The 72,089-nt window shown below is 40.2% G+C and overlaps 1 protein-coding gene and 2 long non-coding RNA genes across 3 annotated transcripts; 2 read left to right on the plus strand and 1 right to left on the minus strand.

The window, feature by feature from the left end:
• Positions 1 to 2,187: 2,187 nt before the first annotated feature.
• Positions 2,188 to 57,161, minus strand: brip1 (BRCA1 interacting helicase 1). The gene is made up of 20 exons (XM_047392798.1): positions 56,986 to 57,161; positions 56,719 to 56,823; positions 55,909 to 56,020; positions 53,887 to 54,078; positions 53,490 to 53,635; positions 51,697 to 51,834; positions 43,318 to 43,584; positions 41,294 to 41,515; positions 40,976 to 41,175; positions 40,766 to 40,898; positions 40,498 to 40,652; positions 40,240 to 40,417; positions 39,927 to 40,067; positions 38,543 to 38,704; positions 27,369 to 27,528; positions 26,985 to 27,106; positions 6,398 to 6,510; positions 6,241 to 6,323; positions 5,809 to 6,099; positions 2,188 to 3,961 (listed from the first exon to the last, which is right to left on the minus strand). Exons 2-20 carry the CDS (start codon positions 56,809 to 56,811, stop codon positions 3,258 to 3,260), a joined length of 3,612 nt encoding a protein of 1,203 aa, XP_047248754.1. The 5' UTR covers positions 56,812 to 56,823; positions 56,986 to 57,161; the 3' UTR covers positions 2,188 to 3,257.
• Positions 16,242 to 21,674, plus strand: LOC124884755. Its single transcript, XR_007042497.1, has 4 exons — positions 16,242 to 16,460; positions 18,224 to 18,292; positions 18,680 to 18,731; positions 21,550 to 21,674. It is a non-coding gene; the product is annotated as an uncharacterized LOC124884755 (long non-coding RNA).
• On the plus strand, positions 22,856 to 24,518 carry LOC124884757. The gene is made up of 3 exons (XR_007042498.1): positions 22,856 to 22,964; positions 23,667 to 23,745; positions 24,103 to 24,518. It is a non-coding gene; the product is annotated as an uncharacterized LOC124884757 (long non-coding RNA).
• Positions 57,162 to 72,089: the final 14,928 nt, after the last annotated feature.

Below are 72,089 nucleotides of genomic sequence, written 5' to 3' on the forward strand. Positions count from 1 at the left end.
AGTGAATATTTTCAGCTATAGAATTAACTCACTGAGGTTGCCTCTGGCAGATTTAAAAATGTCTAAGCACCTTCACTAATCTCAATAATTGTGTATTTGCAAGCCATACTGGCAAAAATCAGAGTAAATTACTGTAACAAAGAATGTGGCTTCTTGAACATTTTATGGTATGCATTTCTTCTTAAAAACTGACATATATGCTCTCCTCAGGCTAAAAAAAACAATAGGGTTGGCCAAATTCAAAACTATTGGGAGTCATGTGCAGAACCATTCTGCCCCCAAACACAGTGTTCAGTGATATCCAGAGTTCAGCTTTGGGTTCACCTGACCAGACTACATTATCCCAGTCCAAGTCTTCTGCAGCAAACTTTATTCAAGCTTCAATATGCTTTTTCTTCAGCAGTGGAATCTTGTACATCAAGTGTGCATAGGGGCAGTTGCAGATGAGCTATTTTTGCTTTCATGCAAAAACTGGTAACTGCCATTCGCAGGTCTTTCTGACGTTCTCTGCAAGTGCTCCTTGGCTGCACATCTCTTTTGACTCCTCTGTCAGAAATCTTACAAGGAGCCCATGGTCGCGGATGAAATGGTGTACTTTCCACTTCCAGCTTATGAACATTCAGAGATGCAGCTGTACACATTGCCTTTAGTGTGTTTGGCAACAGTGAGACTTTTTGTGAGGGTCTCTTTGCATTCATAAATCAATACTTTGGTAATAAGAAACCTTCTTATGGGCCAACACTTAATATTAAACCAGCTGATATTGATCTGCACATAGCAGCAGGAATGCTTTCTAAATACTGAGATTTAAGCTGGTCTCCTTGGATTTCTTTGCCATTTTGTACATTATTTTCTGTATGTGATCATTACTTCCATCCCACTTCATTACCCATAACTTTATTAGTGGACTGATTTGTTTAGATTTCTTTGTATGTGTGGTTAACTCAGACTGTGGCCGACAATTTGAAGTAAATAGAGATAATAAAAATATAATTCTCGGGAAAAAAACGGACATGTTTAATCCTTATTTTTACAAGCTGCAGATATAAGCTACAGTAAGATGGGCCACGGTGGCAAAAGATTTGAAGTCCTATAAAATTTAGCACAGTTATAACTTTAACCATCAATGACATTAAGTGGGAATGGTATGGAAATCCCATAATGATGTAGATAGCTTTAATGTGTTTAAACCAACTGAATGCAACACAAGTCTTTTCCTCTTCGAGTTACACCAATTAGCTTTTTCCTGAGTAGTTTTTCCAGTTTGGCTATAAACTGGAATCTTGTGTGTGAAGAATTACTTTTAGAATACCTGAAATAGGCTGTTGTTGTTTTTTAGTAGTATTGGACTTTGTTACATTGTCTCAACTGTAATTTTAACACAATGTCTCTAAATACTAATTTAATGTTCTGGCTGAAGAAGAGACTGAATGTTAATGGACAAAACACTTTAATTGCAAACCACAACCGAGTCTTTGAGTAATGTGGGCTGCCCATTAAGTGCTTTTAACACACATTCGCAGGCCTCTCTACGCTCTCAGTTTTCATTATGTTAACGAGAGGTCATGCATGATTACATCGACGAGGGTCTTGGTTAGGCAGCTGATAGGCGCAGAGAGGCTTTAATGCACAAATCTCACATTGGTGAAGTTTTTTTTTGTTTAACGACAGATCAAATCAGAGTAATCATCTTCCATGTCATTGTTCAGTCTTCGTTCCACTCAGTATGTTTGATGATCCTACACTCAGCATCAACTAGATTAAATGAGATAACATGGTGCTTAAGTGCTGATTAAAGGCTACATGCAAGATCAGAAATGACAAGTTTAGGGATGTCCCGATCTGGTCCAAAGTATCAGCACAGGTTCCTAAACGGTGCAAACTGGAGTCTTTTACAGACCATAGGTCCATTGGTAAGGTCTGGGCACTGACTAGCTGTTACCTCGGATGGACAGTCCAAAGTTCTTCATCTTCTGCAGAGATCATTAAACTAGTTTGTTTTACAGCAGGTAACACATTTACTACTGTGTTCTGTGTAAATTCAGAAACACAAAGTCCAATTTTTTCTATATTTACAATCCCTAAGAAATCTTTTTATCAGTAATTAACAAGTGAGTGGTCTAAAATAGTAAAGATCTCAGATTGTTTTCATTGTTACATCACATTTCATTCTTACACATCCAGACATGAGATATTATAGCTGTGTTTATTCAAGAAATAAACATTGACATTTCATTTGTATTATCACATATGGTAAAGAAATCATCAAAACCTCCAACAACAGCATAATTGGGAGAAAATACCATGATGTATATTTCTGATTGCTCAGGTGGTGAAACCTCAGAGATCATCTATGGGTCTCTTGGTCTGATCCACAAAAACAACCAACCACAAATGTAAGAAAACTCTAATCCAACCAATGGAGAGAACACAAAGCAGCACATCATTAGTGCCTTAGTAATGACACCTTGTACAGCTTTTACTGATTTTATCTGTTTTATTTAATGAAAGCTGCAGCGAGTCTGCTTGTAACGTATGACTGTTTTCTTTGTGGTATTATTGCTTTTCTACCCATGGCTCTGAAGGATTTAGAACAACTGTATTAGAAGAACTGAAGGAACAGAACAAAATAAAACCATTTTAACAGTCGGTTGTAGCTTGACTTATAGCTACTGATCTGTATGTTTTCTAAGTAAAACAAGTGCACACAACCTATAAACAGTCATTCAGTGTGTAATGTAAAATTACTTAATAAGAGAACCAAAATAAGATGGTCCTCCATCTGGGATTAAATCAGGCATAATAGAGCTTCCCCTTTGTTTAGCCATTGCCTACAGACACATCATTAAACTGAACTAAATAATTATTTACTTCTGCAGAAAGCAGATGAGTTCCTGCTTTTGTATTTTAATGATTTGCCCAAAAAAGATGTTCAATTTGTGCAGCAATCTTGATAATGTTGGTTGGTTCTATGTATCTGAGCTGAGAATGGGCCTTAATAAGAAGCGCTGTCACAGTGCATAAGCAGCTGACCAGAGATGGCTCAAGGCTCATCATCTACTGTATGCACAGTGGTAGTGTGTTTTAATTGCCTGAGGCATATAACATGCTTAGCATCACTGTGGAAACAAGCAATTTAAGATCAAAACTTCAAATAAAAATCAAGAAGCAAGATCCAGTACAAACATGGTCCGTTCATTGCAAGGCTTTGAGTCTTCTGCTAATATTTGGTGGAAACCTTCCTTTTCTTTAAGGATCTACTCTGAGTGTCCAGGCTGGTGGTTACCTGTCTGACTGAAGCGGATTCTCTGCCTGGACCTGGACAGTCTGTGAAGTCTACTTCCTTTCTGTCTGCTCTGGGTCACGTCCTCCTCTCCTTTCTCACTTAGCTGCCATCCTCTGATGCCCTCTTTCTGTCCCTGTGTTAGCTCTGTACTTTGCGTACTGACTGAAACAGCATTTTGTCCATCAAAAGTAGTGGCTAACCCTTGGGCATGTTCAGACCCAACCAGTTGTTCGGATGGAAGGGCTGAGCTCTCTGTACCAGCACCAACTCTGGGAGGTGACACAGGGTTCTCTTTGTGTGGTCTTCCTTCATCTCTTTCATCCTCAAAAAGTTCTGGGGTATAGAAAACACTCTCGTCCTCAGATGTGTTTGCTGGTACTGGTGATTCACTTTCAAAGCTGGGAGGGGTTGGTACTGTAGACACCCCCGGAGCCAGATTATTGGGCTCCACTGTGTTTTCACAGTTTCCAGTCTCTTGTCCAGGACAAAGTGTTTCAGTATTCACTGGTGGAGAAGAGATCTGCAGGCCCACAGGCTGGTTGGAGCTTTTTGGTGGATTTACTTTAAAGATCGGCTTCTTGAAGTTGGTTTTTGTAGGTTTAAAGGTGAAAATGTGATATGAAGCCTGAGCCGTGAGTTGCCTAGCTGGAGCGCTTTGCAGTGTCTTCCGTGGTTCTGCAGAAACACAAAAAAACACTTGAAATCAGCTCATAGTGGACTTGCTTTAGTTTTTAACAAGCAAACAGCTAAAGGAGTGTCATGACTGCAAAATAAAGATACAGTCAATGTGGGCATACGCTCAATATCACCCAGACAAAGGTCAATGGGAATTAATTAAAAGCAACAGTCCAACATCTGCTCATCAGCTAGCTACAGCGCCACTCAGGCACGCAAAAGACCTTACAGTAATGAGGCTAGCCACTCAACTGATCCCATGGTCCCCTCTAACCCCCCCTGACTCTGAGGGAGCTGGAGGCGTGGAGGGAGGTGGGCTGCAGCCGTTCTATCATTTCATCCACAACACTAACATGGGCAAACTGCTCAACCTCCACATGACCCCAAAGACAATAGGTGCTCACCAAGGCGATGTGCAAACATGTCACCTCAACGCATTTTCTGGTGGTGATGTCACGCTCATACACCCCTGGGTGCAAAAATGGATTAAATGGAATGAAAGCTGTTTCTATATATAAAGTTCATAGTGGTTAGGTTGGTCCAGTTATCAAAACAAAATACCTTACTCATCAGTAAAAGTATCCTATAGGAGAATTTCTATAAGGCTCCCCTGTTTCAGTAATTAGAAACACACCAATGAGCTTTACGGTTACATTCAATTTATGCAGGTTTAGTTCAATATAGACCACGCTGTGAACTTGAGCACCAGTAATGTAAATCTAAATGTGATTATAGAGCATCAGGCCAACAAATATTTGCTGTTTTTTAAAGTATTGCATTAAGTCTCAACTATGCATACTTTTTTAAACAGGCATCTTTGTGGCCTCAGTGGGTGGGTGTGTGTGTGTGGGGGGGGGGGTTCAAGGTACACCCTGGACAGGTCGTCAGTCCATCCACAGGACAGAACACAGACCAAACAACCACACACACGCTCACAAAGGCCAAAACAATAAGAACAATGAACCTAACATACATATTTTTCAACTAACACCTAGAGAGAACCCACCATGCATGCGGGGAACATCCAAATTCCAAACAGAAACGCCCTGGACAGAATGTCTGATCATTTCTGAAAAAACCTGGTCACTACCACAGAAAACAGTAAAGCCTACATTCTTACTTTTCAGAGCCGAGTGTTTTATATATTTTTTGAGAAAAGAACATGCACTCAAAGCCTTTAGCTAATTAGTTTAAGCTTATGAACAAATGTTTTTTTGATTAAATAGCTGACGTTCTGAAACTGTAAGATGGTAACACAACAGTATATCATACACCATCAGAAGAAATTGTATGAATTTGAAAAAAATTGCAAACTATATGTTTAATCTCCTTATTTTTTTAAACATAACTAATACTTCAGTGTTTTGATCGTTTGTTACAGATGTGGAACCAATGACTCTACGTCAGACTCCCAGGAAAGGTTAACCAGACAGCTCTAACATAACAACATGAACCCATGTGTGAATTCTATCACAAGCCCTCCAGCACATTTTGATATTAACATCCTCCTCTCTGATCCATATAATGCTTTTTTTCAATACATTAATAAATGTCTATTTACACCATGACAGTTTTCTGTTGAAACGCTGATCTTTTATTTAGACCCAGCAGTCTTTTTTCTGTGATGTCAGTCATGACAGAAACCTGATGGTACTTGCAGTAATAATTCTTTTATAAATACTGCATGTTTAAATGTCCTATCCTAGCAGTTCCAAGGTGACCTTATTAGGCATTAGTTTTAAACCAGTAGAGCTGGCCTCCATAATTTTTGAGTTCAATAACAATAGATAAACACACCTTACACTTTAAATCTAAAGTTATTTTGCTAATATCATTACTTTTCTCACCTGCCGTATTATTTTGTTCAGTTTTCACTTGTGTGCTTGTATTCTGCTGGGGATTAGGTGGTCTGTCACATAAACCGGATCTCTGAGGTTCTGGTTCTGCGCTAACACCCTGTCTCTCAACAAGAACTGACAAGGGACTCTGGCTTGACATATCAGAAGAGCTGTGCGTCAGACTGTCCACGGGGGCCACCTCCACCTTCTGCTGCACCTGAGAGAAAGCTGCCAGAGACTGCATTGCATTGTTGAAGGTGTTGTGATGCTGGACGAGCTGGCGGACCCATTTAGACAAACCTAAGATTGCACAAACACACAGAAACAGCAGAAGTAGTTGCCTCAGAGTCTCTCAAAGGATAAATATCGCCATCTAGTGCTCAAACAAAAAGGCTATGCAAGACCAACCAACAAACTCAGCTCATCAGAAACACTGAGTACCTGTGATGTATTTATTCGGATTGCTCTTGTATCGGTCATCAACAAGAATCAATGCACCCCAGTCATTCCTGTGCCGGATGCATCTGTTAAACAACATATAAAGATTACTACATAGTGAAGTACAAAAGTCACTTTTAATACCATGTGGGGTATTTACCTCCCCAGGGCCTGGTTAAGAGCTCTGTAGGCTTGAATCTCATACCAGCGATGGCCCGGAAGGAGACCTCTGGACTTGCAGTGCTGGTCATTGTACTTCATCTTCAGTTCTACCTAAAAATCACATGCAGCAGACTTGTTAAGTAAATGTTTGTTTACTATAGTCTATCACAAGGATCCTATAAACATTTGAGGCAGTGACGCCCCCCCCCCCCAAATCACAGAGCTGGCAACCTCCTATAGGCGACCTGGTGACCCCCTAAAAATACATATAATTATTTCACTCTATATTTATTTATGTAATTAATAAATATAAAACATTTCATTATTTAACTTTAGAATTTAAAAGTTACATTTCATTATTTAATAATGTATTAAATAAATAAATTGTACAATTAAATATTTAATGGGACATGTATTTATTTATTTAATTTTGGCCCTTTTGGCCCTTCATACACCTCAGGGGTCACATTAAGATGGTTCTGAAAATCATCTCGTGACCCCTGACTTTGGGAACCCCAGGTCTATGAAACATCTATTAAATCTGAGGTTTAACGTGAAAGTGAGGAGGAACCACTCTATGACCAGGTAGAGGTTTAAAGGACAGGAAATGGATAAACTGAAAAAGCTGGTAACAAATCTCTGTAAAGAAAAAAGTTAGTACCTAGAATTTTGAGTATTAACATCAAGAATCAGAATCAGAAAAGCTTTATTGCCAAGTACGTTTTTGGACATACAAGGAATTTGTTTTGGCGTAGTTGGTGCAATACAATACAAATTAAACAGTATAAACATATCTACAATATAATATAAATATATGCGCACAGTTTTAAGTGAGAGTAAATATAGAGCAGTATAAGATGCAAGTGCAATACAACAGTGCAGGTGATCATTGTGCAAGTATGGCAGTGCAAGTAAAGCAGGAGTCCATGCTGAGCGTTAATGTAGAGAGATAGTTTGCTCACTTACATCTTTATCTGCAAGAATTGTTCTGTTTAACAGGACTTGTCCTGGACAAAACTCCCTCAAAGGTTCCCTACACTAAAACTGGAGCCCAAAATAATGCCCTTCAAGGTATTTTAGTATTGGATAGTTAATTTCTAAGGTATTTAAGTTTTAAGACAATCATTTTAGCTTTGTATTCATTTTGTATTTTATGTAGGAGTTGGATAATAAGTCATCCATGTTTGCAGGTTCTTAAAACATGCTTGGAATCTAAGAATGTTGCCTAATAAAGCATGTAGATGGGTACTAAAGTAGAAACAAAAACCTTAACCTGATGGGATGCATTTCCAGGAGTTATGTTTCTAACAAACTAGCAGATAGAAAATCATTTTAAACATAATGCAGTTGGGAAACAGGCTTTCATCCAAAAATGATTAGCATGGAAAGTGAGGGTGTACACTTGGTGGACATGAGATCTGAAATTATGAGGTATTACCTGGCCTTCCAAACAGATGTCTTCTAAAAGGGAAACAGAGAGCAGGGCGGAGGTGGGGGAGGCAGGCAAGTTGGGCCAGGCGACATCAAGCGTCCCTGCACAAAAATGCCAAGAAAGCATCCATCCATCCATTTGCATCTGTCGCTGCTGATTTTGGCGCTAACCTTTCAGAATTGACAAGTGAAAAGTTCAGCTGGCGTCTGACGAGATGCCATGCAGGGCAAGCTGCTGAGCACGGGTCTAACAGCTTTTGACAGGTACCGTGTGTTTGCCCAGAGCCACAAAACACGGGGCTGCGGCAGGTACACCCTGTCCCCTCACAAAAATCATGCAACACCCCTGTGGTCTGCCAGGGCTGCTGTACACAAATAAGCAGTTGCAGGAAATCCTAAAAGTCACCCCAAAGTTTGATTAAAACTGATGACACCTCAGCTAGGAAGTTGTAATGCAGGTAGACATCAGAAGTCGGTTCTTGCCAGCAGAGAAAAGTCGCAGTCAGAGAAAGTCACATGACTATGAGGAAGGCTTAAAAATGCTGCTGGCTTTGCGGTGAGAACTTTGCCAATGTATGAGACACCAGAGCAGTTAAAGAATCCACTTCTCAAACCACAGGGAGGGTGGTAGCCTCAAGCCAGCAGTGTCATCTAAATGCAACCACAGTCCACTTCAGCATCAGAGCATCACATTCCTGGTCTGTCCCATGTCGCTGTCCAATCTAACATGACAGGTTGCATATGTGAAAAAGCCAATTCTGGCTGCTAGCAAATATCACAAATGTGCAAGAAACCACAAGCTAGAAGGGATTAGTTAAAATGTCAAGAGATCACTCGCTTGCTTTGGCCTTGTCCTCCACAGCAACCTGTTCATCTCCAAAAACATATATTCGTCCACTAGGCATGATTCGCAGCTGAGCGCATCTGCTTGAGCAACATTTTACCCAGGGTGTGTGCGCATCAGGATGCACGCCCCTGGCAGTGCAGGGCATCTTGTGCCTGTCACTGAGATTGCTGAGCGCCTCATCTGTCACACGTGGCTGAGCCGACAGCTGAGAGGCCTGTCTTCAAGACAGTGTGTGTGTGTGTGTGTGTGTTTCCACACCGATAAGGACATTGGGCTATCGCATTCCTTTCCGATAGGTTAATGGATCAGCCAACACTAGGCTGCACAGAGTCATCCTTGGTCTTTTAATGCGCCTTTGTTACATCAATGAAGTAAAGTGGGGTATTTGAGGTTCAATCTGCTTAAAACATGTGAAAACTTTGCTGGGTAAAGGGGATGTACTTACACCATATATTGGGCATTTATTTTAAGTTGTTAAAAACAAACATTTTCCCAGCTTTGTTTGGAGTCTGCACACAGTAAAGAACAGTTCCATAATAAGCATTAATGCGGTTCACTCAACCTAAAAAGAAAAAAAAGTATGATTTTAACTGAATTTTTGAAAAGATTAAGTCTGGAATATGGATCAGTACCAGCATTTTTGTAGCTTAACTGCAGAACAGAACATTCTCTGGGTGTGTCACAGTGAGTTGTCATACTATATACTGTATGTTCTCATTCATCATAATCTGCTTTAATACTACTAGAGCTGCTCAACATATCCAGTCGCATTTGTAATCACAATTTCAACGTGTCCAACACTGCCTTAACAATACTGCTTGGATACAATATTTGGAAGGCTTTACCATTTCGACTGCCAATGATGCCCTGTATGCTAAAAATATATTTGGCCCGTTAAATGGACTCTCACTGCCCTTAATGAACACTCCTGACATAGATTTAAGGTAGACATATTGGGAAACATTGGGTAAATCACAACAGACATATTCTCACTTTAACAAAAATATTACAATAATCTTTTTCACTAATGTGCAACCCAAAGTCTTACTGATCTCAAAGGGGTCAGACCCTTGGGAAAGGTTATTAGTGGAGATTACTGGCTAACTTCACATTTTAAAACTAGTCCCTCTAAAAACAGAAGCTTGAAAAAGGTTTCTCTTTTTTGTGGGATTTTTACCAAATATGTCCTGAATTTTGTCTACATTTAATCCAAACGCAGCCAAATGTTTACCTAAATCTGACATAATTTTTTGAAAAGGTATAACTTTTAAGAGCCTTTATAGTCACAGGCTTCGTTTGTATGAACAAGTTGAAATCCCTGCATGTCTCTTTTGTTTCTGCAGTAATATCAAAGCTGTTTTTACAGTGTTTAACGGGGTAAAATTCATTACTGTCAACAGTAAGATGCATATATCTTGTTTAAGAAGCAACCTTCTTTAGACAGGGATGCTCACAAGGATGCGGCATTGATGATAATTTATCATAATGACAAACCCATATGTAAACTGTCTTAAGTGTACTGGCACATCAATCATCCACTCTTTTCAACAATTTCAAAAAACTCTTTAACATTCCTCCTACAATCCCTTTAATCTATCCATTTAAAACGCTTCACCAACTTTAAATAAAAATGCTCAGTGTGTTTATTGGAGGGCAACTCTTCATTAAAGAAAGCAACGTGCCATATCAGTCACGTCTTTTTACTGCTTGTTAAAGCTACTTCTTGTTCATCTTGCATAGACCCTGACTCTCCAGTGTTAAACGTGCCACTGGAAAAACTCAGCTTTGGCAGGCAATTCTCTGCAGAGGAGTTACAATGAGTTAATATGTCTGGTTTCATGTGTGTTCTCAGTAGGATGTGCACATGTTAACACTAGTGCATGCAAGTGACAATGTCAGAACATGTCACACATACACATTCACTGATCCAGCTTCATCCTGGGACATAAAGTGTAAATGTTATAAGGTGTTAACAGAAAAAACAAAGACTGCGGACAAGCCTGAACAATTTAACACGCTTACAAAAAGCACCAACACAGTAAACAGTGTCATATGTACAGTACAGACCAAAGGTTTGGACACACCTTCTCATTCAAAGAGTTTTCTTTATTTTCATGACTATGAATATTGCAGCTTCACACTGAAGGCATCAAAACTATGAATTAACACATGTGGAATTATATACTGAACAAAAAAGTGTGAAACAACTGAAAATATGTCTTATATTCTAGGTTCTTCAAAGTAGCCACCTTTTGCTTTGATTACTGCTACGCACACTCTTGGCATTCTGTTGATGAGCTTCAAGAGGTAGTCACCTGAAATGGTTTTCCAACAGTCTTGATGGAGTTCCCAGAGATGCTTAGCACTTGTTGGCCCTTTTGCCTTAACTGCGGTCCAGCTCACCCCAAACCATCTCGATTGGGTTCAGGTCCGGTGACTGTGGAGGCCAGGTCATCTGGCGCAGCACCCCATCACTCTCCTTCTTGGTCAAATAGCCCTTACACAGCCTGGAGGTGTGTTTGGGGTCATTGTCCTGTTGAAAAATAAATGATGGTCCAACTAAACGCAAACCTGATGGAATAGCATGCTGCTGCAAGATGCTGTGGTAGCCATGCTGGTTCAGTATGCCTTCAATTTTGAATAAATCCCCAACAGTGTCACCAGCAAAGCACCCCCACACCATCACACCTCCTCCTCCATGCTTCACGGTGGGAACCAGGCATGTAGAGTCCATCCGTTCACCTCTTCTGCGCCGCACAAAGACACGGTGGTTGGAACCAAAGATCTCAAACTTGGACTCATCAGACCAAAGCACAAATTTCCACTGGTCTAATGTCCATTCCTTGTGTTCTTTAGCCCAAACAAGTCTCTTCTGCTTGTTGCCTGTCCTCAGCAGTGGTTTCCTAGCAGCTATTTTACCATGAAGGTCTGATTCACACAGTCTCCTCTTAACAGTTGTTCTAGAGATGTGTCTGCTGCTAGAACTCTGTGCGGCATTGACCTGTTCTCTAATCTGAGCTGCTGTTAACCTGCGATTTCTGAGGCTGGTGACTCGAATGAACTTATCGTCTGCAGCAGAGGTGACTCCTGGTCTTCCTTTCCTGGGGCGGTCCTCATGTGAGCCAGTTTCTTTGTAGCGCTTGATGGTTTTTGCGACTGCACTTGGAGACACTTTCAAAGTTTTCCCAATTGTTCGGACTGACTGACCTTCATTTCTTAAAGTAATGATGGCCACTCGTTTTTCTTTACTTAGCTGCTTTTTTTTTTTAAATAATACAAATTCTAACAGTCTATTCAGTAGGACTATCAGCTGTGTACTGTATCCACCTCCTACACAACACAACTGATGGTCCCAACCTCATTTATAAGGCTTGAAATCCCACTTATTAAACCTGACAGGGCACACCTGTGAAGTGAAAACCATTTCAGGTGACTACCTCTTGAAGCTCATCAACAGAATGCCAAGAGTGTGTGGAGCAGTAATCAAAGCAAAAGGTGGCTACTTTGAAGAACCTAGAATATAAGACATATTTTCAGTTGTTTCACACTTTTTTGTTCAGTATATAATTCCACGTGTTAATTTAGTTTTGATGCCTTCAGTGTGAAGCTACAATATTCATAGTCATGATAATAAAGACAACTCTTTGAATGAGAAGGTGTGTCCACACTTTTGCTCTGTACTGTACACAAACAGATATAGCAAAGTATGAAGAAATGACACGAAATTAAATTAGCATTTCCGTTATCAGATGTCTTGACTGATTTACAAAGGTTGAGGTATTTTGTGGGACAATTTTAAACAAATGAAAAAGATGAACTAAAAATAGGTCTTGATTTTTTCACTTTACTTAAAAACGTATTAACTAAAGTACATACAGTTACTTACTGTTTTGTCCACTGACACATTAGTCACATTTTGTTCACTGAAACAGTTTCTGCTGATGATAAATAATCAGCAGATCTCAGACCAGCTCAAATGAAGCACAATATGGCTACAGTCCCACTGCAGGTCTTGATGTCCATTTCCACCAGTTTTGGGAACCAGATATGCGTCATCAACAGTGGGCGGTACAAAACATGGGGGAAACATGGTAGTGAGGCAACAGAGCTTACTAAGCTGCTCACAATGTTCCTTCTAATGCAAAAAGGCAGCATCCATAAATTACAATTAATTTGGGAAAGGAGATGGCGACTCTGTGCAAGAACAATGTTGTGTACAATCTTTTTATTTGCATTTGTAACATAAATGAGTAGTTATACAATGCATGTTTAGTGTATTTTTGCAAACAAATAATGTTTATACGGTACGTTCTTAGTCTTCACCGCCCAACGTGTTGCTTCTATTGTCTGCAGCTTCGACCCAACTATGGGTAACGTTGCAGCTTATGCAGAAAAACCAAGTATTCGGCGGTGCCCAAGTTAAACCAGAGTTTGTGCTCTGGAATCTTTTTTCATTGGTGGGACCACACGTCACTGGTTCAAAATCACGTTTAGGAACCCAGAACAGGCTCCGAAGCGTGTTGGTGGAAGAGGGGTATTAGAGGCAAACAGAACTGAGGTAACCTTACTGCACAAATGCAGAAATGTTCTGCCTGCGCTTTTTACAAAATGTATTTTCCTTATCTTAATATTATTTGGCAACTGAAGAAAATGGATCGACATATGCAGAGATACCAAATAAAAAACCTGAAATGTTCTGTCATACATACTGCTTATTTAAAGTCCTTTTAAATAGATGCAAAACAAATTGCCTGTGTGACCAGAGTTTCCTCTGACTGTATGGAGCAAAAAGCAACACAGTGATGCCCCTCCACCATCTGCTGCAGTACACCACAAGTTAGCTAGGTGAAAAAAGACTCCAACGCTTTTCCCTGGCCTACATGAAAGACAAATTGGGGTATTTGGAAAAATGTCTAGTTGCAAAAACAGACATTTGACAGTCATGGCTTGGAAACTAAAAAAGCACCATCCATTACTCTTATTAAACACCAGTTATAAAGCTACAAGTAGTATGTCTGTTAAGCAGCTGATTGCAGGCTTACTACATAAGCAGATAGCCCAACTAATTAACTAATTAATATCAGCCATATGCAGAAGTACCAAATAAAAATCCTGAAATGTTCTGTCATACATACATCCCCGGGAGGGGCACTATCCAGCACCCCCGACAGGGACACCAAGAAGCCTGGGTACTCCGCACAACCGCCTGGCCCGTAGGCCGAAACGACAGTCAGAGACCTGTCCCCAACCCGAAGGCGCAGGGATGCGACCCTCTCATCTACTGGGGTAAACCCCAACACGAGACGACTTAGCTGGGGTGCAACAAGCAAACCCACCCCAGCCCGCCGCCTCTCCCCGTGGGCCAATCCAGAGTAGAAGAGAGTCCAGCCCCTCTCAAGGAGATGGGTTCCAGAGCCCACGCTGTGTGTGGAGGTGAGCCCGACTATTTCTAGTCGATAGATCTCGACTCGGGACTCGGGGTTAGACTCTTTCATCCCCCAGGCTGAAGTCACCGAGGTGGTTAAAAAGCTCTGGCAGGGCTTCGGGGGTGGATGAGATCCGCCCTGAGTACCTCAGGTCTCTGGATGTTGTAGGGCTGTCATGGTTGACACGCCTCTTCAATATTGCGTGGCAGTCGGGGACAGTGCCTCTGGACTGGCAGACTGGGGTGGTGGTCCCCCTTCATAAGAAGGGTGACCGGAGGGTGTGTTCCAACTACAAGGGGATCACACTCCTCTGCCTCCCTGGTAAGGCCTACGCCAGGGTATTGGAGAGGAGAGGCTGGTTGATAGTCAAACCCCGGCTTCAGGAGGAGCAGTGTGGTTTTCGTCCCGGCCGTGGAACACTGGACCAGCTCTATACCCTCTACAGGGTACTCGAGGGTTCATGGGAGTTTGCCCAACCGGTCCACATGTGTTTTGTGGACATGGAGAAGGCATTCGACTGTGTCCATCGTGGCGCCCTGTGGAGAGTGCTCCAGGAGTATGGAATCGGGAGGCCTTTATTAGGGGCCATCTGGCCTCTGTACAAGCGGAGCTGGAGTTTGGTTCGCATTGCCGACACTAAGTCGGACCTGTTCCCGGTGCATGTTGGAGTCCAGCAGGGCTGCCCTTTGTCACCGATCCTGTTCATAACTTTTATGGACAGGATTTCTAGGCGCAGCCAAGGGCCGGAAGGGGGTCTTGGTTTGGGGACCAGTGGATTTCGTCACTTTTTTTTGCAGATGACGTGGTCCTGCTGGCCCCCCTAGCCAAGACCCAGAGCATGCGCTCGGGTGGTTCGCAGCAGAGTTTGAAGCAGCTGGGATGAAGATCAGCTCCTCCAAGTCCGAGGCCATGGTTCTCGACCGGAAAAGGATGGCTTGTCCTCTTCAGGTTGGATGCCTCCTGGACGCCTTCCTCGGGAGGCGTTCCAGGCATGTCCCACTGGGAGGAAGCCTCTCACTCCCTCCCCAGACCTCACTCCTTCCCCAGACCTCACTCCCTCCCCAGGCCTCACTTCCTCCCCAGGCCTCACTCCAGGAGGGTCTCCCCAACACAGACCCCTCTTCTTGTGGTGACCCATATAGTCAGGATCTACGAAGTTGCTTTAACTGAACTTTAGAAAGTTGTTTGGGTAATCCAACAGTTTTGCACAAGGTTATTCTGGTAATTGTGCTTCAAAATGAGCCCATATTTTTAACATGTTGATTTCTTTTCACACAAGAAACAACATAATGAGCCTTCCATGCTTCACATCTGTACCCTTGAAACAAACTGAAACGTTTGCTGCCAGATCAATTTTAAATATGATCCGTCACTAAATCTATTGCAAACTCTGACGATTAAGGGTCATGGTTCCTTTAAGGAGAAGTGGAGTGAGGGGCAGTTGCTGTTGTTCAAGAAAAATACAAGCTGTTAAATATAGCAACAGACCCCTTAGGTAAATGTGAAATTTTATTGTAAGACTGACCATTCATAGATACACACACATTTACATGTACTGGACTTCTTTTAATATCTACTTATGCAGCAACCTTTTGGTCCCACATCTCAGTTCATAGAAGAAGAAATGACAGTAATTAAATCCAAACAAAGGTGACTCTGATTTTCTCTTTCACCAGAAACGTCTTAACTAGTTTCTATGTGCTTAAGTGTTTGTGCAATAGTAGAATGTTATCTTATTACTAAACTACAAAGCCAGTATCTTGGTTAGTTCAACTGTGCTAAGAGGACTAGCTGCATGGCTTTGTGGTCATTAGTATCAATGTCCTCCTTGTCCTCTCAGCAGTGTAACACGGACGGCTCACAGACCTTTACAGCCCCCAAGGGCCTCTCTGGAGGCAACACGGCCCCCGCTGCTACACAAGGAGATAAGAAGAGGACAAAGGTCGCTCGAAAACTTTAAAAAAGGAAGAAAAAGGAAATCCAGACCAGTTTCAACAATTTCGAGAGTTGTGGTTTTCTGGGGTGTTTTTAGGCATGAACACTTCTACAAATGAAGCAACCCACGCATTATTTCAAAATGCATTATTTCAAAATGCATTTTATCTCTCAGGAATGCAATTACCCTAACTGCCACTAAAAGACGGACAAACGTAAAAAGCATTAATGACTGGTAACTTAAAGAAAGCAAGAATATGCAGGACACACTCCTCTATGGCACTTTTTTCCTTTGGATGAGTAAAAAAGAAAACCAGAGGATGTCACCTTTAAAGACAACACAGTTAAAGCGTTAGCGGTCACCACCTGAACCTACGAGCTTCACAGTGTTGATGAGAGATGACATGAGACGGCAGGAGCTGGTAAGCTCTCTGCGGAGCTCTGCATATTTAGCAGATAAACAAAGGCTGTGGATGTGGAGCGCAGACTATGTCATTAGAAATGCTTCATCTCTTCACGCATGGTCAGCTCCACCTTGGTCCTAACTAGCTTTGGCTTTCTCAATCCTCCCCCTGGTGCCGTGCGCCATCCACTCATTTCCTGTTGTTTCCTGTCTGTTACACTGAAACATCCCTTTTTTGATATGGTGTATTGGACTTTTTTAATTTATTTAATTATTGTGTTGCCTACATAGATAAAATAACACATGGTAAAATGGCAAAGCTAAACTAAATGAGCCTTAATGTTTGATACTATGAGAATACAGCCATTTGCATCAGTGACAACAGTCTGAAAGGGTTCTGTTGGCATTCCTCAGACCAAAATCAAATGAAGTCTATCTGACATGGTCCAAACCTACACTGAAAAAAAGGAAACTGGCATCTGTTGAATCCATGCAAATGTCTTTATTAACTTTAACAAGATTGTTTTATGTACTGAACGAAAATGTAATTGCATTGTGTAGATACTACATAATATACATAGTCTGTGTTTTAACATGTTCAATTCATCTTGGGATAAAGTGAATCACTCATGTTAGTACAAGGTTTCTCGCGATATTGCTCTCCTAAAACGAGAAAGTTTAAAAGAAAATCCCGCCCAACGGTATCTGACTCCTTTACATCCCCAACTAAGCAAGTGCAAGGTGCAGCTCAGCTCGGTAAGTATGGAATATATTTCAGTATTAACTAAGCAGCGATGTTTAATATATTCTCGGATAGCAACATGAAAGACCAGTTTTTAAGAGATCTATTCTTGTCGTGCTGTTTAATGGGCATATCCAGAGTTTCAGCTGCCATTAAATGCGTCTCTTTCTGTGCAAGCTAACTTTATGTTGCTAACTAGATGTTCCTACCTTGTTAAATCTGACAGACTAGGACATATACTGGCAGAAAGAATGACTTAGTATGAATAAGCTGTGCCATAGTTATTAACGTTAAGGCGTGGCTCCCTTGTAGTTTTTCACCATGCTAATGCTGTCTGCTAAATTAGCATCTGCTCTCAAATAGTTGATAAATAGGACTAGCATTGTTGGACAACCAGGAGCACATCTAGTGTTTCTGGCCATTTTTTCAGACAGTACAGAGATTACTTAATGGGGCCATTAATAGAATGCTGCAAAGTACATTTTCGTTTGCTCAGGTATTTAATGTTGGCTGCAGTCATATTAGTAAGAGGCGGGAAAAAAACGTCCATCACCAAAGGCTCTGGCTTGAGAGCAGGTACTCTCTAAGCGGATGGATACGGGACTCTCGCTGTTCCCTCAAAAATACACAATCTAACAACTTCAAAACGTTATCGTGGACACTTTGTGACCTGCACATTCACCACGCTACGAAATAATAACGTATAATTATGTAACATTACGAGACATGAAGCAAATACTCGTAACTACATTCCTAGGACGGGTGTAGCTGTACGCCACCCGCGCTTTTGAAATCCCTCCGCACAGCATCCGTCTCTGGAATGTAGTTCAGGTTCTGTGCGAAGTTCTGTTTCCCGAACCTCTTTAGGTTTTGGCTAGAAAACAACTATGTCTCGTAATGTTATGTTATTATTTTATAGCGTTGTAATTATGTAGGTCACTACTTTTCCACGACAGCGTTTTTGAGTTGGTGGATTGTGGATTTGAGGCAAAGATAAAAGTTCCTCTCTGCATTGTTTTTTGTTGCTGTTTTTGCTGCAGATTGACAGACCAAATCCATCTCTGGATATCCTGTTAAGTCTTTTGCTGTGGACTCTAGTGTTTGTGGTGGTGAGTTGAGTTTTTCTTATGTAATCCAATGTAAAAGATGTGCCATGAATTCTACTTTTAGAAACTGTTTTTTTTTTCATTTTCAGGGAGATAAATAGATGCTGCATATGTGCTTTATATTAAAAAGTGTTCCTGATATTGTCTACCATCTCAAGTATGTTAATAAATGAACTAACCTTTCAAGATATGTCACAAGAACATAAATGCAAGTATAAATAGACAGAACGTATAAAAAAATCATTAACTTTTTAGCTCCTCATTGTTCACTACTGTCATCTCTGATATATAGACTTATTTTAGCCGCTTGTCATGCATTATTAAATTAAAAATATTTGGTGGATTTCTTATCAGACACTAATCCATTATTGTCCTTTTTCTTCTTTTCAGTGAATGATGCTGTGAATGTGGTCCTATAAAGCCTGCCCCTCAGTTTTACCAAGTAGGTCTAAAGTATTAAGTCATTATAGAGTAAAACATAGATATCATGGGAATAATCATCGTTTTCTATGTCCTCATTTCCAACATGTCCATGCAATTTTAGGACATGGAATGCACTTTTGATTCATTTGAATAGATTTCATGTGTCTGAAGGCCATTGTCAATCAGAGGGCTGTATATTTAGGTGCCATTTATGTCCTTGTAAAGATCTTGTCTTTGAAAGGAATTATTGGGCTCATATTTATGCACACGTGAAAGAAAAATGAGGTGGTGACATGCCCATTTTTTGATTGCAATTTTCAAACAAGTATCTTTGGAACATTTAAATCCCATAAGAGCAGAACACATAATTCTTATTCAATAACAAATTTTAAGCCTGGAATCATAACAATAGCTAATGCTGTTCCACTGGAATCTGTGGAAACCCCTATTGTTGACAGTGACAGTAATGAAGCATTCTTGAATGCACAACCAAATTGCAGTGTTGATGTCCCAGTTGACCTTCCAAATGAAATAAAGTACACATTTGCTGGCGCTTCGTTAAAGTTAGAACATTTTAACCACGTTCCAAGCACAGCAATCGATGAGTTTTTGCAAGAGCTTCACCACTTAACCAGTTCTGTCTCAGCAGCCCTCACAGATGGTGTTCTGGCTAAGATCTTTCATAAGCACAGGCTCCAAATTGACAGAGATATCATAGGGGAAATAACTGCTTCTCTGTGCAAAGGGAACCCTATTAATAAAGCCATAGAGAAGGGTGGTCCTTTGAGTTCTGCATACCAAAGAAAACAATATTACAAGGCAAATTTTAATATTGTGGAACCAGTGGAATATATATTAAATGCTACAGAAAAGAGAACCTTTCAGTACATCCCCATTCTTGAGTCCCTTAAATTGCTGTTGAGTCGGAAAGATATGGTGGATAATATATTGTGTTGTTACAAAAAACAAGGTGAAACAGAGAAGGAAGAAGTTGTGTACAAGTCTTTTTGGGATGGTTTGCATTGTAAGCAAAACATTTTTTTTTCAGGGCAAGAGTTAAGGGTATCTATTGGTTTGTATGTTGATGACTTTGAGGTGTGTAACCCCCTAGGCACCTCCCGTAAAACTCACAGACTTTGTGGAGTGTATTGGGTGTTGAGTAACCTGCTGCCAGGGTCTCATTCATCTTTGTCCTCGATTTACTTGGCTGTTCTTTACAAAACAGATCATGTTAAGTTATATGGTTATGATAAGGTTTTAGAGCCACTCACACATGATCTAAAGGCGTTGGAAGTTGATGGAATTTTTGTCCCACAACTAGGTACAACGCTGAAGGGCACAATGCTGACTGTTGCTGCAGACAACTTAGGAGCTCATGGAATAGCGGGCTTTGTTGAAAATTTCACAGGCCCCTATTTTTGCCGCTTTTGTACTGCAACAGCTTCAGAAATTAGATCACATGAGGTTAGAGAAGGTTCTTTCAGCCTGCGCACAAAGGACATACCCATGTCAAAGAAGCCATAGAGAGAGGCATCAGCTGTTTTGGAGTGAAAAGAGCTTGTTGTCTTACTGAGACACTTTCTCACTTTCATGCTGTCAGTGGCTATCCTCCAGACATAGCCCATGATCTGTTCGAAGGCATTGTACCTGTTGAAATAGCATGTTGTCTCACATTAATAATATCAAAGAAGTATATCACCTTGGATGATATTAACAGCTCAATCCTTCATTTCCCATACCGGTGGACTGACAAAACAAATAAACCTCACATCTTGCCCAAAAACCTCTTGAGTAGGAACACGATTGGTGGTAACGCCCATGAAAACTGGAGCCTGCTAAGATTGCTCCCATTTCTAATCGGGCCAAAGATTCCTGAGCATGATCCAGCATGGAAGGTCTTGTTAGATCTAAAACTGATTGTTGAGCTTTTAGTTGCTCCTGTCCACGATGAGTCTATTGCATACCTTGAGAGCAAAATTTCTGATCATAGACAAAGGTTTCAAGAGCTGTTTCCCAACAAAAGACTGCTGCCCAAACACCACTACTTAGAACATTACCCACAGCTAATAAGGTATTTTGGGCCTCTTGTGGGTGTTTGGACCCTCAGGTTTGAAGCAAAGCACAGTTTTTTCAAAAAAGTAATTAAACACACAAGTTGCTTCAAAAACGTTACCCTCTCTCTGGCTGTCAAACATCAGTTCATGATTGGGTACCACTTGTCCTCACCAAATATTGCTAAACCAATGCTGGATGTCTCAAGTGTGTCTACTGTTCTTTTAGATTTTTTAAAGAAAGAAGTAGCTCAGGCTTTTAAACGTCAATATTTTGATGTATCTAACATACATATTGCAAAACACGTTCGCAGCAAAGGATTAAGCTACAAGGCAGGTATGATAGTTATCCATGGGTCTGAAGATGGCTTGCCTGAATTTGCAGAAATCCATCAAATATGTGTTTTTGAACAGATAATTTTTTTTGTGTTGAAACTGCTGTGTGGGTGGTATTGTGAGCATTATGGTGCTTTTGAGCTGACTCCATCTCCAACAAGAGAATTTGCTGTTGTGGAAATATGTGAACTAATGGATGAGTATCCCCTGGCTTCCTATTTGGTTGGGTGTGCGCGGATGGTGACCTTAAAAAGATCAGTCTGTGTCATGAGGTAAGGAAACAAATCTAACGGCTTACGCATTGCAAGACCTTAATGTTCAACTAATATTACACTAAGTCAGTAATCCTTCAAAGACACAGGCTCCTCATTGAACATGTGAGATTTTGATGATTATGTATTCCTCTGGAACAAAACATGATTGACTTAACGTTAATTTTTTTTCTGACAGACGATGAACACTACGATGTCCTCAGCAGTCCTCAGAGTGATCCTGGGCCCAGACAGCTGCCAAAGGGTGGTGTTTCTTACTGGCCTTCATACAACTGTGCCTGAACTGCAGAATGAGATAAAAACTAATTGCAAACTTTCTGAACCCTTTCGTCTGCAATTCATGGACACACTTTTTGACAATTCGTTTATGAACTTAACTTCCATGGACGAAATAGAAGACAAAGCTACAGTCAAGGTGATATACACAACCGCCAGTTTTCCCTGTTCAGCCATCACTCCTCCTCGTGACATGACATCTGATTCTGGTGGCTGTGCTGTGATTCCGACATCAGAGTCCACTTCTTCACGGTCTTTATGGCCTGATACATTCATTGTACCTCGTTTTTCGTATGATGCAGAGTTGAAGCTTGAAAAGGCGCAAGAGGCTCTCAGAAAAAATGGGACTTTGCTGATCCCCGATCCAAAGCTGAAATCAGATGTTCTACAGGGGTTGATACAGGAGGTAATCAAACATTAAGTCTATCTCAACAACCAGGAGTTCGACCAGGTTGCAAAAGCCCTAATCATGAGGCATCCATGTTTGGAGGAAAGGGGCTCAAACACTGGCTATGGTGGATGGAAAACCAGCCTCAAGTACAAGTTGTCAAACTACCGCACACACCTCCGGAAAATGGGTTGTCCTGAAGTATGTATAAATGTCCTGAAGTGTAAACCAGATGGAAAGCGTTCTCCTGCCTTTAATGTAAAGAAACCAAAGAGGGGTGAGGTGGCATATTGCCCATATTTTCCACTTGGAGAAAGCCACCAGTCCTTGGAGAAGATGAGGGTTGAACTCCTATTAGATTTCAAGAGACAAAATAATCGACAGACAGTAAGGGATAAAATGGAGAAATCCTTTGCATTAAGACGGCAAGAAATACTCTGCGATGCTCCAATGATCAGTGATCTACAAGAGAGATGGCCTGCTCTCTTTGATGCAAAGGAGGTAAGAAATCCTGACTTCAGAGTAAATTATTTGTTCTGTAATTTTTCTGTAGCTGCCAAATTATTACGTGGCTCCATGAAAATATGGCTTTGTTTGTCATATTTGACTTCTAATGGCATAATTGAGATGTCTAATAATATCGAATGAGTCTTAATGGACTTGATTGCTTTGATGAAGCATCCTGTCACCTGGTGAAAACCTTTGCTGATCTAAATCCCATGGATAGTGCGTTTTTTTGTTTTTTTTGCTGAAAAATATTTTTAATGTTCTTTCAGATTAACGCAGAATTTAAGAGGATCACAACTATGCAGCTACAGTCAAGGTTTCTCTCACAACTTGACATGCACTCTGCGAGTCTCCTGGGGTTGTTTGAGAAGCAGAAGGGGCAGCGAGGCAAAAAATGAGAGGACATGGCTACCAGAATGACAGTAAGAACTACTTTAACTTTAAATTATAAATGCATTGCACTAGTGATAACCATTAAACTGGTTATCAAAATCTGATTAAACATGACCCCTAACAGGACCTTCAAAATTACATGCAGTGTATTTAAACACATCCCTATCATAAATTTTATTAAAAAGTTTTCACTCCCCTATGGTTATAAAGTAATTTGTCTGCTGTGATTTGATTAGCTGTAGATTAAAATTTAGGTAGGATTGTAATTCAAAGTTGGAATAACCATTATTAAGAAGAGCAATAGAGGCAGAAGTCTATAGTGCTTTCATGTGTCACCTTGTGGCTGTTGATCCACACAGCAGGAACTGCTGGACAAACAATTTACCCCCACCCCTCCACTCCCGCTTAGTAGCAGCTTCTTCAGATCTGCTGTAAGACAGACCGCTACAGGAGATCCTTCCTGTCCACAGCCATTAGCATCTAAAACGGCTCTTTGAAGAAACCTTCATAATATGAGCCACAACAACGTTTAATTTTACTTTGGGATTAATAAACTATTTTTGAATTGAATTGAATTACTTTCACAGCAGAGCATGTAAATGAATGCGTTAACATCCATAAATTCTTTACACGCACTTCATTCAGATCATGTTTTGTTTTGTTTTTTTGCCCAATTTTTGTCTTTGTTTTGATAACTTGTTAAAATGTTATGCGTTGTAATAACCTTCCAGGATGACATTGATACTGCCAGGGAGAGGACTCTGCATTTTCTTCAACGAGGACCCTGATGACCTTGTCCAGGAGTACGTGGTAAGTTTGTAGGTGTAATCCAGGTGTAAAGTTTTAAAGAATAATTTTTAACTAGAATAAAATTTTTCTAAATAAACATGAATCTGGCATATACAAAGCATTTTACAATGAAAACAAGAATCAGTTTTTTCTTAAACAAGATGTTTAATATTTTTATACAGTTTTGCCTCAATTACTGCTCTGGGTGGGTTCAACTTTTACCAAATGGCATGTTTTATTTGATTATTAAATTAGTTTATTATTTAATTGAATAAATGGGATTACCCCAGTCGTTTCACCCCTACTGTAAAGTATAAAAGTAGAATCTACATGTATTTTCTTTTAAAAATCTAAAAATAAATAATTTTTTATCACCAGGACATGACTGAGGCTACTACACTAAGTGCCATAGAAGCAACAACTGTTGGAATCTACATATCTAGAGGAACTCCCAACGGTGACAATAATGATGTCGGAGTTGTTATCAAAGGTGTGGTTGTGCTTCGCGATCTTGACAATGTGGCCCTTGCATCTGCAATGCTGTTTGGGCTTTGTTACTGCTTAAATTTGAGGTATCCACAAAAACTTCCTTACACCTTTGAGGCTTTTCAAAAAATAATAATGGAATTGGATGCAGCCCAACTTTCAAAAAAGGTGCAAAGCCTGAAAGCTAAAATGCATCAGTAATGACCAATCCCTGTTTTTGAAAAAACTGATGTGGCTTGTTCTCTTCCACCACTAGTATTTGTTAAGCAAAGATGACTGCAACAGTTAGCCAATACAGTAAGTGTTAATGTCTTAGTGTATTATTTTTTTCAAGTTGACATTCATTCACATGTTCATTTCTTGTTACTTATTGTCAGTGGGAAACCTGAATACCAGTTTTCCTGGACATTCGGTGCAATGTGTGCATCAAACTCTGCTGTTCTATAATGGATGTAAAATGTCCCATTTTGACTGTTCTTCCAGGTTATAGAATATAATGTTGTGTGGGGAGGGAGGGGCGGGGGATCAGATACCAGTTTTGTTGTACGTTTTGGAGCAATGTGTGCATCAGTACATGATTTATAATGTATTGCTGTGCCAGTTTGACTGTTCTTCCAGGTTATGGAATAAAATGACTGCACCAATGAGCCAATGCAATAATTGTTAATGAGCCATTGCATTTAAAAACAAACTGACATTTCATGTGTGTGGAGGTCCAGATACCAGTTTTGTTGTATGTTTTGGTGCAATTTATTTTCATCAATTCACCATTTATTACAGCTGTAAAATGTGCCATTTTAACTTTTTCCAAGACATTGAATAAAAGCTTTTATTGTTTCAAAATTCTTTCTAAACGTCAACTTATTTGGTGGGAAGAAAGTGGTTAACAGGATGTTGAAAATAGAATTAACTTGATTTACAATTAAAATCTGTTTTTGATTTAGAATAATGTATGTTTTTGGAATAACAATTATTTTGACATTTTTAAGGATATTAAAGTAATAACATTATTAACTAACATCATTAAATAACATTAACTAACCCTAACATTATCAAGGTGTCATTAGAATATAAAATTTATGTTGAATTTAAGTAATCAAATTGTGTTGTAATAAAATGATTGAGTTGTGTTGAAGTCAAATGACAAAAGTGAAATGATTGCAGAACTTAATTTATTCAAACACATTTTAATCATTTTGTAGCAACATAAAATACTTGTGTTTACTGAATATAACAACTTTGTGTTAAATGAACACAACAGTATAGACTGCTGCCAAAGTAAAAACATTGTGTGCAACCAATGTCCACTATTGCATTGAGTAAATCCAATGCATTTTTTTTTTTTCAGTGTAGGTTGCCTGTCTATCATGTGCATTCTGTTTGATGGGTCCAGCCGCTGAGGACTAGGTATGGATTTTAATGGTTGGGGTGAAACATCAATAACTACTCCCACTGTGGACCCATATTATCAAGGGAGTTTAAATATTTCACCGGTTTGGGTATGACTGAAGAGTTTCAGTGATCCATGCTGGTTACTTTTCAGATCAAATTATTTCAGAACTTAATAATGACATAAAACCTAGATGATGGCTGTTTAAGCGCAAATCACCTGTTACGCTGAAACTTTACCATATCTAAGGTTCCTTTTACACAACCAACCTATTAAAGGCACTAAAATGAATAAAAAAAGAAGCAATGACTTGAGTTCTGACAACTAAGGTGAAGGGCTAAAGTGAAAGGGTCCAAGAAGCTTCAATCAGCGACACGTCCTTCTACACTGACAGAACAGGTTAGTGAAAGCTTCACCGTGCTCTGACAGGAGGATGAGTAAAGAGGGGAGTAGGAGGCGGGGGAGCCTCAAACATAAAGGTCAACTTTATCCACTAAGGATGGGGCAAACACCACATCGCTTTGGGATTTGTTTTCCACGGATGACCGTAGTGGATTTGTGTAAGCTGTCCATGTACGTCTCTAAGATGATTTTCCCCAAAGTTATAGTGTCAAAGATGTCTTAGTGTAAAGCCAGGTGAAACAAAAACTGAAAAACAGGGTCATCTGAGATATTATTACGTTTACATCTATTAATCTAGTTCTGTTTCACATAGACAGATGCTTGTTAATGACCTAGTTCAATCCATGTTGGTAAGCAACAGATAAACTAGATATCAAATCTGATGTCTGTGCCCGTCCTCTAGTGCTGGTAACATGCATTCAACTGTTTTTGAGAAAATTCAAGAAGATTTTTGTCTTGAGGTAATTTCAAGATAAACTCCTGTTCTCATGTTGCCTTTACATAGATGTGGTGGAATATGTCTTCCTTTCCTTTCCTGACCTCGCTCTCTTCAGCGCTGCCTAGCTTGACGTCAGACTAAATCTCTCCAGAATGTCCTTGGACTGCCGTAGGGTCTCCTTCCAGTGGCAGTGTTGTACCAAGTTAGTTTTAGCAAGAACCATTTCAAAGTTCAAGTCACTTAAGTTAAAGTTGAAATAATTCAGGTTCAAAGTTCACCACCAAAATATTCTGAAAGAAATTTCCAGGCCAAACATGAACTAGTTCTTTTATCTTTTTGTACGAAAAGAAGCTTGAAAAAATTTCATAATATCACGCCCTAATTAGCATATTGATTATGTTATTTGCAAAGTGGCCATTTGAACTTCTGTAAATCTGTTTAATTCTCTCCTGTCTCACTTAAACTGTATTCTAACATCTAAATACAGATGCTCTGATCTATACGTTTCCCTTTCCTTAAGAAAGATCAGCAGACTTTACTTGCCTGGAGGTCTTTGATGTTTGGAAAGGGAATTCCAATGGTGACCACTGCCCTGGCATTGTCATCTGTAAAGTCTAGGCCTTCACTGACCTTACCCCTGCATACAGCAATAAGCAGTGCACCGTCTATAGCAGAAAGCAAACAAAGTTCAAATCAACGGGGCAGTTAGTAACAACAGAAGCCTGGAAAATGACAAAAATATAAACTGGGACATGGGAATGCTTTCTAAATTAGTCATGTTTCACAAGCTGTAACTTAGGTTCTGATGCAGCTGCACATCATCAAGAACATTTTACAGTGGGAGTCACTGCTCCAGAGAAGGGCTAATATAACTAAATACTGTCATGAATGGCCTAAAGTCAGGTTGGAAATGTGTATAATCCTTACCCCTTCCTTCGCAGTATTTGATGGCATCGTAGTACGTCTGAAGCAGCTCATCAAAATCTCCCTTGCCACCACCGCGGAGCTCTGTGACCACAGTTTTCTTTTGCTCCAGCTTCTCCCACAGACCAGTGTCGAGCCAACGCATTCTCAGCTTGTCCAGCATCTGTTCAGAACCACAGAACATACAGTGTCAAATGTTTTCTTGCTTTTTGCCATTGCTAAATGGTCGCATGGACTTACAATCCCAATAGGGATGGCATGGTTTCTCTGCAACACAGGTCTTTCACTTTTAAGTTTGTTCAGAGTAACCACAACGGGGTTCTGCAAGTTTCAGTAAGGTAAACATTTTAAGATCTTTTAAGATCACGCTGAATTAAATGTTGCCCAGCCGATAAGCATAACTCTCTCCACTGAAGTTGGTGTTGTCAAGTTGTTGGATGTGATTTTTACACCTCATAGATCCACTTGCTTCATTGTCTTGACATGCTGTATACAGTAAACGTCATAATGCCTATCTTTGATGGGTTTTAATCATACTGAAATTCCTCATTTTAAGCCAAACCTTGTTAAAATACACTTTTTTCAAGAGTTCACTAAAATATCTGGCTTGAGATAATTGAATTTAGGACTTTTTAGGATCCTGTTCAATATGACTTAAAAATCATCATGTATGGTTTGGAATAATGAAGCCCCTTTGCATGTTGTTCACTTAAAATGTTTCATGTTTTTTTCCCTGTGTTTTCTGTCTGTCATTATGTTTCCTACAATGTCTTCATACAGCCTAAATTTCATTTCTTTGCTCTCACCTAGCTAATGTGTTGAAACCGTCTCTCCAGTAAAAATCACTGTTGTTTGACTAGTATTAGTGCAAACGTCAGCAGGTCTCCAGGGAGACACATTGATCTAAAAGCCCTCTTCCTAGTAGGCCCCACTCATGTCTGTGCTCTGCAAATTATATCCTCAAATAAACATGGCTACAAAATCAAAAAGGGCTTCACTGGCTTGGAAACGTGCTACAGGGGTCAAATGGAAGTTCCTCTTATCATCAGCGGAAAACTTCTTCACATGCTAGAAGGGTCAAATACAGACAGCAGATGCAACTGAATCCTCAGTGCATTTGTAAATTATACTTCATTTACCTACATGAATAGCTAAACCCAGTTTTTAGCAGAACACGACACAAAGCTAAGGATACGTTTATTTTGTGAGTTAAGTGCAATACTGAGCAGCCATGGAAAGGAGACAGCAAGACTGAAAGTCAATGCTATTGCTTCATGTCAGTGAAATGAGGCATGGGGAGGGTTTAATCAGGTTGAGGGGCTTAAAAATTAAGTGAGGTCAGAACATTTGCATTAATAAAACATGACACCTTCAGTAAATACACAGTGTTACATTGGCACAGACCACCCCCAATTCTTCCCCTCCGCCTAACGTGTGTCTTCAACTCAGCAAACTCTTTGTCCTGCAACTGCTTTTCAGTGCAATCTTAAGCGGGAGATAAATAATTTATGTAATGTACTTTAGGCGGATCTAGCGCTAAACAAAACAGCCATTATCTGCCAGGTTGCACTTAGAAAGAAGCTTATTCCACAAGGAGATGAGTACGGAGGCAACAACTCAGATAACACCGGTATCACATGGTAAGTAAAAACTAAATGTCACAATGTTTTAGAATCACAAGACAGATTTTGGTGCTTGTGTTTTTAACATCAAATAACAAAAAAAGATATGTTTAAAGTAAATATCCGTTTCTGTACATTACTGACATGCATCTAGTATCACTTCTGCCCAGGTGACGGCGCACACACCCACAGTTGTTACCCGCACAAGCTTTGAAATCATGAGTCCCTAGAGCAGACCTGTCCAACACCACACGCACACACACCAAACTGTTGGTCCATTTGCACAAGCCACATTCAGAGCCTTGCTATCTGTGTCTCACAGCTGTAAACTCTGAAAACAATTTATCATTTTCCTTCCACTTAGTTATGCACTATTCTGCATGGGTCTATCGCAATAATTCCCACAAAAATGTATTTAAGTTTGTGGTTGTGACAAAATGTGAAAATGTTCAAGGAGAATAAACATTTGAATCATACCGCAGGTCAGATGATACACTCCATTCATCCAAAAAAGCCAGAAATGTATTTTGTTTAAAGATTTAAAGCAACATATCAAACTGGGTAAACCAAAACTGAATTATTTTACATTTTAAATTATTATTGACATATTTTAAAATATGTCATATGCAGTATATGCATATGACATTTTACCATGAGCTTTTCTGAATTTAAAGTGCATGTGGGAAACTTTAATAAACCTGAACTTGTTTTCAAAAGAGATTTCATAACAGAATAGTTTTGATGTCCATGCAACATGAATGTGAATGAACAGTATTTAGCACATAAGGGGCACAAAAAGAGTGAATAATTCATTGCTCTTCCTAGGCATGCTAGGTGCAACTTTCTGTTACTGATGCGCTAAAATGGGCCAGATCTCTATACCAACTGGGACCGGGTGGCGAAACAACCAGACAAAGCAGTGACCTGTTCTCTTTCTCGCACATTTGCACTTCCCCTGTATGCCCCCTACCCTCTTACTATCCCCCCCACCATTCGCCTCCTGTACATGTGGCCTCACTCTATCTCCTTCCTCCTGTCCCAGGTGTCAGTGAGCTGTGTGGCAACACATCGCAGCTTCTGTAGTGCCTGCTGAATTATAGAGTGGCTTTGGAGGCGATGGCATTAATGAAACATGCAGCCCAGAGCCACATTTCACAGCGGCGAGGGGAGACGTGTTGTTGCGCTGTTAATTATTTAGCTCCAAAATATCACAGCAGCCGTCACGCCACCACTGGTGACAAGAAGCCACCTGCCAACTCCAGTCTGCCACCCTTCCCTTGTTGTGTGATCTACACTTCGCAGCAACACTGGTGACGATACCAGAACACTTCAAATACATCGCTCAGTGCCGTGATAAGAAACCGCTTAAAAGAGGACTAGACTTCTAATGAAAAATAATGGTTACAAGACAGATACCTCATATGCCCACACTTCTTTATTAAAAATTTTTTTTCTTTATGGGCTGCACGGTGGCGCAGTTGGTAGCACTATTGCCTTGCAGCAAGAAGGTCCTGGGTTCGATTCCCAGCCTGGGGTGTTTCTGCATGGAGTTTGCATGTTCTCCCTGTGCATGCGTGGGTTCTCACCGGGTACTCTGGCTTCCTCCCACAGTCCAAAGACATGCCTGTTAGATTAATTGGTCTCTCTAAATTGCCCTTAGGTGTATGAATGAGTGTGTGCATGGTTGTTTGTGTGTTGCCCTGCAATGGACTGGCGACCTGTCCAGGGTGTACCCCGCCTCTCGCCCATAGACTACTGGAGATAGGCACCAGCTCCCCCGTGACCCACTATGGAATAAGCGGTAGAAAATGACTGACTGACTGTTTTTCTTTATTTGTCTGATGTAATATTGTAATGTGAATGCCATATTTTCATTAGCTGTAAGAAGCAAATTGCCATAATTAACAGAAATAAAGGCTCTAAAAGATCAGTTTGCAGTTCGCAGCCGAGTGTGAAGCGGCTGGGATGAGGATCAGCTCCTCCAAGTCCGAGGCCATGGTACTCGACCGGAAAAGGGTGGCTTGTCCTCTTCAGGTTGGAGGGGAGTTCCTGCCTCAAGTGGAGGAGTTTAAGTATCTCGGGGTCTTGTTCACGAGTGAGGGAAGAATGGAGCGGGAGATCGACAGACGGATCGGTGCAGCTGCCACAGTAATGGGGGCGCTGTGCCGGTCCATTGTGGTGAAGAGAGAGCTGAGCCGAAAAGCAAAGCTCTCAATTTACTGGTCGGTCTACGTTCCTACCCTCACCTATGGCCATGAACTTTGGGTCATGACCGAAAGAACGAGATCCCGGATACAAGCGGCTGAAATGAGCTTCCTCCGTAGGGTGGCCGGGCACTCCCTTAGAATTAGGGTGAGGAGCTCGGCCATCCGGGAGGAGCTCGGAGTAGAGCCGCTGCTCCTCCACATTGAGAGGAGCCAGTTGAGGTGGCTCGGGCATCTATACCGGATGCCTCCTGGACGCCTTCCTCGGGAGGTGTTCCAGGCACGTCCCACCGGGAGGAGGCCCAGGGGACGGCCCAGGACACGCTGGAGGGACTGTGTCTCTCGGCTGGCCTGGGAACGCCTTGGGCTCCCCCTGGAGGAGCTGGAGGAGGTGTCTGGAGAGAGGGACGTCTGGGCGTCTCTGCTGAGTCTGCTGCCCCCGTGACCCGGTCCTGGATAAGCGGAAGACGACGAACGAACGAACGAAAGATCAGTTTGCGTGTAATTAATCTATATAATGTGTTTCACTTAGTAAATTGAGTTATTAAAAAAATGAACTTTTCAATAATATTGTAATCGATTGAATAGGACTGTATATATAGCCCCTCCAGCGAGCTCCAGGTCTGCAACGTGATTTCCTTCCAGTAGGATGTACCCAGAAAGTTTTCCCAAAGGAAGCCACCCAGGAAGAGCACTACTACGAGCCTCTCAGATAAACCCATGTTTAGGCCATACTTTGCATTATCCGCTCAGATAACTATACTTACAATACTTACTATACCAGTAATAGATATATAATCTGAAAGAAAAACATATACAGGTCCTTCTCAAAATATTAGCATATTGTGATAAAGTTCATTATTTTCCATGATGTCATGATGAAAATTTAACATTCATATATTTTAGATTCATTGCACACTAACTGAAATATTTCAGGTTTTTTATTGTCTTAATACGGATGATTTTGGCATACAGCTCATGAAAACCCAAAATTCCTATCTCACAAAATTAGCATATTTCATCCAACCAATAAAAGAAAAGTGTTTTTAATATAAAAAACGTCAACCTTCAAATAATCATGTACAGTTATGCACTCAATACTTGGTTGGGAATCCTTTGGCAGAAATGACTGCTTCAATGAGGCGTGGCATGGAGGCAATCAGCCTGTGGCACTGATGAGGTCTTATGGAGGCCCAGGATGCTTCGATAGCGGCCTTTAGCTCATCCAGAGTGTTGGGCCTTGAGTCTCTCAACGTTCTCTTCACAATATCCCACAGATTCTCTATGGGGTTCAGGTCAGGAGAGTTGGCAGGCCAATTGAGCACAGTGATACCATGGTCAGTAAACCATTTACCAGTGGTTTTGGCACTGTGAGCAGGTGCCAGGTCGTGCTGAAAAATGAAATCTTCATCTCCATAAAGCTTTTCAGCAGATGGAAGCATGAAGTGCTCCAAAATCTCCTGATAGCTAGCTGCATTGACCCTGCCCTTGATAAAACACAGTGGACCAACACCAGCAGCTGACACGGCACCCCAGACCATCACTGACTGTGGGTACTTGACACTGGACTTCTGGCATTTCCTTCTCCCCAGTCTTCCTCCAGACTCTGGCACCTTGATTTCCGAATGACATGCAGAATTTGCTTTCATCCGAAAAAAGTACTTTGGACCACTGAGCAACAGTCCAGTGCTGCTTCTCTGTAGCCCAGGTCAGGTGCTTCTGCCGCTGTTTCTGGTTCAAAAGTGGCTTGACCTGGGGAATGCGGCACCTGTAGCCCATTTCCTGCACACGCCTGTGCACGGTGGCTCTGGATGTTTCTACTCCAGACTCAGTCCACTGCTTCCGCAGGTCCCCCAAGGTCTGGAATCGGCCCTTCTCCACAATCTTCCTCAGGGTCCGGTCACCTCTTCTCGTTGTGCAGCGTTTTCTGCCACACGTTTTCCTTCCCACAGACTTCCCACTGAGGTGCCTTGATACAGCACTCTGGGAACAGCCTATTCGTTCAGAAATTTCTTTCTGTGTCTTACCCTCTTGCTTGAGGGTGTCAATAGTGGCCTTCTGGACAAGTCAGGTCGGCAGTCTTACCCATGATTGGGGTTTTAAGTGATGAACCAGGCTGGGAGTTTTAAAGGCCTCAGGAATCTTTTGCAGGTGTTTAGAGTTAACTTGTTGATTCAGATGATTAGGTTCATAGCTCGTTTAGAGACCCTTTTAATGATATGCTAATTTTGTGAGATAGGAATTTTGGGTTTTCATGAGCTGTATGTCAAAATCATCCGTATTAAGACAATAAAAGACCTGAAATATTTCAGTTAGTGTGCAATGAATCTAAAATATATGAATGTTAAATTTTCATCATTACATTATGGAAAATAATGAACTTTATCACAATATGCTAATATTTTGAGAAGGACCTGTAGTTTTCACAGATTCCTGGATTACTTTGCATTAGGGTGCGCGATAAATCTGCATTAACATCCGTATCTGTTGATGCTGGTTGTTTTTCAAAATATGGGTATTGGTTCTCGACCGGAAAAGGATGGCTTGTCCTCTTCAGGTTGGAGGGGAGTTCCTGCCTCAAGTGGAGGAGTTCAAGTATCTCGGGGTCTTGTTCACGAGTGAGTGAAGAATGGAGCGGGAGATCGACAGACGGATTGGTGCGGCTGCCAAAGTAATGGGGGCGCTGTGCTGGTCCGTTGTGGTGAAGAGAGAGCTGAGCTGAAAAGCAAAGCTCTCAATTTAACAGTCGGTCTATGTTCCTACCCTCACCTATGGTCATGAACTTTGTGTCATGACCGAAAGAACGAGATCCCGGATACAAGCGGCTGAAATGAGCTTCCTCCGTAGGGTGGCCTGGCACTCCCTTAGAGATAGGGTGAGGAGTTCGGCCATCCGGGAGGAGCTCAGAGTAGAGCCGCTGCTCCTCCACATCGAGAGGACCCAGTTGAGGTAGCTCGGGCATCTATACCGGCATCTATGCGGCATCTATGCCTCCTGGACGCCTTCCTCTGGAGGTGTTCCAGGCACATCCCACCGGGAGGAGGCCCAGGGGACGGCCCAGGACACGCTGGAAGGACTATGTCTCTCGGCTGGCCTGGGAACGCCTTGGGCTCCCCCTGGAGGAACTGGAGGAGGTGTCTGGAGAGAGGGACGTCTGGGCGTCTCTGCTGAGTCTGCTGCCCCCGCGACCCGGTCCCGGATAAAGCGGAAGACGACGAGTACGAGTTCGAGGGTATTGGTCCTTTATGTAAAACTGGGCCGGTACTAATAACTGATGTTTATCTCCATCTTTTTACCATTTGTGTATGCGTATTAGGAGGGGGAGGGAACGGGGTTGGTCATGTGACAGAGGTAGTGATGTCATGTTTTAGATAGATTTGTTTACAATGTGCTTCTCACAGTTAGCAATGAACTAAAGACTGTCTGGTCACAACAAGAGCTTCCCCCCATCTGATTTATTTCCTTAAGATCTGACTCAGCTCAGATGTAGTATCTGCTTACATATACCAAATCCCAGTCAGATGTTACACTGATGTTAACACAACCTATGCAGTGTGTACAGCACACAACTCTGTAGTTTAAAGTCCAAGTAGAGGTCAACATACCTACAGTTCAAAGGTTATTGTTCCTAAAAGGGTTTGTGCTTGTTTATAAACATACAATAAACAACTTTTTGGAGTTGGGAACACTTATGCAAAGTTCAATTTGTATTCAGTGGACAGATGTTCAGAGCTAGAAACAAACAACTGGAACACCCCTGAAATTTAAATTACTAGTAAAGATGAAGTTTACTTTCTAATATCCAGTATGGCTGCCAGGTTAGCTTTTGCAATATTAGGAAAACATGCAATAATCTTGCTGAATGTAATATGACTTGTGAGTATTAAACAAATACTTAATAGCATTAAGGTCATTGTGCTTTGGGTTCATTGCAAACATAGAACCCAGATAGTTAGCATGATATCCAGCTACTAGAAAACACAAAATTTATTATTTCCACATTAACAAAATAGATTTTTGAAAAAGCTGCAGAGCCAAGCATTGCCAAATACATTACTGTAAGAGACAGCCTTTATGTAGGGTGCCTGTATAATTATCTGTTTATTGCAGTCCTGGTAGCTCTTTATGATATGGATAATATAAACAGTGATGCTGCAATAACAAAACATGTGCAATATATTATGCAGCCCTACTGCCAGATGTATAAACCATCGGGGTAGTTGCAGTAATAAATTGCTTATTTGCACTTCTGAGAGAGGTCTGTTGATTAAAATGTTGCCACAGGTTTTAACAGCATGAGAAACACATTGTGATTGGCTTAAATTGCTACCAGTAGCCTGCCTGCTCCGGACCCATGAAGAGTTTCTACTCAACATGCTTTTGCAACATCAGCAGAACCGAAAACATGTTCATTTTGAAAAGAGAAATCTTCAGTAGGTTATTAAGTTAAACATCATGTCTTTTTTTAATATGTTGTTTTTAAAATATTACTACATTTTCTTGAACTCTAAGAAAAACTATTTTGAACTATATGAAGTAGTTCTTAAAGAAAAAAAACTGAATGACCTAAAACCAGCAAGTCAGAGCTTTAAACAAGTGGAGATCAGAAATCAACCAGAAATCTTTGTTATTCTGGTATAGTTAAAGCATGCTGAAAGAAACAGCAAGGACACTGAAAAAAGTAACAAACAGATGACTCTCGTCCCTTTAATAAGTGCTTTTACGGTCTGAAACTGTCAGTTAACTAAAACAACTCCAGCTTAGACAAACGGCACTAACCCTCAAGTTTCCACAGTAAAAACAAAAAATCAACAGTGATAAGTTACACTGGACAAACTGACCCATTAATCTAATTTGCTTTAGACATCAGTAAGGAAGGAGCTGCATGATTGGTGCTTCAGATGAGCAGCTGAGGACAGTGCATGCTGGTGGGTGTGCAGCCTGCATTTCAGTTTGACTTTGCTTTGACACGAGCTCGGTGGAGCCGCGGCGCCGGACGCAATTTCACGCAGACAGCGAGGCGACATCACCTAATGGCCCTTATCTCAGTCTCCTTTAAAAGCATCTTGTATTCCCCTTCATAGCTCTACTTCTACAAACCCTGTTTTTTTAATTAACCAGAACACCCTCTGTACTTTGTGAAGCATTGGTCTTTTCTTTCAGTGGCTAAAGCCAAACAGCTGAGCATGCTTTGGTTTTAATGGACACTAACTAGGGCACGGCTGAGACTAAAGTGCTACAAAAACACAACAGATGTAGACTTTTAAGGGAACCAAGTCCATCTGCATGATTGTAGGGATGTTAACAGGATTGTAGGCCTTGATTTGTTTAGTGTCATGACTAATAAGACTAGAAGAAATCCTAAGCAAAAAAAGAAACCCTAATGACTTTAACACCTTTTCATCTCCCTGCCCTGTCTACTGCAGAAGTAGTTGTGTGGGCAGCACTGATAGTCATCACTTCAATGCACTGAACAGAATTGTCTTGAGATGTCTAACCCTCTCTATGTCGACTGCTTGCACACAACTACACACCGTAAGGGGCAGACGGGACTCTGTGGCACCACGGAGGCCTCCATGGGCTCCAATTAATACCAGGCCTTTCATATTCCCTCATCTCCTTATCTTTAAGAGCTGACTGCAGATTAAATATTTATGAGCCAGCATAGAGAGAGGAAAGACTTCAACATGAATATCAATAATAGAAAAAAACATCCCGAGGTTTACAGACGCTGCTTGGCTGATATCGTGGGCTGACAAAAGGGAGGTAAAAGGCAACAACACAAACCTGAGTCTTCTGCTGTTTACATGATGGTATCATAAGCTGTTGGAGAATGCAACCTGATAGCAAGAAAAGACTGCAGACGAATCAAGCCAGTGATCACTGGACGAGACACACAGTAATACCAGTCCAAAGTGAGACGACGAAAAGAAAAAACACGTCAAAGGAAAAAACAGAAACTGCCAAGGGCAAAACACAAGTCAGTGTGTGACTTATCACAGGAGAGCCCTACACCAGCAGCATCAACAACTTTCCAGTAATATGTACTATAGACATAAATGTTCATATGCTAATTATCCACATCTATTATGTTAACACTGCACATGTTATGTGCATTTTGGCTAAGTTCACATGATGACATGTGAAATGCATTTGGCTCTCACTAAACCAGAGTGACAACTGAGCTACAGAGACCATTCATTATTCATGAGGATAAGGGCATAACAAACAAACGGTACAAAGTGTCTATGAGTGTGTGCTAAGATGTGTCCTCATTAACTGAAAGAGGATACAGTTCTGTAAGAATGTAACAAGGCCCTGACAAGTGCCTCTATTGATTAGAAAGGCTCTATTGTAACATATCATAGTGCTGCATTTATGCAAGGCAAGCAAATCCCGTAAAGTTCATATTTTGTTGGTTCTTATCAAACGTTTTAAGTGTGGTACTGCTTTATAAGCCAAATGATATTCCAGATGTACATCATATCCATCAGTAAACTGTTATACTGCCAGGTGTAAATGCTTTGTTGCAACCAAATGACTAATTTGTAGTCTCTTGCGCCTCCTAGTGGTAATGTGTGTCAGTTAAATCAATGCAAACTCTAAACAGCCAGCTTAACTTTATTTAAACTTTTTTGATTGATGACTAATTGATTAAAGTGGCATGTACCATATGGCACTATACATCTTCTACACAAAACAAAAGGAATACCAATATGACTGCCAAACAAAAATCACACCCAAGACATTTACCAAAACTAATTTACAGATAAATGTATTTTATTTGATTTGGGATACAAAACTCTCTGTCTCAGAGGCCAAGCTTTTTGGATGGATTTTGATGAAACAAAAGTCTCTTCATTACATAGCCACAAAATATATTATTAAACAAATATTATGGCACATATTAAATAATGATAGAACAGGAAAATAGATAACACTGTAGTGATGTTGCAGTGGACAATGCTTGGGACATTAAAACTATGAAAAACTTAAATATTCTACTTATTATATGTCCATTCAATTCAGTTTAATTATGTAGTGCAAATTCACAACATGTCTTCTCAAGGCACTTTAAAAAATAAAACAGCACAGTCTTGAACTTTTTGGATATAAGTAGGAACTCAGTGTTATAGTGGTTCACAACCATTCATGTCTATGTTGATTTCTGCTTACTTGGATATTCTCTCATAGTTTATTATGTTAAATACCATATTTCCATCAGCTATAAAAGTTTCAGCCAGGTAGTGCACAGTGTTTTATGAATGATGGCAATTCATCACAGCCTGGTTTATTGTGTATTTTTCTCTGTTTTATCTTTTAGGACAGAAGGTTCTGCTGGCAGGCTTACCTTGTAAGAAGGCAGAAAGCAGAGGACACCTTTGGACATGACCTGGCAGACATGGAGCAGCAAAGCCCCCACCTCATCCTGAAAGGTGTATGTTTCCGTGTGCTGAAAAGTGGCGCAGAGTTTTTGGCCTTGGGGTCCTGCACCAACAGTGCCCACCCAGACCTAAACAGAACAAAAAATATTGGTTGAGGGCCCAGCAAAAACAGTGAAATTTGTTCTGATCCATTTATTTTACATTTCTATCAGAATAACTGTCACATCTCAGAGTTGTGTTTAGTTTTCAGAATTGTGAAAGTTACCCAAACTCTGCTTGTTCTCTACTCCACAATGTAGCCTTTAAGGAAGAGCAGCAAAAAGAAAGCTATTGTTGAAAGAAAGCCGTAAGAAACTCTGTATGTAGAGAACACAGCAAACATGTGGAAAAAGTCACAGTGGTCAAATAAAACCAAAGTTTAGCCCATATGCAAAACCCTACGTGGGGCTAAAAACTAATACTACACATCACCCTGAATGCATCATTCCCACCATAAAACATGGTGGTGGTGGCGGCATCATGCTTTTTTTCATAAGGGACAGGGAAGCTAGTCCGAGTTGAAGAAAGCCTGCTGGAGGCCGTAAAGGTTGACCTCTCAATAGGAGATGATTGAACCAGAGCTGCAGTGGTATGGTCTGGATCAGTGGCGCTTTTTCCCACGGGTGCTCTCAAGGTAAAAGTACTCGCTGGCCACAGAGTACTTTTTAATGAAAAAAGCAAAAACTATTTTTTTCTCAGCTGGTCAGCAATAAAGTAGATTTTAATGAATTTAATGAATATTAATAGTATATTTCAATGAAACAACACAAAGTAGTCTGGTTTCTGTAGAAAACGAATCTGTAAATCATCGTAGAGCCAAAACGTAAAAAGAATCCTGCATGGTTTCCCTACTTAAAATATATGGGTATTAAAAGAATATAATGCCCATATATCTGGGGGGGTAGGCCTAATGCTTTTTATTTTCTTTTGTGTATTCTCAGGTATAAGAACATTCAAAAACTCCAAGAGTTTATGGTTTCCATAAATGTTTCATTTTAAGTAGATTGTAATTTGTTCTGAAAGGTCCTGCATCAAGGCAAATTTTACCCAGAAATGTGTTTTTTAAACTATGTGCATCAACCACTTGGGATGATGAACCACATGTGTGCCATTCTTGAAATGTTTTATCACTTGGACAGACTGTGACATCAATTAGGCTAAAATAAAAAATGTATTGTGACAGATAAGGATGTGGCAAAAATAAAAGTCACACAATAATCTTTGGGGTCAATTTAATGAAGTACGGGTTAGTAGGTTTCCTAAATACTGCTTTGCACATGAACACATGGCAGAACAGGCACTCTCATTAACCTGGGATTTGTTGATCACATGGTTGGCCTCTAGCTGGATGGTGAACTTCACCCCAAGTTCAGAGGAGAACGAGGCCATGGGTGACAGGGTTCCTGATGTCAGCACAATGCTGTGTACTGTAGCACTCAGGTCAGAGAAAGCCTAAAAAAAAAAAAAAAAACAGACTCCGAGTTAAATTATTCCAACATGTTAACAGCTGATATCAGTTATCAATCCAGAAAAAAAACAGACATCATTTCTTAATGCCACTAAAATCTGCATATCTCTGCAGGTCAGCAATAACAAACTGTGTTTTACATGTCAAATCTCTCACCACAGCAGGGTTGAGACACCAAAAACTCAGCGTCAAGACCTCCCTCTTGACCCGGATGCTTTGACGGTGTCGGGCGCGGAACCGGACCAAAAAGCCTTGGGCATCAGGGACGTCAGGTGGGACCTGATTCGTCCAGGTGTAGCTCCTCTGCAATGCTACGCGGTAGTCCTCAGCAAACCTGCAGACACAGGAAGAACTCCAGAGTGACTGGTTACCAAAGAAACACGAAGGACTTAAGATGTCAGTATGGTCTCTTACCGGCGGTTGTCCCTATAGAGATAATCCAACACCATGAAGAGGTTTTTCAGTACAGTGGCTGTGGATGAGCCGATGGTTGGGACCAGCACCATGTCCTCCTTACCATTAACCACACCAACACGCTCCTCCTTCTCCAACACAGATGCCAGGTTTTGCTGTCTCGAAGATATAACAGAGGAAATAAACTAGGCTGCTTCAAACAGCTTTCAAACTTTTAACATTTTAATGCAGTTTATATAAGTCAAGCAACTAAAGCAAGGTTTCTTACCTTCATGTTACTGAAGGTGTCAGCTGTGATGCCCAAACTGTGGAAAATACTCAGTGTATCCTTTCCACTCCAGACTTTGCAGGCACTCTCAAATCCACGTTCAGACAACAGCTCTTGGCTCTCTTGGATCCAGCTGAGTTAACAACAGAAAACTAAGTAAAGCTCAAGTTTTGATAATGAGAAGAAGATACGTTTCAACAAAAGACTGACTTGATTAGAACATAACAGAAGTCCCTGAGAGGCTCGTGCTTGGAGCGTCTAATGTTACTGTTGACCATGCCGTCCAGTTCATCTCTGGATGACTGCAGGGTGGCCAGCTCTAGGGCGTAGCTGGCACTTTCCCTTGCACAGTCCTCAATGTTATGGGCCTCATCCAGCACCAAGATCTGGCCTGCCAGGTCAATCTCCATCTGGTGAAAATGAAGATTGATAAAAAGGAAAGACCGGATTAAATGCTAGGATCTGATAATGGGTTCTTGAACTGGTGCTTTCATAGTTCTTCCACTGTTCATTTTTATTTGGACTCACACTCTCTCTGATCATTGGATCCAGCAGGTAGTTGTACGGACAAAAGATAATAGAGGCACCCTGCATAAGTTCCCGAGCAGCGTAGTAAGAGCAAGCACGAAGCCTTTTCCCTAGAGTGACCAGGTCTTCGATGTCCCAAGCTTCACGCAGCCCATGGACCCGCTGGAGCGTGTGCTGCTCCCGCATCCTTTGTACACCGTGGTAGTACCTGCACGACCTTCCCTGAAATCCGCACGTTTTCAAACGAAAAAAGTGTTGGTTTTAGATGGAAGTGTCAAAAAACTCCTTACATCTTGCTTTGTGTCTACTAAATATGAGATCCAGGCAAGAAATGATTCTAAAGCAAAAACAGCAAGAACTGAACACATTAAGTTTTTATGATGAATCAAAAAGTGCTAGTGAAGAAAAATCACAAATAAATTGATGTCAACATTATGCTGTTGTAAAGTAGTCGGTTTTTATCAAAAGTAGGGGTAGACATAAAGTATGTTCCTGAAAGCATGTTAGAATTCAACACAGTTCCTCTATGGACTGAACTGGTCTTAATCTCTTCAGGATTGTGGCACCATGTTGGTTGGTTCAAAGCACCTTAAGCTAAATTCTCTCCTCTTACAGAATAGAAACATAGAATCATACAAACCTATATAATATGAGCTACCACAACAATGAATTTCCCTTCGTGATTAATAAAGTCTTTTTGAATTTGAATAGACTAGATCTTTGGCTCGGTTTCTTCGTCACATTGTAATACTACAGAATAAATGTGGGAAAGAACTCTCCAATAATAAAGCATTTTTAAAAACATGAAATCAAACCATCCTTTTTGGCAGAACCCTTTGGAAACAAAGAAAAACAAACACCTGTTTAAACTGAGGTACAATATCAGATTAAAAGACGAAGTTTCTGGAGGGAAACAAAGACTCCTGAGATGACCACACCACGGTATAATATTTAATATTCCAAACATATTAGAAAAGATTAATTGCCATGGGCTGAGTTAGAGCTTTCACTAACCCTAGTACCTAATTAGCAGCTAATTCCTAGTTTTAGCTGAATGGTCCAGAAATAACCTTTGTCCAAAAGAACATCTTTGTGTTAATCCAAATGAATCTGTAAGTCACCATAAAATGAGAGATAACTGAGGTTGTTAAATTAATCACAAATTTGGATCTTATTTTATATCCATTAGCACTAACCACTAGATTTTAAAGGAATGCAACCATATTTAACTTGTTCTCGGAGTTTCAGCTTTGACAAGAGGTGAATCCAATATTCCAGGAGCAACACATCCACAGATTGTGAAGCTGCGTCAAGAAGCAGCTTCTAATGGACCAATTCCCCAATGCTGTCAGCAGATGTGTTCTGTAGGTGTCCACCCTGTTCTTTATGAATTTCACAGCTTGAGATGTCACTGTCAGTGTGACACTGTACACAGGCAGACTCAGTTTCAGACAATAATCACTGAGGGTGACATTGTCTCCTTCTCTGAACGACATGCCAAATGTGCACACTGACACTAAACCCCTTCTGCAGAGGAAAAACAGGATCTGAAGCTTGGGGAGAAACAGTCCACAGCTGCTTTTAGGGTGTTCAGAACAACTCTGAGCCAAGAGCAGCTAAAAGGGCAGGTGTTGCATCTGAAGACAATATTAGCAGAACACAGTTTTTGTAGGAATCACTGTGTGTCTGTACGGCTCGGTAACATGACAATGACAGCACCGGACCCTGAGGTCATGACACACAGGGTGTCAGTGACACCTGCTCGAGTTAGGGGTTATTTCTGGGCCACCTTTTTCATGACAAAGTGAGACAATTGCCACGGGAGGCCAACACCTCCATTGACAGCATAATTGTCCTCATTACAGCAGGCGCCTGAACGTCAGGACAGTATGGGGGATTACAAGTGTATCATGTCTCACAAAAATGGTTCTTGACATTCTAGGGTGTCAAAAGTTATCTCATGAATCAATTGTACAAAGCTTCTCTCAGTGTGTGTGTGTGCGCACACTAGTCTCCTTCCTCACATCTTTGGCCTCCAGCAGATCTTTGCAGCGCTCGTTGCGGTTGAAATGAGGCGCCACATCTGCGTTGACACACGTGTGATCTCGGCTCGATAGGATGGTCATGTGTACGCCGGAGTAAACGGTGCGCTTCAGCTCATGAGCAATCTGAGTTATCTGTTTATGGGTCCGTGTGCCAAAAAAAATCTTTGGAATCTTCTTTCTGCCATCTTTGTCCTTCAACATGTCTTTGGCTGATGCACATGGGCAGCGGGAGCAGGGTTGAGAGGCCTGGACAGAGAAAAAAAGGACAGATTTCTAAAGGTTTATAGTTTGAGTTCAACATCTTTGTCTTTTCTGTTTATTCTGTACAATACCAACATCACAACAAATGTCATCGCACTTTGCACGACAAACAGGTCCAATTCATTATTCAGTCTCAGACAATCCAGTTCAGAGTCAATTTATTTGATTCCTTCCAGTTCAATCAGACTTAAACCAGTTTCAAACAGTTCAAACCTGTTATATCGAAGATTTTTATTGGCATGCATGGGGTCTCTCAGGTTTCAAAATCAACAGACAACTTTAAAATCTTGCTGAGTGAACCAGGCATAATGCTCACTGATGGCCACGGGAAAAGAAGCTGTCATATGTGGTCTGATCCAAAACGAGTCCAAACAGCTGAAGATGTGAGTTTCTTTTTAAAAAAGGTGTCAGAAAACATAGTGCATTTTCTGCATATCAGGCTACATAGGTGCAGAACAGTCAGGGACCCCTTTCAGGGGTCTAGTGAACTCCATGCCTTGACAGATTAAGGTTGTTTGGCAGCAAACTGGGGACCAACACACTATTAGGCAGATAGTCAAAGTTTTATGCTTGATCAGTGTATTTTGCAAACTTGACAAGAACGTTTCTGAAGTCTGGCCTCATATGCCTTTACACTGATGCTTTATTTAATAAGTATCTCGAAATCTTTTCTGACATTGGTTATTTTCAGGTAATGTGTTTCAATGTTCTTAACTCAAACTATTGTTTTCTTCCTTGAGAGGTCACAGAAATGAAGGAGGTTGTCTGCAGCACATTGTGGATATAAGCATTAATAAGCTGTTTGGCTATTTTCCCCAGGAATTATGATACAAACTTTCCCAAATCAGCAACACTATCCAATGCTTGAATAGACTGTCTGACAGAATGTCTTGTGTACTCTTTTAAAAAAAACACGCTGAGAAGAATAAAGAATTTGTATCCCTACATGAGGCATCCTGTCACTCAGCGCCAGGTGACCTTTACCAGGTCTGAAACATAATAGGCCACCATTGTTGTGGCTGAGAAAATCTAGCTGCTTTATAATTGGCTGTCTAGTGACGACGTGAGTTCTTTTTCCCTGCTCACAGGTAAAGTGTAGATCTTATGAAACTGATCCTGCTAGTGTGTCGAGCTCTTAAGTGGTGCAGTCTTTGACTGTTTAGTCATTCACGGGAAAGCTGTTCTAAATCTCTGTCTGGCGAATTGTTTTTATGAATAGAACATTTAATAACAATAATTAGTATCGCTAGCATGCATGCTAAACAAGTCCAAACTAGAAGCATGTAATAGGAAAAGAAGCCAAATAATAAAACAGCCATATACGTCTACAGAATATTTTGTTGCATAGTAAAAGTTTTGCAACAACATAGTTATTGATTTATAAAGGCGGGCAAAGTTGCAACCAGGTTTTGCACCTTTTTGCTTTGAAGCAGGTTTGTTTGCATTCCAACTGAATTAAAATATAAATGTAGCATTAAAGAACATCACACCTGACATTGTACCAGGGCTGTGTAGACTTGAGTTTCCTCCTAAATGTGTTGATCTCCATCTTCTGAACAGGAGTTCAGACGTTTACTCTAGTTTAAGATCCTCAATTCAATTCAATTCAAAGATACTTTATTGATCCCAGAGGGAAAATTAAAATTCCAGTACAACTCATCCAAGGGAGGATGGGTCACCGAGTCTTTGCTGCCCACTCACTGGTGCATTATTGGCAGTAGACTAAAAGGTCCACAACATTGTGAGCTTCCAGCATTGGTCTCTGCTGCATATTTCAAATAACTGTTAGGAAATGCTTCCAGACAACGGTGATAAAACAGCCAAGACAGAAAGGCTGAAAACCTCAGCGCCTTTCTTTGCCACATTACATGAATTATTGCTCCAGCTAATGTGAAGGCTTGAATAAAAGTAACCATCAAGTTTTCTTTAAGACAAGTCGGTTTTTCTTCCTCTCTAAAGAAGACAGAAGAAGCTACTGTTTTTTTCTTCCCTTGTGGTCTTCACAGTTAATTGCAACCATGCGTATTGAAGCATGTGACACCAGCTTCTGGTCACATTACACCACAGTCTCCTCACTCTGACCTAGTTGATGCTAATTACCCTTAAGTGTGTTTTTTAGAACCATTAAAAAAAAAACGACAACAAATACAGTGAACAAGACCAATGACATGGTCTCTAACAATGATTACTTGTTGAATGTCATATTTTATGAGAATTATGTGACTTGTTTAAAGGATTATCATTTTTGTTCATATTAACGTAACGTATCTCACTGTCCTAGCCAAAACCTTTATTGATAAGTCTTCTACAAGTGACCAGTGTGATTCCACACAAGAATGAATGGTATGTGATGTCATGCGATGGTACCGGCTGTGCTAGACTTATCATGAGGATCAGAACGTAACACTTCTGATGACAGATGAGAAGCTCCAGTTACCCAGTGGTTCAGATTTTCCAAGCATGTTTGCCCATCAGAAATTACAATGTGTGGTGAAGTGTAGGCCAGATAGAGCTCTTAGGAGCCGCCTCTCAGAGTTAAGAGGGATAACGAGCCTTGAGCCCATGTGAAAAATAAACAGAGGTGCCCAGGGCCCCAACACCAGTTCAGGTTACCTTTCTCCTCTGAAACAGTCATGCTCCACAGCCTGGGCCTGGGGCCCGATCACCTTACCTGCTGCTGCCACATTAAATAGAACCATCCAAATAACCTGCATCAAGATGGCCAATAATTACTTATTCATTGGCAGGTGGGGGGCGGGGGGCAGCGTAGGGGGGCATCCTGATGAATAGAGGCCCTTGTCATGAGCTGCAGCAGGAAACAGCTGACACAAGAGTATCTTTTTACGTGGCTGCTCAACAAGATGCCAAGACAACAAGGTTTCAAGCCTGGCCCCAAAGACCCAAGCAGACACCCGTATGAAAAGAATGCAGGCCAGTGGCAGAGAGGGTAAACAGAACGCTGAGTCTACTCCTTATAAGAACAAAGTGGTCCTTTCAACACAGAACGGTTCTAATGCTGTGGCCCTCTGGGTGCTGCTGGCAATAAGAGTGCTTTTGTTTTATAAAACACTCTACAAACAGATGAGTTCATGATCAACCCAAGCACACTGAGGGCCGTTCTGGCATTTACAATGTCTGTGCTGTTACACTGGGAGAGACATACACACACTGCAAAGCATGCTTTCCACAGAGGTCAGTGGTGTTACTGAACACCTGAGAATGTTCACAGGTAGACCTGTCTAGCTGTAATCCTGACCAACACCTGATCGATGGAAAACTCACAGGGGGGCAGTCACAAGGAACTAAGGGGCCACAGGTAGTGAATCACCTAGGCAGTGCTGACGCCTCTGACTGGACGCCAATTTGCTCCTCATTCCACAGCTTTTGAGGGCTTGGAATTCATTCCAATAAGGGTGGGCATCCATAGCCAATACCTTGGAAGACCTGACACCCAACACCCTCCTCTTAATATGACCACAAAGTGCAGGTAGGGGCGCTGGCAAATAGCTGCCCTCCGAAGCACCTGTTTATCCCTCGGGCGCAGTAACCAGCGGGTGAACCCCATTCAATATTTATCCCCGTGGCTTTCACAGATCAGCAGCCCAAGCGAGGCAAACCCTCTTAATTAAAACTGGAGCTCGCTTCAAAGGGCCCCATTCAGGCCATCAGTCAGCGCTCGTGGGACAAAGAAGTCCAGGTCATGTAGCTAAAGTGAAACTAGAGACAAACGCGCTTTTCGACTTCACTTTCCCTCCTCCTTTTTTTCCACATCCGACTATCCAGAGCTCTCATTCCAAGCTACACACCTGTGGTAGGCCAAGGTGCTGCTGTGGGAGTTACAGCACCCATGTGAACCACGCAACAGCTGTGGCTGCATTTGTGCGATCAGAGCAAACTTGCTGGGAGTTTGGGATCCAGATTATTTCTAAACACAAATCACTCACCAGAACCACATCAAGTACCTTCCAGAACATTATGTTACTGGATGGATCTGATTCAGCTGCTATTTCATGCCAAAACAGGGTCAAAATTTAGAAAAAAGTATTATTTTTTGTTTTATCTAAAACATATGTATTTTTATGGCTTCGCATGCCATAAACTGACTGGGAACCGGGAAAAAAACATTTACCTGCACAAAGAATCTTTGTTAATTTAACAACAGCAACATGTCAATTCTTCATCTAAAACAACCGTTCAGTCCAATGATTAGTAGCTACCACAATGTTAGCTCTTATTAGTATCTGTAGGTCCGATTCTACAATGTGTCACTGATCATTCATTAACTGGATTGTTTTATTTGAAGCAAACAGCTGCAAGTTGTTACACCTGTTTTACACTCATTAAATATTATGATCTGGTGTACTTAATAAATATAAAGACTAATACCTGTTTCTATTTTTAGACAACCCATTAAATACAAACCTGTATATGTTTATATAGCAAAGCCAAAGTGATGTTTTTCTGAATGGAAATGACATTATTGCTTTGGAGCCGCGCAGGCAGAGAGCTCCACAGAGAGGGAGCCTGTGGGGTAGGAACGGGCATTTATAGTCACGTTTAGAATTAACAAGAATACTTTGACACAATAATATAATAAATTCCTATTAATTATGTCTATAAACCCAAAATACTGACAGTATAGCATGATTGTTCCTTTGACTCAGTTCTCTGAGTCAAAATAGGTATGTTTTTTAAGAGCAGTTTTTGTGCTTTAGGTGCTTCAGCTGCATTGACATGGAGTCAGAGTTGACTAAAAAAAGAATGCAAAGAGGTTTTAAAGACTTATTTACCATCACTTTTATCATTATCACAATAAATACCATAAAATGTTGTGATTAAAGTTAAGACCATATTCCACACCCCTACAGTAGACACTTTTCTCATTCCATCACTGAAAGAAAGAGCATTAAAAACCACACCGAGCTTCAGCTGAGATGTAGAAGCTACAGGCACAATATGACCAATAAGTGTTTCTTCTGGCTAATTTGTTTGGAGGAAGATAGGAAGAATGTCTTTTAGGTCAGACAAGGTTAGACAAAGCTGCTGTTCAGGGGTTATAAAATAAATCAATAGAAATTCTTCTAAAATGCACCATTAAGGCAGCATTTTGCACAATAACTATTTAAACTGGCATTTTCATTGGAGCTGGGTTTATTGTAACTCCCTTCTAATCATTAAGATACAAAATTATGAATTTCTTTTCAGCAAAATATTAAAAGTGAATCAGCTGTGTCTGAAGTTAATGAAACATGCTTTATACTTTTAAATTGCAGATTACCACTTAAATGCAATTCTTCATATTTCATCTAAAGCACGCTCTAGTTCCAAAATTTCACATTCAATTTGTGGAGTATACCACCACCTAGTGGTCATTCTCAACATGCAGTGCATCCGGAAAGTAAAGTCAGCTGGCTCTCTGCTTTTCCTGGAGTGACATGTCAAAGGATGCACGCATGAAACAGATCTATCGTAACCCTTTCGTTATAACAGTCTGTGTGACAAATGAGGGTTTTTTGTGTGGTTAAACTTTCATACATTGAAGGATCACACAAAAGAAATGGCGAAACTGCCCAAAGATAGTTGTGCCTATTTATAGGTCCTTCTCAAAATATTAGCATATTGTGTTCATTATTTTCCATAATGTAATGATGAAAATGTAACATTCATATATTTTAGATTCATTGCACACTAACTGAAATATTTCAGGTCTTTTATTGTCTTAATACAGATGATTGTGGCATACAGCTCATGAAAACCCAAAAATCCTATCTCACAAAATTAGCATATTTCATCCGACCAATAAAAGAAAAGTGTTTTTAATACAAAAAACGTCAACCTTCAAATAATCATGTACAGTTATGCACTCAATACTTGTTCGGGAATCCTTTGGCAGAAATGACTGCTTCCATGCGGCGTGGCATGGAGGCAATCAGCCTGTGGCACTGCTGAGGTCTTATGGAGGCCCAGGATGCTTTGATAGCGGCCTTTAGCTCATCCAGAGTGTTGGGTCTTGAGTCTCTCAACGTTCTCTTCACAATATCCCACAGATTCTCTATGGGGTTCAGGTCAGGTGATTTGGCAGGCCAATTGAGCACAGTGATACCATGGTCAGTAAACCATTTACCAGTGGTTTTGGCACTGTGAGCAGGTGCCAGGTCGTGCTGAAAAATGAAATCTTCATCTCCATAAAGCTTTTCAGCAGATGGAAGCATGAAGGGCTCCAATATCTCCTGATAGCTAGCTGCATTGACCCTGCCCTTGATAAAACACAGTGGACCAACACCAGCAGCTGACACGGCACCCCAGACCATCACTGACTGTGGGTACTTGACACTGGACTTCTGGCATTTCCTTCTCCCCAGTCTTCCTCCAGACTCTGGCACCTTGATTTCCGAATGACATGCAGAATTTGCTTTCATCCGAAAAAAGTACTTTGGACCACTGAGCAACAGTCCAGTGCTGCTTCTCTGTAACCCAGGTCAGGCGCTTCTGCTGCTGTTTCTGGTTCAAAAGTGGCTTGACCTGGGGAATGCGGCTCCTGTAGCCCATTTCCTGCACACGCCTGTGCACGGTGGCTCTGGATGTTTCTACTCCAAACTCAGTCCACTGCTTCCGCAGGTCCCCCAAGGTCTGGAATCGGCCCTTCTCCACAATCTTCCTCAGGGTCCGGTCACCTCTTCTCATTGTGCAGCGTTTTCTGCCACACTTTTTCCTTCCCACAGACTTCCCACTGAGGTGCCTTGATACAGCACTCTGGGAACAGCCTATTCGTTCAGAAATTTCTTTCTGTGTCTTACCCTCTTGCTTGAGGGTGTCAATAGTGGCCTTCTGGACAGCAGTCAGGTCGGCAGTCTTACCCATGAATGGGGTTTTGAGTGATGAACCAGGCTGGGAGTTTTAAAGGCCTCAGGAATCTTTTGCAGGTGTTTAGAGTTAACTCGTTGATTCAGATGATTAGGTTCATAGCTCGTTTAGAGACCCTTTTAATGATATGCTAATTTTGTGAGATAGGAATTTTGGGTTTTCATGAGCTGTATGTCAAAATCATCCGTATTAAGACAATAAAAGACCTCAAATATTTCAGTTAGTGTGCAATGAATCTAAAATATATGAATGTTAAATTTTCATCATGACATTATGGAAAATAATGAACTTTATCACAATATGCTAATATTTTGAGAAGGACCTGTATATTCAAACAGACTTGAGGCTGTAATTGCTGCCAAAGGTGGATCAACAAAGGCAAAGTCTGTGAATACTTACGTAAATACCCTTTCACAGGTTTCAATCTCAAACAAACATCTTTCACATTGTCATAATGGGGTGTTGCATATAGAAGCTTGAGGAGAGACATTCATTTGATACCATTGGGAAATAAGGCTGGAACATAGCTAAGTGGAAAAAGTGCAGTGCTGTGAACACTTCTGGATCCACGGTATTGTTGACAAAATAAATAAGGCACCTATTAAATGAAAATCAGCTGCTGTTTTTCTGCTGTGATCCTTCAATGTATGAAAGTTTTAGCCACACAAAAAACCCTCATTTGTCACACAGACTGTTATAACGAAAGGGTTACGATGGATCTGTTTCATGCGTGCATCCTTTGACATGTCACTCCAGGAAAAGCAGAGAGCCAGCTGACTTTACTGACAACTAAGGATGAATCATGTCCATGGCTTTGATGCTGTGCATGCTGGGACATTTTAGAGATTTGCTGAAGATCCCCCTCACACGGAACATACATGTACTTCACAGTCACAAGATACAACATTACAAGAAGGGAACGGCATTGACCACAACTGATGCAAAGCACAATGTAAAAAGAAAGCAGGAAATGGTGCTGAAGAACTGTTTTGTTCACACTCAGGACTTCCAGAAAGACAGATTAGATCCTTAAAGTTTTGTGAAACAGATAGTAATGGAGAAGAACATAGAGAAAAGCACTCATCTGGTTCAACAAGTCGCTAGGAAGTACAAGGTAGGAAAAATGCACATCAACTGACTATGGTGTAATACGTTCAGAAAGGATAAGGCTGCCATGTTTTTATGGATCCATTACACTGAGGGTAGACCTGTCCTTGTGTAAAATGTACTTACACTGCATGATGAGGACAAACCAGCAGCCTGGTTGCTTGATGCTGTTCTCCAACTCTGAGGATCAGATGTTTCCTTCTCCAGCTCAGGCTCATCATCTATGAATATGACCCCTTGTTGTGTGTGCTGCCTTTTCTGGCTCTAAGACACAAAAAGGAAATTTAATTTAAAATGTTTGCAAAAAGGATTGTTTGAAAAATCAGATTTTGTCAATTTATTCATTTCTTGGACAGTTGATCAACATATACCAGTATATCTGTATTCTAATGTAGTTTTAGGTGTATAAAATACATCCACTTTAAAAGCAGATGAGCAGGTAAAGGTGGGAAGTTTATTCTCTGTGACATTTGAAGCTCTCTACAGAATGTGAACAAGTCATTCCCATCAAAAGCAAATATTTGCAGACCTGGGACTTTGATGGAGGAAGGCTGATCTGATGTCTGGTAAACTACCTCTACCAGCGATGACCCATAAGTTCACCGGTAGAGTCCACCAGATTTCCTGTTATTTCAAACCATTCCTGATGCCATGCACTAACAAGGTGAGGTATTGGGAAGAGAAACAGTCCCAGAGCATTACAGATCCTCTACCATTAATACCAGTAAGCATGTGGTGCTTTTCCACATAATCACAATGTTTTCATTTTTCAAGGCAAGACAGAAAAGGCTTTTTCCTGGCATACCTCACAAATATGTGGTAAGCATCTAGATAGCATCTAATGGTTGTTACGGAGATTCTGGTCCTGCCTACCGGCCAGTGCCTAGTCACTGTCCTCTGTCTCATGTTAGGTTGATACAACAGGGAAACAGAAAACCATATATTAGGAATGAATAGAAAGTATGATCAATAATAAAAGCTAGAGAATTAAAAAAATCTCTCAATTATATTTGTCTTAAGGTCATTAAGGGTACCAATAAATATGGCAGCAGTGTCTTTGTTGAAAACAGTTATCTGTTAACATGGATTCCTTGCCCAAAGTAACAGTGCACTCAAATCAAAGGTTGGTTTTTCCCTGACGTTTTTTGGCTCAGGTTATGCTACTGCAGTGTCCTGCAAGAGGTTTATATTTTAGGAGTTTCAACACATCTGTAGCAGGAGAACCAATAAATGTGTAAAAACTACATTCAGCTGGGGAAAAAAACCTCCTGCCACCAGTCTTCAAACACACAAACCTCAGAAACAACCTTTAACAGAAAGACTGAAAATAACAAGTAAAAAACATAAAGGCCCAATGATGCCTTATAGTTTGATTTGGTTCACCTTGTAATGTTAAGAGAGACTGTTAGAATCATTCAGACTTTAAATACTTTAAGTTATTGAATCACGAACTTTCATTCACTTTGTTTAAACGATGAGATTGTAAAATCTGTCATCTTTTCTCTATGTCTGAGGTGATATTGATATAATTTTAGAACCTGGTAACAACCAGATGATGTTATGATTTCTGGGAACATAAAACTTAAATTATGGGATGATCAAATCTCTTCAGGCTGGTGCTAGTTTAAAAAAAAGGTCTAGTATTTAATCCTTTTATGCCAGTGGTCCCAAATCCCTGTCCTCAGGGTCCACTGTCCTTCATGTTTTAGATGTGCGTTTGTTTCAGCACACCTGATTCAAACAACTGCATTTCCTCCTCAGCAACCTGTTAATGACCAGTTCATTTAATCAAGGGTGTGCCAAGAGCCAAACACATATTACACAAGCAGGAGGGTCGGCCCTGGGGACTGGGTTCAAGGAACATCGTTTTATACTTCAAACTGAAACACAACAAGCACGAGGAGGTGATCTAGGACCACCTTAAACCCTGCAGTACGGAGGCGCTTCCTGTCTGGTCTGAAGTCCTCATCTTTCTCGCAGTCTGAGTCAAGAGACGTTTGGACTTTCTCTGACAGACGAGATGCTAAAGATGGTTTCTTGGCTTGTGACTCCCCTGGCGATGGCACTGAAACACAGAAAGCAGACCACTTAGAAGACTCAGATACCAAATAGAAAGAATACACTAAACAAAGGATGCTGTAACTGTAAGTGTAATACCTAGCGCAGCAACTATGGTTATAATCATTACTGATGTGGCTGTCTGTGTGTTAATATCGTGTCATGGTAGAAATCAGAGAAGGCAAACAGATTGTTAAATTCAAAAAACGTTTTAACTAAGCTTCAATTTGTGTTACAAGTAGAAAAAGGGCCACTTACCATGTTCTGATGCTATGTGCAATGGCTGGCCTCTCTCTTTGTCCAAACCATCAGGCTGGACTGCTGCTCTATCAGCGTTGCTGTGGCACACACAGGAACAGCGAGTTGGAGATTCTGACTTCTTGCAGTCGCCCAAATTTTTCTCTGACTGACCTTTGTCCCCAACATGACCTCCTCCTTCTTTCTGTTTAGCTGTCAAAACAATACAAGGGATTCAGTTAGTATGATATGCAAACAGCAGATGAGATTGAAAATAATTTGGTAGTGTGGCCATTTGCAGTCTAGAACACTAAGAGAGTATCTTCCACAAGTATTAATACCCTTTAAACCTTTCCATAATTTGTCTAATTACAACCACAGACATCAGTGTGTTTTAATCAGATATTATTACATAACTATGACTTACATAACTATGACTTGAAAGGAAAATGATAAATTATTTCATTTTCTTTTGTTTTATAAATAAAAATCTGAAAGGTGTGGCATGCCCTTGTAGTAAAGCCCTAAGTAAAACCCCTAAGTTTAACCAGCTATAATATAACCAGCTCCCTTCAGAATAGGAGTGTGGAAAAATATCAATTTTTAGATGCACAAAAAATAATGATTGTGAATAAATTTACAAATGTGGAGTGCAGAGGGCAGAACTCTGACGTGTGTACGCATCTGAAGTATTTATGAAGAACACAGAACAGAGTCACTAGGAGCCAGAACTACAGCAAGACCCTGTGCACTACAAGGAAACATGACTTGGACAAGAACCACACCATAATCCAGGCTGCGAAAAAAATGAAAGGAAATATTTTGAAACACAACAAACATGGGCAGCTATATTGTGCTGTTCTACCTGTAGGTGTAGAAAACAACTAATAGTACCCTGCCACAGTGAACCACAGAACCATGGAAGAGGTTAAAGCTTCCCCCTCACTTGGAAAAAGGATTTATTGTAACTTTAACTTTAGACAGTTGTTTACAACCAGGGCTGTTATGCTATGTGAGCTCTTTGAATCCTACATCTCACCTTGAAGATATTTCACTGACAAAGCAATGCGAAGTATCCACAATGAAACCAATACAAGTCATGGGATGATTGTAATCAGGTATGTTAGATCCAGCATATAATACATGGCACCCATGGCCACAATTCCACCATGATGGATCAATACAACAACAACTTCTACTACTACTAATACTACTAATAATAATAATAATAATAGTTTATGGCTCAACTGCAAATCTACCAAGACATCCACCTAAACTTAATGAGAGAAGCAGCTAAGAAGCTGATAAAGAATCTTTTGACACGGCTACTATAAGTAGTCCCTTCCCTTCCATAATACTGGCCTTTAAGGAAAAGAGGCAAGAAAAAAAGTCATTGTTAAAAATAGAGGTCCAGTTAAACCTTTACCAAGAGCCATCTAAGGGACACAGCCAACAGTTGGAAGGAGGTGCCCTGGTCAGATAAAACGAAATATGATCTTTTTGACATACATGCAAAACTATGACCATCCTTCAACCAATTGACTTCCACTTATCAGGAATTGGTTCACTGAAGTAACAGGAGGGAAACTTGGACATCCCTCTCCCAGGCGACACCCTCTTGATTTTTGATTCCAGACCGGATATATAGTCCCCCTGGCAAATTGTGAGTTTGGCTTGAGTTTGTGCCGAGGATGCGTACACAGCTCTTGCTTTGGATATTCAAGGAGTGGGTAGCCCTTAAAAGCTACCTAGATACCCCAGAATCCTACATCCCCCTCCATAGAAATAATCTGTGTGACACAGAGGGGAAGCATTGTCCAGATCTAAATATTAATGCATGTTTCAGATTTGTATTTGTAAACAAACAAGTTTATTTGGTATGAATAATTGTGCAAGGCTCTGTGAAAATGAATTGCAACAAAACAATAATCAAATGTTATTCAGTTTGTTGTTTTAATAAATAAAAAGCTTAAATGCAGTAGTTTAAGATAACAAATTATAAAATGAATAGAAGGAAATGCTCCAAGCATCAGAAACGATTACCATGTTGGGCTTGCTGCCAGCCCAGAGCAGAGCAGAGCAAGGCCAGACTTTTGCCACTGCCTGTGGGACTCTCCAGCAAACAGTGCTGTCCGTAGTTTAACCCTCGCATGATCTGCAGAAACAATTACATAATAATGTGTACCAAAACACAACGGCAGGCTCAATGTATCACATAATTTTACATCCAGCATTAATCATTGCAACATCCAGGCATGTAGGTTATGACTAAACAATACTGATGTATCTTTGCACAGACCTGTCCACAGTTACTTAAATCCATCCATTTTCCTGCTTAATTCTAGTCTGTGCCTCTTCCAGCACCCATTGGATGAGAAGTAGAGTGCACCCTCAACAGTTTATCACAGAGGCATGTTATTCAGTTTGGAAGCGAAACAACCATTGACACACAGTCATTGATCCCATAGGTTTTGAAATGTGGGAAGCAACCAGAGTACCCAGAGAAAACCCTCGCCTGCACAAGGAGAATAATCAAACTGAACATGGAAAGGCTGAGGATTCAAAACTAGGACCTTTTTGGGATGAGAAAATAGCTAACCACTGCTCCTACCCAGCCTCCATTGGTGATGAAAACCAAACAAATACGTAACTCTTTTATACTGAACGCAAGTTATCTTATTGTAGAAGATTGATAGTCTTCAGCTGCCAAAACAGCTAAGAATCTTTGAAAATGACAGGTGACATTAAGATCTATTACAATAATCAGTTACCAAGGTATCACTCTTTATGGACCAGAAAGTCCCCTTTAATCTGAAACTGAAAAGACTGAAAATAAGCATACAGTTGACTTACTGAGTTCATCATGGCTAGCTGGGATGGGTAAGCCTTGCAGGGGAAGTGGACCTTCACTCCGCCGATGGTGTACTCCACAGGAGAGGCTGCCATGTTCGTTAATAACTGTTTTACAGGGAAGAATTACTTTTTTTAAATGTCATTAACCACAGGTACACAACACAATCCATGTCCTAGCCTATTGCATTCATCAGCTCATCGGTACTGTCACCACCTGAGCTATGGTACGTCCCTGAAAAGCTAACGCTAGGTTTTTAGCACCGTTACATTGAGTTATGGCAGCTATTTCCTGCTGTTCAACAGCTGACGTTTGTAAATAAAAAATATTCTTAAGTACACAAACTTGGCGAATACAAGCTGTTTATCTTCACTCCGCTGTTCCCATGATTCTTCCCGCTCTCCAAAATCACGTTAGAACACTAAACAGGAAGTTTGCTACGTCACAACTGACTCCTTCCTACAATCCCTTTCAAAATAAAAGCCAGTGGTAAACGTTATACCGTCTAACCATTGGTAGCCATTCAGCTGGAACATTTAAGCTCAAATTTAATGGGAAAGTTACTCAAATGGACATTATATATTGATAATTTTCTGTTACTGTAACCAGTTTTTCTTTTAGGAAACATTTATGGTAACACAAATACGAGACAAACAAAGAATTATTTCAAAAATTAAATGATTTGATTGAAAGTATTGTAGAAAGGTTCTCTGATGTCAAAATAATCCTGGGAGATTTTAATTGTACAATTAATAACCAAATTGATATTACAGCTAACTCGTTTTTGACTGATTTCATAAATGAAAGAGACCTTGCTGATATCTGAAGAGTTAATAATCCAGGTTGTAGAGAGTTTACATGGACAAACAGGTCAGGGCTCTCTACGATCTGGAGTAGATATTTGGTTGATCTCGGAATCACTTGCTCAACTGAATTGTAAAACGGAAATTATGCCAACACCCTTAACAGACCAGAGCAATTGTACTAACTTTCCATTTATCACCAAACAAGCTATCCTATTGGAAACTTAATCGCTCTTTTTTTTTTTACCAAATGCATCTCTAAGGGAAATAGTGAGAAATAATATTTCAGCATATTTTAAGACTGCTGAAGAGGAAGGGGATAATCAAAAACCATGGGAACCTTTAAAATTTGGTGCTAAACAAAAAAAGAAGAGAACAACAGAGGAAAATACTTTAATAACCAACCTTACTTCACTATCTTCCTTTGGCCAGAAAACCCTTCTAAACTACAGTAAGCAGGACTCATTTCTTTACAACTTAAATTAGATCAATTATACATTAAAAAAGCTAAAGATGCGTTTGTAATCAAGAGCAAAATGGTTAGAGGAGGGTGAGCAGAATGCTAGTTTTTAAACTAGAAAAACAAAGACAAAATACAAATTGTATAAACAGACTCTCACTATTGTAGCTAGATAATCCTACTGAATTATCCAAGATTTGTGAAAATTATTATAAAATGCTATATATACCTCAAATATTGCAGTTACTCAAACGGATGATTTTTTAAAGAATCTTGGTGATATTAAAACAATTGGAGATGTCAATAGGTCAATTTGTGATTTGTATATAACTCTTACAGAAATTCTGGATGCTATTCGAAAACTTAAATTAAACAAATCCCCAGGAACTGATGGGCTAACCTCTGACTTTTATCATTTATTCTCAACCCAATTTGCTCCCTTTCTATTGAATGTTTTTACAGAAAGTATACAGAAAGAACAGCTACCATCCACATTACGTCAAGGTCTAATTATACTAATCCCTAAACCACAAAAAGATGTATTAGTTTTAGACAATTGGTGCCCTTTCACATTGCTAAATAATGACTCTAAAATCTTTGCACTATGTTTGGCTAATAAATTAAAAACTGTACTTAATGATGTCATTGGAGAATGTAAAAATGTTTTTTTTTTTTTGGCTGGAAGATAAATAATTGATAATATAAGGCTTGTATTAGACTACTCTGACTTAATATCAGAAAACAGTTTTATTCTCTTTCTTCCATAAAGCTTTTGACTCACTGGAACATAATTTTCTGTTTAAAATGCTAGACCTCTTTGGCTTTAGTGAGCATTTTAAAAAGCAGTTTAAAAAGTCTATACTCACCCCATCTGCCTTCTGACACACTTTCAAGTTGATTGGGTCACGAGGGTCAGAGAGGCACCTTTCCAAGTGAAAAAAGTGACTTCCGGTTCTGAGGGGGCGTGGCTTTGATGATGTCAGCATATGACCCCATAGGATTGTCGGGAACCCGAATGTCCTCCTTCATGCCAACTTTGGTGTGATTTGGAATTTTTTTGGGAAAGTTATTGCAATTTTTCACTTTCGGCGCGAACGCCAAGTTCGTGTCTCGGCCACGCCCCCTAAACATGGCCAAAAACTCACGATTTTGATAACTTTTAATCCCCCATCCCTTAACTGCATGTTGACCAAATATGAACCCGATAGCTAAAAATCCCTAGGAGGAGTTCGTTAAAGTTCGAGGTGAGTAAAAGTGAAAAACGGGCAAAAATCGGCCTTTAATCCAAAATGGCCGACTTCCTGTATATTTTAGGGCATACCCCCAAGATACTTTTTTTTTTGGTTTGAGGAGCTCTGGCATTGTGCCAAATTTCAGATCTCCACGACTTAAGGTTCGGGCTATCTCACGTTTGGGTGCGTGGCTAAGTGGTTTGGCCACGCCCACTGACGACAACATTAGGGAACCAAAATTTTACGCGGGGGACAATTTTTGGTGAAGTTTGGTGAGTTTTGGTGCATGGCAAAGTTCCCATATTGCCCCGCAAACACGCAACGGAATAATAATAAGAATTTGAGCGATTACAATAGGCCCTTGCAGTTTTCCTGCTCAGGCCTAATAAACATTCGAATTACAATAGGCCTTCGCAGCTGCTTTGCTGCTCGGGCCTAATTAAAGCTGCAAGCAGCGTTGAAGGCCCTCGCCCCTCAGCGCTACTCGGACTGTGAAGCGACCGCGGAAGCCTGGCATCGCCGGCTGCACAGCACCAACGAGGCCGTCGCTCAATTCCAAATGTTGCGTCTAGTTGGCGCTGTGAGCGTCATGTCATGATCTTCACTCATGCAGAATTCTAGTCTGGCGAGAAGTATTCAACATTTGGGGAAAATCCAAACTTCTACATCAAAGCTGCAGTCAGTTGTTTCTTAGTAGGTGGCCCTGAAATGATGTCTTAAACTAACTGTTGCAACATGTTCAGGACTGATCCATGATTATGTATACTACATTTGAAGTGGATCAGATGATATATGAGGGAGATAGAGCACTTGAAATGTCCTACGGAGTGTTGTTGATCCAAACTCCAATGTAATGTAATAGAGCTGTTTAGGGGCTGACAAAGATCAACCATATTCAGTATGGAGTGAATCGGAACTTCCATATGGAAGCTACACTCGTTTGTTTATTATTGGGCGGGGCTAAAGTGATGTAATGTATTGACTGTGTCAACATGGTAGAACCTGATTATCATCTTCATGAGACTGTCCTAAAGGTTGAAGAAGTACTGACTTACAGATCTTATTTGCATAGGTTTTCATTAGCCTGGGCTAGACTCAATCTGGAATTGTAGTGTTATTGTGGTTCAGTTTCTTTACCTGCCACTTCACTTTACTTTTACATATATATAGGGGTGAAAGTAGTTTTAAATTCTTGGCAGTATTTAGGGGTGGAGCTAGAGTGGGGGCTGGGGAGGCACTGGGGGCATATATGCATGCATACATATATATGCATATATGTATATATATTGTGTGTGTGTGTGTGTTAATTGTTACTCTCATCTGTGGCTCTCTTGAGATGTGTCTCTTAACAAAGTCAAAACTCAAAGTAATTAAAATGTATCAAAATTTTACTTTACCTTATTGGATTTTACTTTACCTTTCTGCCTTATGCAGAGAACCTACAGGTTCTCTGCATAAGGCAGAAAGTAGAATCACTTGACAATGTATATATATATATATATATATATATATATATATATATATATATATATTTCAATTGTTAAAGAACTGCCATGTATGAAAGGATTATAAACCATTTTCTGATGTATAACTTGTCATCTTCATTTTCCATCTTTTCTATTGAACAAAGAACTTATTGTGCTCTGTATTATGGTGAAGTTTTGATTTTATTTTAAATAAAAATTTGACAATTTGGTTGTTTTTCCGTTTTTTATTTAAATCTCTGTAGATGGTAAGTGATTTATTCTTCTCCCTGTCATAATGCAAGTTACGTTTTTTATGTTTGTGCACCACCTGTGTAAAATGTCCCAGTACATTAAATCGAACGCACCGATCTCCTTCGTAACCGCTCTGTTGTGGAGGTAAGCGCGTATGCGCTCTCCTGTGGTGTATGTCAAATCTCTGTTCTTAAGCGGAGTTTTCGAGATGTACTGTGTTGTTGTAATTCAGCAGAAACACATGAAACACAAATAGTTTCTCTCCCTTTGCTTTTAACTGGGGTATTTAGCAACGAGCAGACAGACATTAAACGTAGCGGTGCTCGTTTTAAAGGCTGTCCGTTCACAAAATCTTCGATCTGCGAGGGGAGAGAAGCAAAGCAGGAGCATTGAGGCTCCAGCATAGCAGAACAGTTCTGAAACTATCTGTAATGAGTGGAAAAAAGCTAATTTATAAACATATTAACTCGTGTTTTAGACTGGCTATTGGTAGCGGATCTAATATTCTTTGTGTGCTGGTGAATTTTTGCAGGCGGGGTACACCCTGGACAGGTCGCCAGTCCATCGCAGGGCAACACACAAACAACCATGCACACACTCATTCATACACCTAAGGGCAATTTAGAGTTACCAATTAACCTAACAGGCATGTCTTTGGGCTGTGGGAGGAAGCCGGAGTACCCGGTGAGAACCCACACATGCACGGGGAGAACATGCAAACTCCATCAAATCCAGGACCTTCTTGCTGCAAGGCAACAGTGCTACCAACTGCGCCACCTTGCAGCCTGTTTAAAAGTTTAATAATCTTATATATCTAAATATGACGTGTTTGAGATACGTTTTAAGATCAATCTATAAGCATATTAATGGATAATTGTTTGCTATTATAATATTATATATGATATTTAATTTGGTGTTTATTACGTCATAATACAAAACACAATCTGATTGGGTATGGATTGTAACCAATTCATACCATCTATTTGTGCTTCTTAAATATCATTTGTTGATTTAATGCGACTTTCAAAAAAAGTCACGCCCATAATTTGTGCGGCCGTTTAGAAACTGATGCGTTCAAGTCGCGGTCATTTCAGCGGATATAACTTGGAGTGTTGTAAGTGGCTATTCTGTTCAGCTGAATGTTTTTAATTGTTCATTTATTTTGCTCATTACCATTATATTTTAGTTGATATTGGTTATTAATGTCGTATTTATTTGTGTGTCTTTCATTATTGCAACAATATATTTTGTTTAGATCATGGCGAATTTTTCCCCATCTAAGTTCCCGAAGTTAGCCGACGGAGAGGCCGATTCGGCGAGGCAAGCGGCTCAGCTGGCTTGTGTAAGTATATCTTATATTGTTTTACGGGAGGGACTAGTTATACCATGTATATTATAAGACCTAATGTTATACATGTTCATCTACATTAACCGTCTGGTGGATTCTGTAAATAAATTAGCATTTTTCTTCTTCTCTTAAAGTAGATCAGATGCCGCCACTTTTTTTTTTCTTAAATCCTTCTTCAGATTAGGATTTAATAGTCATGTATGCTACATAAAACTGCTTTCGATTTTTTGCGTTTTAATGTCCGGTATTATAACACAAGCTCGAGAAAGTCACCTTTTCAAGAAAGAATGATTTTTCTTTCTCCATTCACGTAATTTGCGCGCTCTCAAATATCCTATATATTAGCAAATATACAGGCCCCGCTGCTAGCTTGCATTCAGCTTCTTTAGCTCTTATTATTGTGTATTTCTTTTGAATTCGTCATTTATTGTAGTACAGAACATGAAAATTTGCGCTTTGGCGGCAATTCATGAATAAGTTGAATTGCCATTAATTTTTTCTAGTAGATAGATATTGCATGTTTGTTTTTCAAAACTGTTTTTTTATTTGACGTTTGTAATTATTGTTGTTTAGGACATGTTCTGGAGGATATTTTAAAAAAAATTCATCTATCCGTTTTCAATAACAAAGAGGCTGTATGTTTCTTTGTCTGGCACAGAGTGAAGGCTTGTGTCTTTCAGTTTGATCTAAAATTAGTCCATATCATTTTTATTAGACAACTTTGTGTCACCAAAAAGAAATTAGACTTTGTACAACCAACGACAAAATTGAAAACACTTTAGAGGAATAAAAATAATTGTAAACTTGTAATAAAGTTATAGTTGTTTTTGTGTTTTTTTAAATTAAAAACTGAAAAGTGCGGTGTGTAAATGTATTCAGGCTCCCTCAGTCGATACCTTGTGAAACCACTTTTTGCTGCAGTTACAGCTGCAAGTCTTTTAAGCTATGTCTTTACCTGTTAAGCACATCTAGTGTCTGAAAGTTTTGTTCATTTTTCTTTGCCAAATAGGTGAAGCTCAGTCAGATTAGATGCAGAACATTTGTGAACAGCAGTTTTCAGATCTTGCCGCTGATAGTGGATTGGGTTTAGGTATGGACTTTTACTGGGGCATTCTAATACATTAATATCTTTTGTTTTACACCATTCCATTATATCCCGGCTTTATGTTCAGGGTTGTTTTCCTGCTTGAAGGTGAACCTCTGCCCCAGTCTCAATTTTTTTTTGTTGGAGACTTGCTGTAACGACAATATTTTACTCTATCAACATAGATATTGTCAGTAAACAAGAATTTGGAATTTAGCAATAAATCTGTCAGCATAATATTGGAAAACTATTGTAGTTGTTATTTGGCATAACAAACCTTTTTTGTCAAATATAATGAGGTTGTGAAGTATATATTTAATGTGATTAGCAAATAAGTTGCTATTTTCTTTTCCATGTTATAACATAATATAGTCAATCAAAAGATTTTTTGGAATATGAAATAACATTTGTTTGTAATGGATTTATATGTGCACTTTATGAACTGTTTTTTTTTTTTGTTTTTTTTTTTGTGAAATATTAATTGAAGGTTTTGGATTCAATATTTTATTATGTCTTGTGTTTGTTTTTAATTTACAGTACATGTGTGGTGAACTAAGCGTGTCGCGTGAGCAGGCCTTTAAGTCCTGCTCCGAAAGTTTTGGCAGGCTTTGTGAGCTCCTTGCCAAAACTGAACGGGTGAGGCAGGCTGAGGACCAAAGGTCCCTAGTGTTGGGGAAGGAGCTCCAACTGATGGAGGAGAAGTATGCCCAAATGAAGGCGCAGCTGGAGGTGCTGGAAGGCTCCACAGCCTCTTATACTGATGGTATGTGTTTTGGTAGTGTTGATATTTGCTGTTTTGTAGACAGGCATATAAACAAGTTTCATTCAAGTAATTATTGTCAAAATTGAAGTACTTTGCAGGTCATGGAAACCACAAATTGTAATAAAAGTTTGGCTAACTTCATGGTAGTTTCATTTCAATACTATCATGATAACTAATATTAACCTTTTCATTGATACTATTGATATTTAGATCAGTACATCTACATTTAATTTAACTACTTTTGGGTATTTTTTGTTTGATTGTGCTTGTCTTCTTTATTTGTTGTTTAAAGTATGATATTAATGTTATGTTAGTTTAGTAATTATTGATTATTTTACAGTTTCCACACATTTATTGTTTTCTTTGTTGCATAAATAATGTGAGGGTCATAACAATGGCAGTTTTTAGTTGATTTCAGTAATAACTCATATATATGTGCTTTATATTTTATTTTACAGTAGAAATACATTTTATGATAATATAGAGTGGAGAGAACAAGTACAGGTCCTTCTCAAAATATTAGCATATTGTGATAAAGTTCTTTATTTTCCATAATGTCATGATGAAAATTTAACATTCATATATTTTAGATTCATTGCACACTAACTGAAATATTTCAGGTCTTTTATTGTCTTAATACGGATGATTTTGACATACAGCTCATAAAAACCCAACATTCCTATCTCACAAAATTAGCATATCATTAAAAGGGTCTCTAAACGAGCTATGAACCTAATCATCTGAATCAACGAGTTAACTCTAAACACCTGCAAAAGATTCCTGAGGCCTTTAAAACTCCCAGCCTGGTTCATCACTCAAAACCCCAATCATGGGTAAGACTGCCGACCTGAGTGCTGTCCAGAAGGCCACTACTGACACCCTCAAGCAAGAGGGTAAGACACAGAAAGAAATTTCTGACCGAATAGGCTGTTCCCAGAGTGCTGTATCAAGGCACCTCAGTGGGAAGTCTGTGGGAAGGAAAAAGTGTGGCAGAAAACGCTGCACAACGAGAAGAGGTGACCGGACCCTGAGGAAGATTGTGGAGAAGGGCCAATTCCAGACCTTGGGTGACCTGCGGAAGCAGTGGACTGAGTCTGGAGTAGAAACATCCAGAGCCACCGTGCACAGGCGTGTGCAGGAAATGGGCTACAGGTGCCGCATTCCCCAAGTCAAGCCACTTTTGAACCAGAAACAGCGGCAGAAGCGCCTGACCTGGGCTACATAGAAGCAGCACTGGACTGTTGCTCAGTGGTCCAAAGTACTTTTTTCGGTTGAAAGCAAATTCTGCATGTCATTCGGAAATCAAGGTGCCAGAGTCTGGAGGACGACTGGGGAGAAGGAAATGCCAGAAGTCCAGTGTCAAGTACCCACAGTCAGTGATGGTCTGGGTGCCGTGTCAGCTGCTGGTGTTGGTCCACTGTGTTTTATCAAGGGCAGGGTCAATGCAGCTAGCTATCAGGAGATTTTGGAGCACTTCATGCTTCAATCTGCTGAAAAGCTTTATGGAGATGAAGATTTCATTTTTCAGCACGACCTGGCACCTGCTCACAGTGCCAAAACCACTGGTAAATGGTTTACTGACCATGGTATCACTGTGCTCAATTGGCCTGCCAACTCTCCTGACCTGAACCCCATAGAGAATCTGTGGGATATTGTGAAGAGAACGTTGAGAGACTCAAGACCCAACACTCTGGATGAGCTAAAGGCCGCTATCGAAGCATCCTGGGCCTCCATAAGACCTCAGCAGTGCCACAGGCTGATTGCCTCCATGCCACGCCGCATTGAAGCAGTCATTTCTGCAAAAGGATTCCCGACCAAGTAGTGCATAACTGTACATGATTATTTGAAGGTTGACGTTTTTTGTATTAAAAACACTTTTCTTTTATTGGTCGGATGAAATATGCTAATTTTGTGAGATAGGAATTTTGGGTTTTCATGAGCTGTATGCCAAAATCATCCGTATTAAGACAATAAAAGACCTGAAATATTTCAGTTAGTGTGCAATGAATCTAAAATATATGAATGTTACATTTTCATCATGACATTATGGAAAATAATGAACTTTATCACAATATGCTAATATTTTGAGAAGGACCTGTATTTCATAGTAGTGATTTTGGAAGTTTTTCCTTTTGCAAAGCATGTAGAAGTCTTTTATTTTTATCCAAGGTTGTTCTGAAGTGTGACTGCTAAATCTAAAACACAAATTCAGAGAAATCACATTGTGTAATTTTAAAGTAATTAATTAGCACTTTATTGCATGACATAAGGAATTATTGATACATGAGAAAAACCAAAGTTAACATAAACCTTTCTTTACACTTACAGATATGAGATGTTTACTGTAGTTTTTGAAAAGATTTGCACACACTGCAGCAGGGATTTTAAAGCACTCCTGCATACAGATCTTTTCCACATCTTTCAGGTTTCAGGGCTGTCGTGGGGCAATATGGACTTTGAGATTCCTCCATATATTTTCTATTTGGTTCAGGTCTGGAGAGTGGTTAAGCCACCCTGGCTATTTTTCTGTAGTGTAGTCCATCCCTGTATTGTGCAGATCTATTATTTTGTCCCTGATATCCATACACAACTGTTTGGTTTTGGCCATTGTGGAGAGTTTGGCGTTTTATTGAGTGTGTGGACTTTTTACATACCGATAAGGAGTTCAAACAGGTGCATTTAGTATAGGTAATGAGAGGGGAACAGGATGACATGTTAAAAAAGAATTAGCAGGCCTATGAAAGTTAGAAAACTTACGGTTTGTTAAGTGAGGAAATACTTATGTCATGCAATAAAATGGGAATTAATTTCTTCTAAATTATGCAATGTATTTTTTTTAGATTTGTTTTTAGAGTCTGTAACTCACGGTTAAGGAAATTTTTTTATAAAAGTTACATGCTTTCCAAGTGGGAAAACTAGCCAAATTGGCAGGGTATGAAATACTTGTCCTCCCCACTGTCACTATTTTCTAAATTTTATGTTTTTTTTACATAAATAATAACTTCATATTTATTCTCTCTTCAACCCCCCCCCCCCCCCTTCTAAAAACCTTTCAGAAAAAACTGATGCATCTACCCAAACTGCGGGGTGGGATCTTTTGGAAGAGGACTCAGCCATGGAATAATTTTTTTTTTTGTCATTTAAAATAAAATTGTTGTTTAATTTGATAATTTGGTCTTTTATCTTTATTTATATGTTTACATTTTACTTTTCTATTTAATAGGTAAACATGTAAATCTGTTTTTTAGGATATTGGTTGTATAATACTGTGAAATATAAATAGTAAGTATTTTTAGAAAATAGATATTTCTTGATATATTGTTTGTCAAAAGAAATACAGAGCAACTTGAGATCAGTACAAATTTAGTTTAATACATTTTATAATTCAAATTGGTTAACAGATTTTCTAAGAAAACTGCAGATTTTATGGAGTCACTGACTTGAAGATTTCACTTCTTAGTTACAATTTAGATACAATTGACATTTGTACTTTTAGCAGAATCAGGTTCAGTGTCAACATTTATGTATTGACTGGCTAGGATTTTGAGAGGACAGAAAATACACTCAATATAAGAGAGAAGCACCAATTCGGGATGATTTTCTATCTTGAAGCGAGGTAAACATTTAATATTAGTAGTAGGTGCTTTTAGTTTCTTCTTCTATGACGGGAAGATTGAATTCAATTCCAAAATACTTTATTAATCCTAAAGGGATATTCAATGTTGTACGTCATATTATGAAGTTTTGTTCAAAGGGCACTCATAGATGCTGGTGGTTGTGGGCAGGAAGGATTTCCTGTAGCACTTTTTCTTACAGCACATCTGAAGAAGCCTCTGACTGAAGACACTCTGTTGCTGTAGGACAGTCTCATGAAGAGGATGCTCAGGGTTCTCAAAAATGTTCTTCATTTTATGAAGAATCGTTCTTTACCCAATGATCTGCAGAGGAGTCCCCAGAACAGAGCCAGGCTTCTTTAAAAAAACGTATCTAACCTTTGAGATAATTTTCAAGTAATAGGGAAAACAACAGCTATGTTTAGAAGAGAGACATGGTAAAACAATTAAACGTGGGATCAAAAGTATTATGTAAAGAAGAAAACAATAAGGGTTTTCACATCAGTAGCTAAGACAATTTGTCCCTGCAGTACAGTTTCACAGGTAAACCAAATGCTATGACACATGACAGAATTTAAGTACACCCTTTCATCAAACTTTTTGACAGGTGGGCGGGACTTCTGGTGAGGGCGCGACTTCAGGTGGGGCCATGTGGGCAGGAGGTCACGTGGTCAAGCAGGTGGTGTGTCCAAGGGGGCGTAACCGTGGATGCTGATTGGTTGTCGTCATTAAATGAGTCAATTAAAACACAGGGGTGTGTTTGTTATAAATAGAACAAGACAAATATGGTATTATCGGAAACTGTTTGGCATCAGCACCAATTAAAAATAGAGGGGGTGTGTTTGCAAGCATCGTTAAACCTTGAATAACCCAATGAAAACAATAGGGCGTGCTTTAGAGTTTACTTTAAATACAGAGATAAAACTGCACTTTACATGCAGCATTCGTTGGAAAAAAGAACACCCGTTCAACAATGGCTAGAGTTAAGAGAGTTTATCGTCAAGCGGAGGAGAAACGCAACGCGTGCCAAGATGATGATGATGAACAAGCAACTGCATCATATACTTCCTCAACGGAGATACCTATCGATGATGAACACGCAACTGCATCATATACTTCCTCAACGGAGATACCTATCGGAATTCCTGTCATGACATACTCTACTGATGATGAGGATCCAACATCAACTTCAACAACCATGGTTGAAAATCAGACCTCGGTTCGGCCAAGAGGTATGTCAGTTCTGTGCGAAACCCCAGTGACCGTCTACCAGTATTCATCCCGTGAATTGAATGCTCCTAAGAAATCAACATGCTACATCTGCAGGGTACAAAGACCCCCGTTCGACACTCTGCAGGAAGAATGGTCTTTGGAGCCATATGGCCTGGTTGGCAGCTGGGGTTATATTTTCATGTATGAAATAGGAGAGCTTTGCCTGTATCAATTGGATCAAGATGAGGTATTTAATGGATCACTGGCTCTGTGTACTCTCACCCACAGCGACTGGGCTGTGTTAAGGCTTGCAATCCCGCACCTTAATGATAGCCCTGAAACAGTCTCAAGGCAGGAGAGGGAGGAAGAAGAAGAAGAAAATGAACTGTCTCCTCGACCTGTAAAACAGGCAAGAATGTTTCATATACCACCCGATGTTGAAATAGCTGAGAGGGAACTTCTCTTTAGCGCAGTGTGGGGGTCAAAAACCACAGCAAATGGCCGCTGGTCTTTTCGGGCAAGCAGACGCAGGAACAACCGGACGAGTCCCTCAGATCTGTTTGTGTTGGAGGCTTTCAATCAGGACTGCGGCGTATTCAAGACAATGCTGGCTCTGCCGTTTGAAGCTTGGGCAGAGAAGATGAGTGAAATTGGACATCGTCTTTCCGACCTTTTCCACAAGTCACGAAGTTGGATCGATGTCATGTTAGTGAAAAAAACGCTGACGTTTCCTGTTTTACGTTTAGAACGAACCCTCTTCTGAGGACACGGCCCTTCCTATGATATATATACGGGGGGATAACTGCAAGCTCACAGACACTGAGAATCGTATCATGAGAATGAGTGGGCCGACACCATACAGGGATCTCTACAACCACCGAGCAGAGATCCACTTCTCTCCTGAGCACGATGAAAGCTTCAACATTGGACCATATCATCCGCCTTCCCCTGACCTCTTCTCACCATCCACCTCAACATCCTCATTCTCAGAGAACCACTTCAGTCCTGCATCACCTACAGGATACAACATGAAATATCTACCGCTTTCTCCAGACCTCTGCTCACCATCACCGCTATTCATGGCTGAGTCTGTAGACGTGAATGTCCTGCCTGAAGACATGAAGGTGGTCGTGGAGGAGGAGGTAGCCACCGGCTACTCACCCTCTACCGAAGCCCCTACACAAACCCTGGGACCGATGGAGGACCCTCAGCCTTCAGCAGAGGATGAGAGTAACCAGGAGGACGAAATTGACGGTTGGTTCTCAACCACCCTCATCAATACGGTGAAAACAGCGATACTTCATTTATTCAACATAACCTCTTTGAACTATCTCAAAGAAACCTGCTATGGATGTATAACGAACCACCCAAGCCAGCGTCAACACCATTGCCTGGAGGTACTGGGGGAGGATTATTACCAAGTCAACTTTCAACGCATCGTACGACGACTCGTAACCCCCAAACTCGTTCCTGCTATTCAGAATCTTCTGGTACTTCGACGCATACAAGCGGATGACTTCAGAGTGAAGACGATTGCCAAGACGGTTTTATATGAACTGAAATCGGTACAAGGCATCCACAGTGCAATAGCGCACGTTTATGATCGCATGGTCGAAGAGAAACACCTCAAACAACTTAACTCTGTTTCAGAGTGCTATGGACTGACAAACTGATCTCACATGTTTGATGACTTGTATCATTTATTTTATTTTTTTTTTTTTTAGTATTCCAGTACTTTAATTAATCTGCATTATATGATTTTTCTTCTTTTTTCTTTTTACTATTAAATACAATTAAAGTAGGAACATAGTAACCTTTCCCAAAAGTGTTGTTTAAAAGCTAGTAGTGTTTGAATTCATCTGCATTAATCTGCATTTTATCTGATTTTGTTTTCTGGTTGTTTTTTTTTTTTTTTTTTTATATTAAATACAAAGATTAAAAACAAATAAGGATAAATCTACCCTCCTGTGTTTTTTTTCTCATTATTTAACAAGTAATCGGCAGAGTGAGCATAAGGCAGAGATGGCAGGAAGACGGCTGATGAAGAAAGTATATTATAGCCCTTCAAATCCGGGAAGTTTTGGGGGTGTAGATAGGCTGAGGAGGGTTATGCAAGATGAAACGGGAAAGAAGGTTGCGGTTGAAAAAGTTAAAGATTTTTTATCAGGAGAAGATACCTATACTCTACATAAACCTGCAAGAATAAAGTTCCCGAGAAACAGAGTTTTTGTCACCAGACCATTGAGGCAGTTCCAGGCTGATCTCTGTGACATGCAAGCTCTGGCCATGGAAAATGATGGTTATAATTATTTATTAACAGTCATTGACATCTTTTCAAAAAGGGCGTATGTACGAGTTTTGAAGAGGAAAACAGCCGCTGAGGTGGTAAAGGCATTTGAATCAGTTTTTACAGAAAGTCAGATCCCCAAAAAATTTCAGACTGATGCCGGTAAATAATTTTTTTACAAGAAATTTAAGGTTTTAATGGAGAAACACGGTATTGAACATTTTGCCACAGCGAGTGAAGCAAAAGCTTCAGTGGTCGAGAGATTTAACCGCACATTAAAAAACAAGGATGTGGAGATATTTTACAGCTAACAATACCCGGCGGTACGTCGATGTACTGCAAAACCTAGCTAGAAGCTACAACCATTCCTACCACTCCAGCATTAAAATGAGCCCTATGGAAGTGACCCCAGTAAATGCCTTTCAAGTGTTTCAGAATCTGTATGATGTCAAGTCCAACAGATATTGCAAGGACTCAGTGACAACGTTTAAACAAGGGGATCTTGTCAGAATATCCAAGGTCCGTGGAGTGTTTGACAAAAAATACGAACAGAGTTTTACGGATGAAGTGTTTACAGTGTATGAGCGGATACCCCGTTCTCCTCCTGTATACAAACTCAAAGATTTGGATGGAGAACCTATCGAGGGTTCCTTTTACGCTGAGGAACTTCAAAAAGTAAAAATATTTAACGACAAGATGTATCAAGTGGAAAAAATATTAAAACGACGTACGGTCAAGGGAGTCAAACAGGTTTTTGTAAGCTGGAAAAACTGGCCTGAGAAATTCAACAGTTGGATCAAGTTTGATGAACTTCAAAACGTATAAAAAAGGTTTGCACTAAACCTCACAGTT

The sequence above is a fragment of the Girardinichthys multiradiatus genome, chromosome 18 (assembly GCF_021462225.1).
Source record: "Girardinichthys multiradiatus isolate DD_20200921_A chromosome 18, DD_fGirMul_XY1, whole genome shotgun sequence".
Taxonomy (NCBI): Eukaryota; Metazoa; Chordata; class Actinopteri; order Cyprinodontiformes; family Goodeidae; genus Girardinichthys; species Girardinichthys multiradiatus.

Bases quoted from the DNA above. Each gene is read 5' to 3' on its own strand.
- brip1 (XM_047392798.1), bottom strand. From the start codon at position 56,811: ATGGCAGCCTCTCCTGTGGAGTACACCATCGGCGGAGTGAAGGTCCAC. The intron at 56,021-56,718 runs GTAAGTCAACTG...TTGTTTCTGCAG, and splicing joins AGCTAGCCATGATGAACTCA to ATCATGCGAGGGTTAAACTA. The intron at 3,962-5,808 runs GTGAGAAAAGTA...GTGTTTCTGCAG, and splicing joins TGAACAAAATAATACGGCAG to AACCACGGAAGACACTGCAA.